Source organism: Brienomyrus brachyistius, chromosome 7 (assembly GCF_023856365.1).
Source record: "Brienomyrus brachyistius isolate T26 chromosome 7, BBRACH_0.4, whole genome shotgun sequence".
Lineage (NCBI taxonomy): Eukaryota > Metazoa > Chordata > Actinopteri > Osteoglossiformes > Mormyridae > Brienomyrus > Brienomyrus brachyistius.
Genome location: NC_064539.1, coordinates 20,973,909 through 21,034,856, shown reverse-complemented (window position 1 = coordinate 21,034,856; position 60,948 = coordinate 20,973,909). Strand labels below are relative to the sequence as shown.

The 60,948-nt window shown below is 40.7% G+C and overlaps 1 protein-coding gene across 7 annotated transcripts; it reads right to left on the bottom strand.

The window, feature by feature from the left end:
* Positions 1-386: 386 nt before the first annotated feature.
* Positions 387-43,685, bottom strand: LOC125746008 (paralemmin-2-like). Of its 7 annotated transcripts, XM_049019495.1 has the most exons (11): positions 43,472-43,679; positions 40,124-40,204; positions 38,967-39,097; positions 30,595-30,709; positions 29,851-29,872; positions 28,897-29,001; positions 27,600-28,313; positions 22,042-22,118; positions 7,236-9,285; positions 5,377-5,567; positions 387-4,660 (listed from the first exon to the last, which is right to left on the bottom strand). In XM_049019495.1, the coding sequence occupies exons 1-11, from the start codon at positions 43,514-43,516 to the stop codon at positions 4,556-4,558; spliced, it is 3,636 nt and encodes a 1,211-aa protein (XP_048875452.1). In that variant the 5' UTR covers positions 43,517-43,679; the 3' UTR covers positions 387-4,555. The 7 variants fall into 7 exon arrangements, with proteins under 7 accessions (XP_048875452.1, XP_048875450.1, XP_048875451.1 ...); XM_049019493.1 differs by having other exon boundaries at positions 387-5,567; positions 43,472-43,680; XM_049019494.1 differs by having other exon boundaries at positions 387-5,567; positions 28,897-28,998; positions 43,472-43,680.
* Between the last annotated feature and the right edge of the window lie 17,263 nt (positions 43,686-60,948).

Sequence of the window (60,948 nt, the reverse complement as noted above, 5' to 3'; positions counted from 1 at the left end):
ACCTCTGTTGTTTCTTCTCATGTTGTTTTGTATAACAATACAGTTTTAATTGGTTTTCTGATATTCTGCAACATTAGCCATAATTAAAATAAATTTAACAGGAATCATGATTGAATTTTTGTCTACATCACACAAAGGAATGATTAATTTTGTCCTATTTGTGTTTTCTTCTGCAGCATCCAGGAAAAAGTGTGTTTAGAAGGCACAGATACATAATATATGTTATGTTTAAGAAACGTTTTTTTACTACTTTTACGTATCATCACTTTTAACAATTTTGTCAGGACCCCACAAATTTCAGATTCTCCAACAATTTATAATAGTAAGAAATATTGCATATTGCTTCATTGTGGTTTTTGCAAGTTTGTAAAAACAGATCTTCACTCTTTGAAAGAAATATGGCTTTTAATAGGTAAAAAAAAACATTGTATCAGTTCCATTGTGCCAAAATATTACTGTAAAAATAGAAAGCAATAGAATGTTGGTTAAATACAATGAACATGCATAATATTTTCCAATACCTTCATTCTAATAGGAACACAAAACATTTTATAACTTGCAATGAGGAAATTCATGGCATTGAAGTTCAGAATGTTTAGAAAATATTTATATACTTTATAAATGTAGTTATAATGTAAATATATATATATATATATAGTGCAACTTAACATATTAATTAATTAACAAATACAAACTGTAAAAGTCATTGATTCATGAAAATACGGGCTTCCTATTATCATTAATTACATTGAATTATTGAATTACACTTCCTTCTATAACAAACAAATCAGTATAACTGTTTAAATGTAACAGTTACCTTATGTTAGGTCAGATAAATGAATTTAAATGCCTTATTATGTATGAATATGCAGAAAATTGTACAGACTATCCTCATTAGAAAAAAATAATTACCTCCACAGTCTCCTCTGCAAATGTCGATCTCATATTCAGATACACGATGTGACAGTAATAGTACTGGTGCTTTAAATGGATCTTTGATTAAGTACAATATTTTCACAAGAAAGACCACAACAAAATATTTAGAAATTAATGCCATTCTAAATCAGGAACAACTAGCACTGAGGATCTGTATTTATACAGGGATAAATAGCTAACATAGACCTGATGATTTGGTATAAGCAAGAAAATGAAAAACCATCGCAGTTAGGATAATTGTTATTGTACTGTCACAGAGTCCATGTCACTGTGACATCAACAGCGGCAGAAAATGAAAGCTCATCTTTCCAGGACACACAGACTTCATCTGACCTGCACATCTACCCTCCCGCAGTTTGACAGCTGCTCCAGGTTTTTCTGCTGCTAATTTGTAACAATAGCAGATCTGAAAACAGTAATTTGCTATATTTTTAAGTTGTATCAATGGAGTCAAGGCAACAACAAAGTAAAACAAGGTAGTTGCTATTTTTTATAGTAACTAGGAAGGAAAACTTATATTTCACTGATTAAAACTATTGCCAGTGGGACTGAAATGTGGAAATGGTAGGCGGAATCCATCTTCCATTCTGCTTGTACACCACAGGGCTGCAGTGAGCCTGTAGTACTATACAGTGGACGGAAATGGTGTTACCATAAGGAATAGTTAATAACAGGCATGATTTAATTTTTTAAATTAAAGTTTCAATATAGTCAATATAACCCTTAGCAATATAACCCTTACCATCTCAGTCTTTTATGAAACGACATCGCATTTTGTGCTATGTAATATGCAAACAAATTTTACAGCACATATTACAGCATTAATTACACTCACAGCAGAATTTTTCAATTCCTTCCTACCAACTCTACTGAATTTGGTATGCTAGAGAAAAACAACCATTGGAAATTTTTGAAGGTAGTCAATGTTGAAGGATCACTATGTATTGCTGCATATAGGAGACATATGAAGCCAATGTATCAAATTAATCAATAAAAATAATAAAACTATAGAAAAGGCAACAAAAAGAAAAAAATCCCAATGTTAGTTTTTCATACACATAAAGAAAAAACTTAAATGAAATCTTTTTTACTTCTTCATCGCTAGATCCTGTATACATCACTTTCTAACCCCATTCTACATCTATACAATTTCCACCTAATCACAGGCACAAGCTTTTAAACAGTTACTAAATTTTACCTCGGTACTCACTGAGCAAATGTCGCCCACGCAAATTTTTATCAAATCACATTCATTTTCAGTTTCTTTGGAATTTGGGTGACTCATTAGTTGCTAATGTCATTTCTATTCCCTTTTCTGTATGTCATTCACTGCATAGCAGGCAATATTTATTTATCCTATGTTTACATGCAAAATACACTTAAGGGTTATTTGTTAATTTCTCCATAATTATGACTGCAGTACTTTGGGTTTTCAATTCGGTTACGAGTTACTCGGGCGACTTGGATGGTCGTTCACGCTTCAAGTATTAACACTTGCGCTTACGTGCATGACACCAGGCTGTTTTCACAGCGTTTCTTTGCACGCGACTAAGCAGGAATCTTTGGCTAATAAAAACGGAGAAGCAGCAGTGCAGTGAATGCATATAGTGTGTGCAGAGCGACGAACTTTGATAGTAGCAAAGAAACTGGGAAGCAGTTTGACTTCAGCAGCTGTAACGTAACACAAGGTACCGAGACCATAGTGCAGATACGTCGGCGTAGGAATAACTGAGATGTGGACAGGAACGAAAGGAGAGAAGAAAGAGGTGAGTATATCTATGATTAATATATGGAATTTTCTGAAAGAGAGATGTTTTTTCTTACACGTGTACCTGGGCATTCGTTAGAAGCTTAGCCTAGCTGCACTTACATCCAATTCACTCCTTGACAGTATGTCTGTGATGTGCTATTTGCCTTTGCATGCACATCACTTTGGGCATCAGCTGAATATGTCAATGCAAATGTAAAGACTAGAAAGATATGAAAGGAATGATTGTTTTCTGTACAGCTTTCAACATCTCCTACTGAAAGTGTATTTGCTGGTCTGGGTTTTTCTCTGTCGTTACTCCGTGTCCAAAATGAACGTATACATCGCATCCGATGGATAATCGAAATATGCACAACAGAAAATAAGCAGACAATCAGCAAACCAGTAGCTGTCCGAGTTACACTAAAACAATAAGTTTTAGTTTGAGTCAGTAGCAGTTTCTAAGCTGCAAACAAAAAGCAAAGCGTGACTCTGGAAAACTACACAAATGGTCAAAAGCATTAAATTAAATTACTAACAAGCACAACAGATTTCATGATGATTACTCTATAATCATCTAACAGGTTTATATCCGCAATGTAGTAAAACATTTAGCTAACCTTAAATACTGAGCTGTTATTCTCCCAGCTGTCTTAAAAAAATAAGTATCTTTCAGAGGGTCCAGCCTGTCTTATTACTGGAATAATTGAAATATCCACAATCAGAAAATGGATGTACTGGCGATTTGCAAAATGAGGAATGGAACTAACCCTAAACCTAACCCTAAACCTAACCTGACCCTAACTGTAATCCGGACCCAAACCCTAACCCAGCTATACATATATTACTGTTACGCATACTTCGCTTCTAAGCAAAGTTAAGGAGGCAGCTGAGTAATAATGTTTTTGTGGATTCAGCAAAAGGCTAACCTTCCCTAAATATCTTCGCGAATGATTCTGTTTCTTTGAGGGTGGCTAAGAAGTGTTACAGCTTCTGATATGTATTTAAAATTGAAAAAGGCATATGATAAATTATAATGTAATAGGTTGACCCTGATATAATAATCCCATTAGTGTTCTGCCACGTTCATGTGCACCTGAAGTTACGAATGATTAATTTGTCATTAACAGCAGCTCTGCCCCCTGACCCATAAACTTCTTGATTACAGAAGAACCAGACCATAGGTAGGTCTGTACAACAGCATTCTGGTACAGAAAAGTTCATTTGATGTACATCTTGCATCTTGGGGGTCTCTTCAGTTTCTTCGGTCCTATTACAGTCTGTATCCTACCTCCTCACTGATCTTCCATATACTGTAGATTCTTCACCCTGGCCAGTTTTATATGCTACACCGTCCCAAGCGCAGTAAGAGTATTAAACACACTTTCAGAAAAGCTGTACGGCAACACCCAGAAATCACAATAAATGAGTGCCACTCACGTAAATATTTCAAATATTTCAACCGATATCAAGAAAATAAAAACATCCACTGTTACTGGTGACCCTCTTTAATTTTTCCTATATAGGGAAATAATATCTATTTATAAAAGCAACTACAGTATACGAAACTATAGATAATAATTCCTAAGATGAAGGTTGAAATAAACCATACCCATGATATCATTTCCATTATAAGCACACCTGCATACTTCAAAAGATGGCAAGAATGAGAACACAACCAGTAATAAGCAGAAAGTGAAAAATTCAAACCTGAAATGTAAGGGAATGACCCATGAGCCTTTGTTATTGCAGCTTTTTGCCTGTACTTGCCTTGACTGCCAATTAAAATCCGCCTTTAATACTTCAGGTTAAGTCTCTCTCAAATAAATAATGGGGATGACCGTTGCCGTTGGAAGGTGTGCTGACACTGGCCTAATCCTCTTCCTCCTCTGCTGCATCTTGGTTGGCGTACATCCCTGCTTCCCATCGTATTGCCATGTTGCTTTTTCGACGCGTGACTCTCGTAGCCTCCAAAACCTATCCAAATAAAAAGAGAAGAAGAGAACAATCTTTATCCTACATCATGGGTGTCAAACTCCAGTCCTGGGGGGCCGGAGCCCCGCACAGTTTCTGGTTTACCCTCATTTAACACACCTGATTCAGCTCCTTGTGCTAATTACCACACAGCTCTTGAGCTGAATCATTTGTGGCGGAACAGGGAAAGAACTAAGCTACACAGGGCTCCGGCCCCCCAGGACTGGTGTTTGACACCCCGGTCCTAGAGCGACTTTTTGTCAATAGAAAACAAATGAACAAATTTCCCTTTGTGAAGTCAGTCCATCACTGGATTTAAATGAGTTCCGATTTGTTTTTGCTTATTTTATCTTGAATCTCATTGTAGTAAATTCTTACGAATACATATTTTCTTGAATTTATGATGTTAAAAGCTGTACAGGTAATCCATGGGATCTAAACAATTGTTACTTCTGACATTTTTGATAGCCCCCGATGAATGGTTTACTGATATATTGTCAAACCAGACAGACAGACAGACAGACAGACAGACAGACATGTAGTGATTTTTGGAGGGGAATAGTTAATATTAACGATATAACAGAAGTGGCCCCAGTTACAGACGGTTTCATAATGGTTGAGCTAAGAATGTGGCGGAACAGGAAGCAGGAGGATCTGCAGCCTCTTCTGTCCTCCCACCAGGCAGCTGTCCTGACAGACACCAGCACACAGACTCTTACGCTGGCATCCTCCACCTTCTCCCGACGCTTCACTTTGTGCGTCTCGTAATCCTCCATCAGAGTCTGCATGAAATTTTTGGCCCTCTGGGGTCCCGCGGAGTCATCGCTGCTGACATCAGAAATGGACGGTGTCGGGGAGCCCTCCGACGAGGGCGAGACAGGCGGTGGGGGGCGAATCTTCTCGATCTTGCCTACATGGAAGAAATGTGTTAATTCACTTATTTTCTGGCAGGTATTATCGGAAACGCACCCCCCCCCCCCCCTCAGCACTTTTATGCAACTTTCACAACTACAAATGCAATAAGAAAACATTGTTCCGATGGCATTAACAACTTTAACAAATGTATGAAATCTGTTCCAGATAATACATATAGTCGTCCTTTTATGTTGTCACAGAATTACTGCAGTGATAATTAAAGTCTAGCTTTACAGCTGTACTCCATATAAGAGTAATGAGAGGCTTGTTTTTGTTCTTCTGAGAAGAACCAATGATTAACAATGTAAAATTCGGGGTAACACTTTACTTAAGGGGGCACAAACACTTACTGAACTCAGTTACTAACTCAATGTTGAAATAACAACAGGTAGAAACTGAAAACTGTCCCAGTATTACAGCAAATAAAGAAATGGAACAATTCAAATATTTGGGTGTTACCCTTTATCCAATGCAGGCATGTGAAGCAACCTTAAGACTTGAATCACTACATAAAGCTACCCTACAAATTCATGACAAAAAAACGTCAATATCATCATTCTCATATATTGAATAAATATGGTATTTTACGTTAATTTATTTTTTTATATCTTTATATTTTAAAATCATTCAATCATTCTACTCCTTTAAAAAAATTGTTACACTCTACTCTGAAAAAATAACACAAGAAGCTAGATCTACCTTAAGAGGAGAATGCAGTTTTCCGCAACATAAAACCTCTTTTGTTAAGTAATTTTTCTCCTGTTCAGCTATAAATCAATGGGATAATTTACCAACTGAGTGTATTTTATGCACAAATTTAGTATCTTTTAGTAGTTTAACAAAGAGTTGGATATTGTCAGATCAAACATCCACACCTTCATGAGTTGGTGCATGCGTGTTTTACTAATGTGACCTGTATTTTATGTTATCTGGGATGGCATATTAGGGGGTTGAAATGAACTGTCTGTACGACTTTATGACCTGTATTGTATACATCATTGTCTTTATTTTGTTTCTAATTTATTATTTCGTTTACCTGCTTAGGGACGACAGGCGGAAAATAGCAATATTTGCTAAAACCTGGTTTCATGCTTCTTTCCTTGTTATACAAGATTGTTTATTGTGCAATGTCCTTGTTTAAATAAACAAATAAAACAAACAAAAAAAAAACTAACTAATCATGAACAAATATAGCCGCTAGGTGAGATATACGATGCTTTACAATTCATCAATGATGAACGAACATGAGATCAGAATGTAATTAAGACTTAGTTTGTGGTTAATTAATACATAAGTAAGAGCATAATGCTGCATTATTTGTTCCCCCTCAAGTAAAGCTTTACCAATCCATGTCTTTGCGAAAAACAGTCCACTGTAGAGCGTCTGAAGTAACCCTTACCACCTTATGTTTTTTTCCCTGCCACTTAAATCAAAGCATTTCAGTTGCTAATATTCACCAATTTTATGTAATGAAAACACATTGTCATCTTTTAATGTGGAAACATGTATATTGGATAAGTGGATTAAGTGTGAATGACCGTATCCAGAAAAGGATTAAAGTAAAATACTCAATCATTTCTGATGAAAAACACTAAAGAGTTGGATAAACAAACAATTGTGACTTTTAATGAAAGCATGAAGTTTGACGCAGTGTGAGCCTTACCAGGTGCTGTCCTTCCTGTGGGACTCAGCCCGGACGGCAGGATCTTGGGATTTTTCTTTAGACTGCACTGTGTCTTCCTCTGCCTCTTTAGCTCCTCCTCTCGTTCCTGAGTTGCTCGGATTTCTTCCTCGATCATGGAGAGGGTCCTTTGCTTGTGAGATCGCAGCCTGAAGGGCCCCGAGCTGACCTCCTTGTCTTGGTTTCTTGTTACTGAGGCAGTGCTCCTGAGCTCGGCTGCCTGGGAATATTTACTGAAATAGCTGAACTCTGACTGTCCGCTGGATTTTGGAGAGCGATCCGGAGGCTCGCTGTAACTGCTGGAGTCCACTTCTATTGGAAGTGCAGCAATTTCACTCATCTTATTAGGACTCCTGCATTCCAGGGGAGGTACCAATCCATCTTGACATTTATTGATTTCTTCCAAAGGCTGCAGTATGAGATTATTTTGATCATAGTGTGGAGGTTCCTCCGGGCCTTGTGACACAGTTTGCTGGGCAATCGCGTGCTGGATGGCATTCTGGACTAAAATGCCTGCGTGGTACTCTATTTGTTCCTCTGTCAGAATATCTGTGTCATTAGCTTTCAACACAAGAGGCTTGTTAACTGACAGGTCTGGCCCAATGTTAACCGTCTGGACGATATGTGACATGGAAGAGAAGGACTGATCTGTCAGAGAGATGGTGACAGTCTCGCTGGGAGCAATACTGTCACTCACATTTCCCAGTCCGACGCGCTTCTTCATGCTGTCGCCCTGAGGTCTGAGGGGAAGAGCATCTAATCCGTCATCAGATTCCTCTGACTTAAAGGAAGAGTCTGTGAAGGTATCAGGCTCTTCGTCTTTAAGGAAAGTCATCACAGCCCGGACAGGTGTGAAGTCTTCATCATCTACCCATGTTTCGCTATTGTCTTTAATCTCATTCTCTGGTGTGCTCCCGGTTGATCGATTAGTGGGAGATTCCCCTACAGTGTAGCAGTTGTGGGATTTCAATGTGGTGACTTCGCTGATATCTTGAGTAACATGAACGTCAGCGGTCAGAGTGTTTGGCCTTTCTACATTTGTAATATTTGAAGTTCTGAAGGGTTTGGCAGAATAGATTTTAGGAGTAACGTCTCTTTTTTGGACCGGTCTGTTATTCTCCATCTGAAGGAACTGGCTTCGTGCCACAGAGAAACCGATCTGCTCCATGACCACATCCTCCTTGCTGACTTCTGGTGGATCCACAGGGACTGCAGTCGGTTTTGATGATACTGGTGGCATATTTGATATTTCTGGCCTTTTCTGTTTCCTCTCCTCATACCTCCGATGTGACGCAAGCTGCTCTGGGTCCAGTTCTTCCTCTAAGGTTTTTTCCTGAGGCGGATTCCACCATTTTGCAGCTATTCCAGGATTTTTCTTGACTGCCTGGCCTCGGATCAGCTCCAGTCGTTCCTTTTCCAATTCCGCCATCTCTTCAGAGGGTCTAACCTTCTTCACGTGAATTTGCTCTCTCTCCGACGTGTCAAACAGCTTAGAAGGTTTCTTCTCTTCCTGGAAAGCACGAAGCTCGAAGCGGGGTTCCTTCTTAATTGCCGTCACAGTGGTATCCCCTAGAAGATTTTTGTAATCCGTCTCTGCTAACCCTGAGTGACCGTTGTGTTTTTCGGAACCTTCAATGTTAAAAGGGGCCTGCTTCATTCCTTCTGTCACTGCCTCACTGTTGTACGGTGACTGCATATCGGCATCATGGCAGCTGTTTTGTAGGAAAGATGCACCTGTGTCAGGGATATTGATTGTCTTTAACTCAGCAGACGTTTCCTCTGATGCGGTATCAGGATCCCAGCAGTTTGCTCCCTTATCAGAGTGAAGTTCTTCCTTAGCTGCATCCCTTTCCAGTGTTTCCTGCACGTCCTGCACGGTATCAGGGCCACCTGAATGGTGATAATCATCTAGGCTTTCTGGTGGGGCCTCCATGATGCTTCCACCTCCGAATATCACGCTGACCGAGTCCAGGAAAGTGACACTCTTTGAGGGAATCTCTCTCTTCAACTGACTGCCATCTTTGGAGGATCTCTAAAAAAAATACACACAAAGACAGGAGGTATGAAAAACAAGAAGATGCGTCATATTAATATTAATATAAAATTATTTCCTGTTTATTGTTTACAGTACTATAAATAATGATAGCTCTGCCTAAAAGGTGATTAACATTACACTCATGTGGTGGGCTGACTGCACTGGTTAACGAATTCTGCAAATTATTACAAATTTTCCACATCAGAAAGTTGTAATATGTACAAAATTGCAGTGGGGATTAAAGTCCTGCCTTTCGGTCGGCTACATTTACATTTTGATGCTGCATTTGCTTTTGGCCCAATTGCTGCTTTCCTATGCTCGTCCCAACATACTTCTCTTCCAGTTAAAGGGAAGAAAATGTTCAAGAGCATCTTGAGGTGACAGTTAGGGTTCCCTGGCATGAACACAAGCGGTGAGGTTCCTAGGTCACAGCAGAATGATGGGCAGGAGACTAACTAAATAACAAACGGTGAAAGACAATATTAAGACAAAATATTAGACGTATCTTAGAAGACGCCACAAGCTGCCACCTCATCGTAGTTTCATCATTCAGTGTGAATGGCAAAAAAAAAAAAAACGAATCTACAAAAATAAACATCATAATTTACGCTCCAGATTATGTCGCCTCTTCATGAATTATTGATCTTTTGACCTGCCGTGTTTTGAACAAAATTCAAACCAAAAATATTGCTTTTGCTCTTACAGCTTTATATTGCATTCCAAGGAAATATATAAGGCTACAGGGCATAGACTCAGACATATTTCACAGACAATATGACAGTTTGCTAATTCATGCAGTAGACACAGAATGCCCAAAAATCAATAGGGCAAGCCAGGGTGTAAGCAAACAGTCAACAAATGTAATCAAGAAGGCAAAAATGCAAATATGACATAAGAATTTATTTGTACGTGCATAAAATTAAATTCCACAATATACTGAGACTACACACATCACCGATATAGCCTAGCCATTCACCTCAGGGCTGTCTCTAGTTGTAGGCAGAATAGGCCCCTAAATTACTGGCTTTGTGGAGGAAGCAAAACGATCATCACTTTTCATGGTAGTGCAGCCTCTCAAGTAAAGTTTGGCCTGGGGTTCCTCGAAAAAGGTAGAGCCGGGCCTGCTTTCCATCTTTGGTCAACCAACTGCAATCAGGACATTGATGGTTCACAGTGAGGCGATTGGTGATCTTATGTGAACTGGCAGCTTAACTACCAAGTATACTGGTTAAAGAATTTAAAACCACGAACACAGAACGGCTAACAAATAGCAAATAATGTCGTTTAGTTTGAAAGCGTAGGACTGAATGGCCTCAATTATGTTCTGAAACTGACACATACGGGAATTTACTAAATAAGTGAATAAATGCGTGACAAGTTAATGAAGCATGTATGCTAAGAGGTTCCTTGATTGCCATAAAACAGCTACATTGCACATGACTCAAAAGTATCCAAAGCAGTCTAAGCTTAAATGTATGATTTTACATATACAGACGCATCACATAATAATTTGGTTTTTAAAGGTTTTTATTTTATATATAATAAGTTCATCTTTTTTCGTTTAACTGAAACATATCAGAATGATGTGGTTTCTTTTATATAACAGTCCAAAGCCAAGCAGACATGAAAGATGCGTGAAGAGTGTCTTCAGCTCCTTCGCATATTTTAGAATTAAACTTATTCTCTCTTTTGACTGAAATTCGGGATTGTGCAATGTGCTCAGCGTGTGCAATGTGCTCGGCTCCCAACATCTGGAAGTGATTACGAGGCCATAAAAGGTTAACTGCTTCAGGTTTGCAGCTTGCATTTGGAGCGTGTCTGCCAGAGAAGCCTAACTGCAGACTACAAAGTACATCCTGCTAGCTCACAGGCCGGCAGTCTGCATTCCCACTCGGTTCCCATGACAAATGTGCTCAGAGCCTGGGTCGTGCATACAAATAAGAAGAAAGAGATACGTCTACAAAATGTAAAGTTTAACTAACAGATTACTATTACAGTGGGAAAATGCCATGTACTCAAAAACATCTGTATTATAAAACACTGCGTGTAAACATTGCCTCTATGTATCACACTACTCTACTTATACTATTCTTGTCTAATGAAAAGAGAAATGTCTCCTAAGAATGCAATATGCAAAAGAACAAGGCAAGAACAATCGATTCTGTAAGTAAAAGTTCCAACTGGCTGAACCTTAATTGTACTGAATGTGTCGGCCTATCCGAAAGTCTTTTATTCATGGCCTATTCAGTCACGTTAGAACAGAAAGCATAACGTTCAACCTCAATGCTTCCCCCATCCTTCTTCACTGGATTAAGTTAACACGATTCTCAGATAATTCTTACCACAACACTGGGCTTCTCTCCTTATGCTTTCCAAAACATTACTGAGCTGAACTGATCCTGCATCGCCGCGTCCTGCTTCTGTTGTTTTTTATTTTTTTTTTCCCTTTTCTGCACAACGCCTCTCTTCTATTCTGCTCACTAAAGCCAAATTCTTTCCCCTGCATCTCTGCAGACGATGATGTCATACGTTGAGGGGTCGGTTAAAGAGGAAGAGTGTTTCGTTTGTTTTTAAGAAGCTATTCAACACAAAGAGCCTCTGTGGCAGCCAAGTTCATTTCCCTCATTCCTGCCGGCCCGGCCCGGCCCATATGGCTTATAGCGCATGGTGAGACACGTTTCCTATACAGGGAGAAGGAGGCATTCAGCAAGGGCATGTTTGTTAGAATTCATAAAATAAATTATTAAATTGCAGTTCAAAGCTAGTTCGATCAAGTGATTTGGCTACAATATTATGGACCATTTGGCTATGACAACACTGACTGTCCGATTGACCTCAAGCGAGACCTGAAGATGATGCTGACTGTCAAAGGACTTCTTCTCCGTCACGATAATAAAACCAACCTGGATTAAATAATAATCTCCCATGGGAGTCCCTAGATATTACGATTCAATTATTCTGGAAAAGCATTTCATTTGGCTGATAGGGAAAATGTACATACATTAAAATACCAGAAAAATCTATATATCCCCTATTAATAGAAAAAAAAAAACGCACAATGTATATTGTTTGATACATGGATTTATGTAATATTATCTTGAATGGTGGGGGGGGGGGGGGTGTGGTGTCACAAGGACATAAATATTGTAAGGGATAGGTGGAATATTATTTCCTTGAATCCGTAAGGATTGATTAAGATTCTACAAGCAATTACCTTATTTTATGACAACAGAATATTCAGTCAATAATATTTTATATTAATTTTTAAGAACAAGTTATTGCAGTATTTACTATGCCAAATAAATAAGTCTTAAAATAGTATTGTGTCTAAGAAATTGTAGCATACAGTACATACGACACAGTTAAAATATATTTTAATACATTTGAAAGTATATTCAAACTACTAATCTTAGGCCTCTTGGTGAGAATGTAAGGGCACGAGATGGGGTAGCTTCTCTAATGGTGTTTCTCGACACTGTGACACTCTATATGTTTATTGTACAGAATGTGCCCTTTACTAAATATAATAGTTTAAATATGCAAAATCTGCCTTTTCTGCCTCCCCTGATTCCTCACTGGGGTTTTATTATTAATAAATATCTACAGTCCTGTGCAAAAGTCTCAGGCCGTCCAAAGAAATGTCCAAAGCTGTTTGTCTGGGTAGCAAGTGCACTTTGGCTTAGAACAAAAAACACAATTTAACATTAGAACATGTGCAAATTAGGAGTAACACAATAAGAACTAGTAATTCTGTTTTCTAAAAAGTTACTGATATCCTGTTGGATGGCTAGATGAACACCGCTTCAGTTCCCAAACTTCTCCTCAGGGGCACCTCAGCCGTTCCATGACTTTGTTAAATTTCACCAACAGCTCAATTAAATAATTAAATATATTGTTTTAAAATGTCAGTGAGAGATTGACTAGCTGTATGAGGTGTGCTAGTGGTCAAGTCAAACAATACATGGCTGCACTGGACGGTCGCTGCAAATACTAGGATGATTTTAGCAGAGGTTCTGAAAGGGCTAAGCTGACACACTTTGACAGGTATAATATCATAGTTTTACACCAACCCGAGGATAATCTAAACATCGTTTTCTTTGCCTGCCTAAGACTTTTGCACAGTTCTGTACATATTTTGCGTCTCTAAATTCTTAAGTTTCTACTGGTGCTTTATTAAATAAGCGATACAACACATGTGGTAAAATATTAAATATTTTTGTCTGTTCAAGGAATCTAGAATGTTTTCTAAAAGGACTTTGGATTAACATTAATGGTGAGCGAAAAGTGCAGGCGCCCCCCTAGCGTCTGTCATCGGCGGTGTTCACACCTCCCCCCGCTCCCTCAAACTCCACTACGGGTACAAACCCAAATATGGAGGGAAGCTTATCCAGGAGAAGGGAAGGAAAGGGAAAGAGGATGGGAGGGGAAAAGTCATCTGGTTTCTGTCAGCAACTCTCAATATCACCAAAGGGAGGGAACAGAACAGCAGCCTAAAGGTCCTTAGTGTGAGAACCACTCACTATCACACCATGTCACAGGATGACTGTCATACTTACTGCTTAAAGGGACCGTAATAAACTGTACACCAGTCCACATTAGAGGATGACTGTCATACTGCTTAAAGGGACAGTAATAAACCGTACATCAGTCCACATTAGAGGATGACTGTCATACTGCTTAAAGGGACAGTAATAAAGCGTACATCAGTCCACATTAGAGGATGACTGTCATACTGCTTAAAGGGACAGTAATAAACCGTACATCAGTCCACATTAGAGGATGACTGTCATACTGCTTAAAGGGACAGTAATAAAGCGTACATCAGTCCACATTAGAGGATGACTGTCATACTGCTTAAAGGGACAGTAATAAACCGTACATCAGTCCACATTAGAGGATGACTGTCATACTGCTTAAAGGGACAGTAATAAACTGTACATCAGTCCACATTAGAGGATGACTGTCATACTGCTTAAAGGGACCGTAATAAACTGTACACCAGTCCACATTAGAGGATGACTGTCATACTGCTTAAAGGGACAGTAATAAACCGTACATCAGTCCACATTAGAGGATGACTGTCATACTGCTTAAAGGGACCGTAATAAACTGTACATCAGTCCACATTAGAGGATGACTGTCATACTGCTTAAAGGGACCGTAATAAACTGTACACCAGTCCACATTAGAGGATGACTGTCATACTGCTTAAAGGGACAGTAATAAACCGTACATCAGTCCACATTAGAGGATGACTGTCATACTGCTTAAAGGGACCGTAATAAACTGTACACCAGTCCACATTAGAGGATGACTGTCATACTGCTTAAAGGGACAGTAATAAACTGTACACCAGTCCACATCAGATCTATCAGATGCCTTTATCCAAAGCAGCATACAGTTGCGGAAGCAGGGTCATACAGTTCATTGAAAAATTGGGGTTAAGGGTCACGCTCATGGGCCCAACAATGAAATCACTCTGCTGACCAGCGGGTTCAATCCAGTGAGCTTCTAATCACAGGTAGAGTGTCCGGACCCTCTGAGCCAAACACTACCCCCAAAATCCACGCTCATTCAAGTCAGATATGCACCAGCAACCCATGCATCTCCATCTTTGCACTTCCACAGTTCTCCGTACTACCAGCCAAACTTCAAAGGGGACAGATAAGTGATAAACCGAGGCAGTGTGCTTTTATAGAGTCAAGATCCAGTATCACAAATCTTACAGTAGGTTACAAACCAAGATGGCCTACTTTTAGAGTCCAGATCCAGCATAAAGATCTTAAGATAAGCGATAAACCAAGGCATTGTGCTTTTACAGTGCAAATACAGTATCATAAATCTTAAAATAAGCGTCAAAGTGAGAGAATGTGCTTTTAGAGTACTTTCACTCCCTTCAAATTACTGCAGGACATCTAAACTGCACATATGAAAAATCTGCTGTCTATTATTTATACTTTGCTATGCTTTATAATTCATATTTGCCTAATTTAGGACAGAGCATGAAAAAATACAGTTTAATTAGGTAGCCTGTTCTCGATATGATCATAAGGATCAGTCAGCACTTCACAATCACTGAAGATCAAAATATTCAGTTATGTCACTGTAAATGACCCCGGCAGCCAATGGACATGATTTTGGTTTGGAAGGACCAAATAAATGCTGGTGGAACAGTTGGGTGGAAGTATGCAGACATGGAGACCTACGACGTGGTATGTCACTCGAGTGAAAATCACTCCCATTTTCCACTTCCATAGCCAATGCCTTTATCAAGGTTCCTGGCTTCATCAGACTATGGATGAAACTGCATGAGGCCAAGATAAGATGGGCCAGCACCTATAAAGCAACATGCTTACAGAAAAGAATTCCTGATTGAGCTGCTAGAATGCAGACATAATTCCCATGAGCTTCTCTAAAGCACCCAGCAAGAGTCATTCCACCACTCATCTACAGAACCTCATTCCACATCCCATCTACAGAACCCCATTCCACATCTCATCTACAGAGCCTCATTCCACATCTCATCTACAGAACCTCATTTCACATCTCATCTACAGAGCCTCATTCCACATCTCATCTACAGAACCCCATTCCACATCTCATCTACAGAGCCTCATTCCACATCTCATCTACAGAACCCCATTCCACATCTCATCTACAGAACCCCATTCCACATCTCATCTACAGAGCCTCATTCCACATCTCATCTACAGAACCCCATTCCACATCTCATCTACCGAGCCTCATTCCACATCTCATCTACAGAACCCCATTCCACATCTCATCTACAGAGCCTCATTCCACATCTCATCTACAGAACCCCATTCCACATCTCATCTACAGAACCCCATTCCACATCTCATCTACAGAACCCCATTCCACATCTCATCTACAGAGCCTCATTCCACATCTCATCTACAGAACCTCATTTCACATCTCATCTACAGAACCTCATTTCACATCTCATCTACAGAACCCCATTCCACATCTCATCTACAGAGCCACATTCCACATCTCATCTACAGAACCTCATTTCACATCTCATCTACAGAACCTCATTCCACATCTCATCTACAGAACCTCATTCCACATCTCATTTAGAGAACCTCATAAAAGTAAGTCTACAGTTTTCATGTGACGAAAGCTGCAGTTATGTTGGCCTGACGGTATTCCACTTCCAGTGTTTGCTATTATTAAGATTTAATAGTGAAATGTATATATTATTTAAATATAATTTTCTTACCATTGCAGTAGAGAATGTAGTATCCTATGGAATAATTTTCCTAGTCTTCAGGATTTGTTTAGACTTAGACTTGAATATATACTTGCTGTTTACAATGTACAGTTTTATAACAATAGTTATGGGACAGCCGCTGCGTGCAGGACATGGGTGTGACTGCAAAATGTGTCACTGATTTGGTTTGTTGCTTATCCAGCGCAGAGACCCGAGCTGAACCACAGATATCTTTACACTAAAGTAGGACACTCTTCAGTAGTGCAGCTCCCTGACGCTTTAAAATGTAATGTGTACACGACACCTTGTCCTTCGTGGATTTACTGAGAAGCCTGTAATTTTCATAAACTCTACGAAGTGTTAAAATTGGCATTATGATTCTATGCCATTCGTGCTTCTTCCTCTCTGTCTTTTCTAGCACAGATTATTCGAATAACAGTAATGGAATAGTAATCGTTAAAATTATATATAAATTATAAAGTATACATATATAAAATATGTTTACAGCTCATACTCGAATGAATAGATTAAAAATAGCAAAAACTTTCATTAGAAAATCTGTTATATGCACACACGCATGCACACAGTTTCTATGCATTTAGTAATTTACCTCATCACTGGACTTGATTTCGGAGAAATAATCTTCTGCACTCCGGAGCGATATTGGTTTCCGTTCCGGTCGAGTGAGATAATAACGGAGCGCGCGTACAGTATTAGCGTACAAACCGTCCTGCGCCGGACCTGGGAGATGCGCACACTCGGCGAATCCGTGTGGAATGTGAGAGCGCTGTGTTGCTGTCTGCGGGGGGACTGACTTGCATAACACTGACAATTTAAGCTCGATCCCGTGTCCTGCTTCTCTCCTCTGAAGCACGACCCTGAATAATGAATGGATAGTGTAGTTCTGGAGGTTTCTGTTTCGTTCCAGCGCAATGGGACTCTGATTACTACGACGCAACAAAACGAGTTCCCGTGTATTAGCTCGGGTTACTGCCCCCCCCATTCCACTGAAACAATCTGGCCCTTATCCTGCCTTTGTTTCCTATTTGACTGTGAAAAACAAACGGAACACTGGCCTGGGGGTGAAAATTAGACGCTGAAAGCTTAATACATTTTTGTGAAGAATTATCATTAGTAATTATGAATGCCAAAAAGCTTATTAACAACCGAAACTTATTAAATTACAATATCTAAAAACAGAAATATATTGTTCAGTGATGAGCTACTTCCCTGACTTCTAGCGTTTCTTCATAATGTAATGAATTAACCATTAACACTATACTGTTACAAAAAGTGACTAAACGAATGAGGTCAGAAATGCCAGCATCGGTTAAAGAGTGTAATTGCAGTTAACATCTGAATCTGACAGGAGGTCCACAGAGTTTTGTTTGTCATACATTTCAATTCACTTGATAATCTTATTATTCTGTATCATGAGGGTATGTATAGGTGTCAACAGGAATTGTAAGCAGATGGTTTTGAGACCCCACCTCATACAGGAGGGCCAGACTTGCCAAGTCTCACACATTTCATGAGAGTCTCCTGCATTTGGAACGATTCTCCCGCACCCCTGGGAGCCTTTTGTCTTCTCACGCATCCATGTTTAAGTTTCACCCTAAAAGATTAATTTAATTCAAGCAGAGTCATCTACTGGTGGTACTTTAAAACATTTCTCCCGCCTAATTCTTTCTGGCCAATCATGCCTGTTTGCTAGGTTGGTTCCTTGTTAATCTTCAATCTTCCTTTTAGTCTTCGTAGAAGTGCAGTGATTATTATCATTTTCTTGTTCAAAGAACCAAATCTTGCCTGAATAGGTGCATGAACAGCAAATTTTGAAAATCGTTCTTTTAAGCAAAAGTAGTGTTGAAAACAACAGAAGGATGCAATTACTACATGCAACTGCTAAATGTTTTGCTGCCATGTAGTTAAATAAATAGCTCCATTTATTCTAAAGAATTATGTCTTGTTTTTTGTCTTCAGTCATTTGCTGGGGAAATCTACCAGTTTGGAAAAATCTTCAGAAAAACTAAATATTTGGAAAATTCAGAAGCTCCAATTTGGCAACTCCAAAAAAATTAAATTCTCCAGCAAAATTGACCCAGGCCTCCAGCAAACTGGTACAACACCCTTGGCAGGTCGCGAGGGGGTTAAGTACTGGTTAAAGCACTTGTCACCAAGTGGTAGATTCCAATCCCCTTCCACACCAAAATCAAATACAATCAAATACCAAATACAATCGAATGGTGCAAGCAATCGATCCCACTGCAGTGGAACTTCACTTTGTGTTGCTGGTGGAATTTGGCGCTTAGGGAAGAAGAGATGGGGACCTCTGGGCTAAACCATTCATCTGCCAGGAAGGGTGAGTGACATCATAAATTGTCGCCAAGACAACACATAACTGACCATAGGTAGAGAATAAGATCTATTTAACCTGAATTACTGAGGTCAGTTGCACTAGCAGTGATCTATGAACTGCAAAATTGCGTTGAATTGTGCTGTCCTGAGTGGCTCACCTCCAGTTTGAATGTCGGATCAAGTCAAGTGGACTTTATAGTCATACCATTCATATACAGGCATGCAGTGGTAGGAAACGGTGTCCCCCGGGGGCCACGGTGCAACATACAACAGCAACTGACAAGGGAGGGGTTTTCACAGGGCTAAAAGTGTGAAACAGGGTACAAGACAATAAATACAGCAGCATGAAGGAGTGGAAAAATATACAGGATTGAATAATAAATAAATAAGAATAATATAAAGTAGTGCCAATCGGGGGTGGGGTGGGGGTGAGTATGCTCTGGAATGTTCTCCCTGGGTTACACGGATTTCCTCCAGGTACTCGAGTTTCCTCCCGCAGTCCTAACACATGTATTTAAGCGAATGTGTCTATGAATTGCTCATACTGTCTGTACACACCCTGTGGTGGATTGCCATCCCAAAGAACTAGATGTACATATGCATCATATTCTCAAAGTAAAAGCCAGCCAAATATTTCAGACCAGAGTGGAAATTGCAACCATTCCACTCCTAGGTGGTATAAGTCTTGCTTCTGATTCCCAGCAAACGATTAGTAAAAATACTAGGTAAGAACACGCTACTGTTTACTATGGAATATTTCCCAAACCGTAATCAAATAATTAAGCAATTAACTGAACAGATGTATCAAATCTGGTACAAAAAATATGTCTCTCAGGAGGGCTATTTTTCAGACTCTTGGGCATAAAATTGAATAATGTGATAATCACAGGGTTTCGGTCACAATCATCAAGTATAAATAATTTGTTGGTGACTTAATTTTCCGAGTTATTATGATGCATAGGACAAATCAATCTGCTGCTGCACACTGCTGTAGAGTCCCACGACTGTCAGCGTAAGGTTTCTGAACAAGGCTGGGTGTGGTAATATATTCAGCAATACACCATCTGCAGGCTGCCATCATGCACGGGGAAAATAATTTATGAAACAAGCGACATAACATTTCTAACGTTCCAAAAAATGGCCCATGAGCTCGAAATTCTAATGAATCTAACTCAACTTCCAAGGAATTCAGAAGGGGTCACGCTCCCCTTCTTTTGGCCGACCCTGCTTTCAAGTGTTCCAGTAAAGATCTCAACTGTAAGAGTGGCTGTTTAGTTGGCTTCCTGTATTTCACAAAGAAAATGTGACCAGCTGAAAAGGAGCTCAGAGACAGGATCCGGAGGTCCTTGCAGGAAACGGACCACCAGAAATCTTCTCTGCTTCTCTCCATGTAAAAGTAAACGAGAGTAATAATCTACTCAGTTATGCTTTTCGTAAGGGGACACAAATAATGTAATAGTACACTCTAATGTGATATATTATTTAACCAGAAACCATGTCTTAATTACATAATGATCTGATGTTCGTTCATCATGAATCAATCATAACGGTTCATACGTTTCATGGAGTTACTATATTAGTTCATGATTTTCACTTGAGTAGTAACTGACTTGTGCCCCCTGAAGTGAAGTGTTACCATCTGCTCCAACCTTATCCAAACCCGGCCATCGAGAAAACGTCTTAAACTAGGCATTTGTGAGAAGTATTTGTTTGTTTTCTTTCTACCTGAAATTTCAAACGAACACTTTTAAAACAACAGGACATCGCAATTTACTCGCGCCAGGCACAGGCGTCAGAACACTAAACCTGAGTGACTGGGAAGTCAAAGACAGAAGGAGTGATTTCCAAGGCTTTTCATTATGTGTGGCTGCATTGATGGTGATGCGTGAATATTCTACCAGTTATATGGCTTTCTGCGGTTTATGGGCTATTTCCATTTTTAGCTTGTTCTGCTATTTACTAGGTCCACGGAGGTTGTGCTTCTCAGTGTCACTTGCGGCTGCGAGCCCCTTGGAACCCCTTTCCCTTAGAATATTCACCAGTTTTGGTAATGGTGTCAGGCCACAGCCTGCAGGATGCTTTATATGAGAAGGAAGGCTACCCAAAATGTTGTGATAAAAGGTTAGGGGGATAAACAGAATCCTAGTTTAATGAGATGTTTACAATGTGTCAACCAATCTCTTTTATTGCCATGACTGATTTCAACAGCTCTTTCATTTTCAGTGGTTTTATTCATAGTTCAGTTAATGAAGTTACAAAATTAGTAGGCCCAAAATTTACATGCAACAGTGCGATCTGGTGCTTTTCTGTGTTTGCAACAGTGTGAATTATCCTCAAATGGTTTTCATGTGTGTCCTAATGGTTCTTGATTGCAATTAATTTGTAATAGTTCAGGTGGCGCACACAGGGCTGCCTAAAGGGCCAGAGGTACCTGCTAATGCCTCATTTCTACTCGATCCAACATGGGAAAAGAACACTATGAAGACCTATGAACAGCAATAATGCAGAAACTCCCGAGTTGCCATAGCCAGGCAACTAGGAGTACAGAGGTCATAAGTCCAGACAACTGTGCAGAGATATCAAAAGTTTGGGACAGTTAAGACCCTTAGAAGATTAGGCCGGAAGTGGAAATTGACACAAGGAGCAATATCTGGACATGCTTCAGGGGAACCTGAAGCAGTCTGCTTGGACGTCAATTGACCTTTAAACAAGACAACGACCCAAAGCATTCCTCCAAGTTGGAGGATGGCTTCAGCGCAATAAATTCCATGTTTTGGAATGGCCAGCTGAAAGCCTGGATTTAAATCCTATAGAGAATTTGTGGAATGAACTTATGAAACACAAAGGTACGATGTCAATGACCAGCTTAGGGAACACAGGACTGGGGAAAACAGGATTGGGAAGCACTTATATGCAGAAACTAATGAGAGGCATCTGGGAGTGATTACTATCGGGGCCAGGAACGAGAGGTAAGGCAAACGAGTAACAGGCGTGGCTTCTTAGGGTCACGCTAGGAAGGAGACAGGAGGGCAACACCAAAATAAAACAAGGAGCAGGGAATCTTGAACCCTCTGCCAAAATACAGAATGTAATACTAGCCATGATATGCCTTATTTTACATTTTGGAAAAAGACTGGAGAAATAAATGGAACCGAATAACTCACCGTTGCAGTGCTGATAATCTGTGCACCAGCCAGTACATGGCAGTCTGCTTTCATCAGCTCGGACATCAGCACTGGGCCTGTCAAGCAAACCGTCACTCAGCACTGGGTGCACAAAAGCAAACACACCTTTACTGAATTACCAATACATAACCCTTTCCCTTTCACCATTTTTAAAACAAAAAAAAACAATTGTATCTTTGATTTAATTTATGGCAGAAAACTAAACAAGTATAATAACCGATTAAACTGATTAATTACACAATATACAGGATCTTGTACTTGTCGTGTGTATTTCGTGGCTACTTTGGCAGAGCACGGTGTACTTGTAAGCAAAGCACCTGAGGTCAGAAATGACCACAAAGCTATGTTATTCATATAATGTAGAGCGTTATTCTCCTCTGAGGACTGATTTAGAGATGAGGATGCGTGGGAGAGGAAATTTCCTAAATTTGAATTTCACTTCAGTCCTTTATTTAGCCAGTCAAGAGGATCATTGTTCAACAGAGAACAGGCTTATCTGAGAGAGGTTATTGGAAACATAAAACCTATTAATTTTAACGTGAAGCTGGCGTTAAAACAATGCATATTCACATTAATATAGTAATGTTGAAACAATTGCTTGTAATGAGAAGTGTTATTTTACTTTGTAACTTTTATTTTTACTTTACAGTTCCTCCTTTGCTGTTCATTCACTCCACACATAAGCGCCAGGCAGCAGAGTTTTGAATTCAGAATTATGCATGTGACTTTTCTGGTATCTCAAAACAAAAGCCGAGAGAGAAGAGGAAAATTGCCCTAAAATACGGGAATGGATGCGAATATTTATATGTGTGCGTAAACTAAGGACAGATGAGACTAAAGCGGGTTACAGGATGCTCATTCCATCTCTTCCAGGTTCCCTCTTTGGGATGCAGTTCTAAGTAATTTAACATTTGCATTTACTTAGACGGTTTTTTCCCCAAAGCGACATACAGTTGCGAAAGCAGGATCACCCAGCGTTTGGTTTAATTGGGGGTTAAGGGCTTGTGCTCTTGGCTTCAATGGGGAAGTGACTCTGCCAACCCAACCTGCTGAGCCATGTATCGTCATATATGGGATGTAATGAAATGAACGCAGATATGAATGTTTTTGTTTCATGTTTCATCTGTTGCTACGGCGACAGCAACCTAAACAACACGGTAGACCTAGGCTATTGATACAATATACAGCGATTAATACTCACTTCCCTTTCCCCTCTAACTCGGACCCTCCCATTCGTCCACCGCCCACTGATGAGGTTTGGGCTCCACCCCTTCCTGCATTTCCTCAGTCCCTCCAACAATTGGCAGATCTGTTCATCTGACAGATCTTGGGCGAATGTCATAGCCTGGCATGATGGTTAGCCATGCTTAAACATTGCTGGGTACATCTCTCAATATTATAAATGATGTGAAAACTGCACCCAGTCTCAAAGTTTTTACGACGGTAGCCCTTTACTTAAAGCATTCATCATAATGCATTATACATACCTTCATAAGGCATTATAATGGTCAGTATAAGCCATATTTATGGTGCATTATAGATGAAAGCTTCATAGAGCAGTCATAATGCATAATACACATGGCTATAATGTATTACGCCTTTTTATAAATAGTTATAGCAGTGTTTATAATACTTTATAAATGCATTATAACGCATTATGATGGTATCTATATTGCATTATACATGAGTGCTTTAAGTAAAGTGTTACCAAAATGACTCAAGATCCACTTATTTAGATCGTATTTACTTGAGGGGGACACAAATAAAATACTATTATGTTCTTTGTTTTAATTTATCTAGTTAATATTACTATTACTATTGCCTCTAGCCGCTGTTTTATTCTATACTGGTTTTTGTGTTGTTTTACTGCCTGTTTAATCTTATCGCTAATTTGCTTTTACCAACAATTTCTCTTTTTTTTTTTACTGTAGCATACTGGGTGTGAGAAGTGCCTGTCACAAATAAAATGTATAATTACTATTATTATTATCCTGCAATATGAAAACTGACGCAGCGGAGCATCACACAGTGGGAGCCCCCTGCTCAGCTCTTATTGTGGTCAGAATTAGCTACAGGTTTTAAGCACGTGTAACTGGATGGCAATCTAGCAAAATCCCAGAAAACAATGTAACAAAACACACACAATGCTCATGTTTAAACCTCAAACAAATGGAGAAAATAAACAAAAGAAAGGAGGATCAATTATAATATAAAAAGAATCATTCATCCTAGTACAAAATCAGCAAACAAGATAATTCATTAGGCTCTGATTTTATGAATAAAGTTACTTCATAGTGGCATGAACCACGGAAGTATATTTTCTAGGTTTACGCAGATTTTTTTTTCCAGTGAAAAAAAGTGTAGAAAGTGTGACGGTGTAAATTTGGGCTGATATCGTGGGGGTGTGAATAATGTGAGTAAGGCAGTCTTGGAGGTGACAGGCAGACAAAGTAGAGAAAAGTGAGGTTAGTTCTACTGGATGCAACTACAGTGTCTTAGCACTGGCAGAGGATGTTAGGGAAAGAATTACAGCACAGACACACAGAGTGGGCACAGCAGAAACGCAGTTTATTTGACTACACCATACAAAAGAGCAGCCACATACAAGCATGTCATGGCAACTGGCGATGAGAGGAAGAGATACTCGAAGAGATTATAATAGCAAGAGAGGGTGGAAACATTAAAACACATCGCAGGTTACAAAAATACAGATCTCAATTAAAGTCAGAGCAGGATCTAATTTCTCTTTAAAACACACACACACAAAAAAAATGCTACTAAAGCTTCAACCCCACATCTCAAATCAAAGCGAAATTATGGCCAGTCTGCGATTATGAAAACTGTATAAAAATAATCCGATTATCAGTACAGAGACAACAGATCTGTGGGCCTGCTATGCTTATGCAAAAAAGCTAAAATTCAGCACATCAAAATGATGCATATATAAATAACCCCTCCCCCCCCCCCCCCCGTAAATTCAATAGCAATTTCAGAAATGATGGCACTGAAAGACTGACAATTTTTGGCACTGAAATATAGACTTATAAATTAATACTGTATATGCTAAGTTATTCTTTTTTTTAAATTCTAATATATATATTTAATAATTGCTGTAATTATCCAAAATATCAATAATGGATGTGTGCAGTTCTTGGTAGGCATTCTAGTAATATCTTCTAGAACATCATTCCGTATCCCTACTCCCCGCCTTTCGTGCAGGGTTAGGGTGAATTTCTCAAGTAAAACGCTGACAGCCATAACACTGACTGAAAACATACCTAAAAACCCCGAAAATTATGGCAAACCATAGGTTACATGTCAGTCCGCTGAAATCAACAAGCTACTTTACCTTCAGAGAAAAAGTATCACTGACCCAATATTTTAACCTCATTCTTCATTAACATCTCATACCAGGGAGTTTCTAAGAAATAGTCTCATTCAAGGTGTAAGCAAAAATGTACTCCCCAAACAGTCTCTCTGCGTGAAACGCATGTTTAAAATGTATCAGAAATATAAGTCAACTGCCTTAGCACATTACTACACACCTATTACTCAGGGATAATGTAATAGAAACAGAGATAGTCTTTGATCTCCATGAGATGAACGTCTTATCTACCTACCAGGGAGAATTCTCATCCAAATGGTCTCAACTAAAGTCTAATTTATATTTTCGCTCTAATGTATATTTTAGGAAAGCGTTTCTCCTGGCTTTGTAGCAGATACGGATGTTAGCAGAATTATCCACTGCATTTAAGTGTTTTCAGTTCAGTTTTCAGAAAGATCATTAGTACTGCAGAAGATAAGTGACTCTGCCTGCATTCTGATAAATCCTTCCCCCGTGATTCACAGAAACGTGTACTGTGCCGGTTCAGATTTCTATCCTGAATAATTATCACTGATTCTGCAAAACACATCTGATCATGCTGGACTGGCATTAATTTTTTTATCAACACTCGGATGAGTGTGAATATTAAGGAGAACGACTGACAGCAGCCAACAAGATAAGAATAAAGCCTTGGGTTACTCATCCCTGTATGTGTTCCTCTTTAAAATGGCTTCGTTTCAATAACTTACTTTTAACTTCTATTTCTTTCATCTATTTTCTTAGCTCATTTTCATGTTGAGTGTGCTAATATTGCCGATTTACACATATTATATATTTAATATGGGTGTATATAAATATAAATGCCACATCAAACAAAGGCTTGCTCACCTTTGAAAGTTTAAGCCATTACCCATAAAAAGTTCCCTGTAGATTTCACCAGATTTACTATGAAAAAGTTCATTCTGAAAACAGAACTGAAGAGAGGCTGTAAACAGAGTAAAATCCCTTTCATGTCATGTCTTCCGCATTGAATGTGCTTTAATATATATATAGAATTTTCCTGTGACGCCTGTTTCAAAGAGCAGCAAAGCACAAGGTTCCCCGCAGTAGCACCGTGGTAAATTGCCATGTAAACCAGAACCTTGCGGCTCACTTCAGTTGCAGAGAAATGGCAGTGACTGTTTTACATGTTCGAATTAAACCATTATTATGCATTTCATTTATGTACTCGTACATTTTAAGTATAAGTCTGGATATCATATATTTTAACAATCTGGTGAGGAAGTCTGAGATAAATTATACTTATACCCTAAACCTCTTCACGAATGAGATTAGAAAAATTAAAATACTGGACATGCAACTGAAGATTTATCAAAACTTTATGTACTAGAAATCTGTGATGAATATAATGCCCTTATAATTAAAAATGTTGCTAATAAAGAACAACTTACAAAATTGAAATAAACATCTTCTACTGATACACCGTTAAAAAGGCACAGATGGACAACAGAATATCCTGTGCTTTATATATCCTATGTACATTAAAAGCTTTCTATTGTAAAACATCATTTTGGTGGAAAAGAAATCTTTTTTTTTTCTGGAATATTTTGTTTTGTAAGTTCACTTTTGAAAATCAGAAAATGACCATCGCCGAGCTCGCTAAATTGCTCGGACGGTCCTCACTGTAATAAGGCCACTGGACAAATGGTGAGTGTGAATATGAAAGGCGATGCATGCAGGAATTCAAATCTGAAGGTTACCGACACTGCACACGTGAGCTGGAATTTACGCTGTAAAATCATATATGACATGTTGATTTCCTAAATATCCAAGTCTCCATCATTCATTCATTCATTCTGCATCATTATTTCTGCGACTTTATAAAAGTCCTTCCTGTGAAAATGTATATTTTATTGTTACTTTTGTTTAGGTTCAGTATCTTACGTATATTAGGTTCAGCTCACTCCTCTCCCTGACTCCCCCTTACCATGCAGTTATGGTTGGAGAAATAATGCAGCCATTCATCTTTCTGAAGACGATGTCGGCTGAGAGAGGGCGCGTGGCGTCGAGGTCACGGAATTGATGTGCATACAGTTAGTAACAGGGTGGGAGTTGGGGATAAGAAAAGCCTCGATAAATGTGCTCCAGGTGTGAAAAGGGTAAAAAGGTCACATAGTAGAACAGCAGTAGCACCGGGGTTTCTTTTGACTACCTGGAGCTGGGAGTTCCTTGTCCGAACTTTCGTCCTTGCCTTCAGAGGACGGTTCGGTCGTGTCCGACAGAGGCTGACCGGAAACCAGGTCTGCCGCGTTGCCGTCCATGGTGGAGATATCGGTGACCGTCTTCTCTCGAAGGGACTTCTCGTCGTCCTCGTCGATCAGCACGATTTCTGCCTTAATTGTGCCATTGAACCCCAGCAGCCTCTTTGTCTCCTCCTCATCCTCCACACTATGGTAGCCCATGAATAACATAGTGACGGGCTTCTCAGACGAGGCCTCGGGCATCTCCGTGACTTCCTCTTTATATTCGTATCTGGTCTGACTGGCTGCCTGCTTGCCTTGTGACCCAGGCATCATCAGTAGCTTGGCTTCTTTGTGCATCTTTGCCTCCTTTTTCCCCAGACCCCCATTGCTTGCATCAGTATCTGGGTCAGGAGAAGTGACCATCAGCCTGCTTGCAGCCTCATGACCGTGAGACTGGTTAACAAGCTGCAATATTTTATCTACCTCTGAAGAGGTCAGTGTGTGGAGGCCGTTCTCCACGGCTGGAGGCTGCCCTGACTGCACCTCGTACACCACCTTGCAGCCGTCGTCAAAAACCTTAACACCTCTGTGTTGGGCTTCTTGCGGACTCACAGCCGAGGCCGAGAGTATCACGGCATCTCCAGTTTTCCTGTCTTTTTGTACGTAGATTTCCATGGCGCAAACTGGTTAAATTGAGGGGGGTGGGGGGAGGGAGACACAAGGTTTTATTCTGTTATTGCAACTGTGATAAATGTTTATTCCCTAGTAAGTTTATTCCTCATTGTTGTCAACTACAATAATGGCATTAGGGATGTCTCTTTTAGTCACATTTCAGTTTTTATCCGGAACCTGCATGTGAAGACACTAAATTTAAACCCAACACTTTAAACCCACAAACTCTCTGGCATTTGTTTATTTAATGTGCATCACAGACACAAAAACACAACACACTACAGTGCTTATCGTGTTCCCAGTGTCCAGTCTAACTACAAACCATTAATAGCAGTTGCATTAAGGTGCTAGACCACAGAAATGCAAATATTTATTCAAATTAGCACATTTTAAATTACAATTTACAATTGATAGTGAAATGTAAACTAAGTACAAATGCCATAATTTGAAAAAGCAAAGTGTATTACAAGGTAATTTCAGCATCTAAAATTAAACCACATACCTAACAATATTTTAAATAAATTTTCAGTAGTAATCTTCTGGAATACTGATAAGATAACCTTAACTCGAACCCCCTTAACCTTCGACACCTACCGGGCCTCTTTGAAAGCTTCTTATCCTCAAAAGCAGCAGGTCGTGTTTGCGGGGGCAGTTCCAGGAGGTCAGGATTTTGGGAAGAGATGTGATTCTCTGCCTCTGCTGGGTAGAAAACATAAAGGGAAATGACACTCTGTACTGAAACACTGCAATGCCCCCCCCCCCCCAAAACACCTGCCATTTCTCTGTTTCTTTTTCCCTCAGGCAACTCGATGCTTAGCAAAGCAAAAACGGTGACTGAGTATTAGAGAAAACAATAAGCCCTTCAGTTTGTGGGATCCACCCTGAATAGGTGGATCATTGTGGACAAAATGCAGAGTCATTGGCTTCTTATTGGAGTTCAGTCATCTAGCTGAGGCCGGAGGAAAACAATCCACGGGGGGCGGTGTGCAGCAAAAAGGGGTCCCCTGGCTTACAAATATTAAGGGCAGAACAAACATCTGTGCCAGAAAAAAGGATCGAGCTGCCAGATAAATAAACTGACAGAATCAAGAGTCATTGCAAAGAGGAAACAGCAGGGAAATTAATGCTTTTTAAGTAGGAACACTTTTAATTTAATTTGATTTTAGTTTTTATCAATCAGTACATCTAAGCAAAAGGATGTTCTACGGCTAGAGTACCTGTTGCAAGTTAACATTGCATTAGAACAGATCAATCCAATGCATGCCTTTTCCAAGACAGAACTTCAGCTTTCACAGTGAAGGAGGCCTCACAGAGGCTTCACCAAAATACGATGTATTATTAAGCATCAGTGCAGATTCCTTTTATACTAAGATAAAATTGAAACATTTTTGCGATGTTAGCCTGCTTGATTTCATTGTTTACACACTTAGAATGGTTTAAGCTAACCTGTCTGAATAAAAAAGATGAGATAGTAATCGCAGACATTGTAATTGCAAATTCCTTGATGATCTTAAATATAATGTTCTGCAGAAAGGCGTCGCTCATCACCTCTGTCTTGTTCTTGAGGATTCTATAAACAAAGAAAATAATCCAGAGTTCAATAATCTAGAAATACACCTTTTCACCGAAGCATATATCATATAACCATCCATCCATCCATCCATCCATCCATCCATCCATCCATTTTCTATAACTATTTGTACTATTTAAGGTCATGGGGGAACTGGAGCCTATCCTGGAGTTTATGGGACCAAGGCAGGGAACAACCCAAGATGGGGCATCAACCCATCACAGGGCAGACTCACACACCACTCACACCTGCAGGTAATTTGGTAAGTCAAGGTCACCTTAGCATGCTTTTGGACTGCGGGGGGAAACTCCATAACGGCATGGGGAGAGGAGGTGGCTCTGCAGCTCACACATGCAGTCACCGCTACCCCTTCAGGGTCGCTGGTTTGAATCTTACATCCGCCCTATACGTTTGGGAGTCACACAGGCTTCTCTCCGCAAACTGCGACATGCATTTTGCTGAACTGGTATCTCTCAGTTGCCCATAATGTTTGTGTGCCCTGTGATGGACTGGCATACTATCCAGAGTGTTCCCTTTCCTTATGGTCTATGCTGCCCGGAATATACCGCTGAACCCCCCCCCCCCCCCCCCCCCAACACACACCACACACACACAAACACATCTCTGGGTATGAGGTTGACAGATATTCAATGGGACAAAACTAAATGATTAATTCCATGAAGCATTTTCATTTAGTTCACTGAAATTACCAGATTACTCACGTTTAGTCGATCAACACCAGACTCCTGACTTTTTCTCAGCCTTTCTCTGAGAACTAGTTCTTTGGCAGAAATCTCAGATTCTTCATTCTTCAACTGATCAATCTCGTTCTCTAGTCTGCAGAAATACAGAAGGTAACTGCTAATGTGCAAATACATCATTTGAGTTAAAGCCACATATGATGCGATGTGTTGTTGAGTCCAGCTGATATGCAGCTATGGAACCTAAAGCTGAAAACCGAGGGGATACAAACTTATTGTGAAATGTCTTCCTGCTGACACTCTGTGACTCTGCAAATCAACAGGCATCATGATCATAAACCTTCGTATACACCGATCAGCCACAACGTGAAAACCACCTGCTTAACATTGTGTAGGACATCCTCGTGCTGCCAAAACAGCTCTGATACGCACCCGACTGTCACATCACGTAACAGAAAACACAACCCATCAGACCAGGCCGCCTTCTTCCATTGCTCCATGGTCCAGTTCTGGCGCTCACATACGCCCATTGCAGGGTCAGCGTGGGGTCTCTGACCGCTCTGTGGCCATGCAGCCCCATAAGCAAGCAGGCTGCCATGCACTGTGTGTTCTGACACTTTCTATGACAGCCAGCATCAACTTTTTCAGCAATTTGCACCACACTTTTCCTGCTTCCACCTAATCAACTTCAGGAACTGACTGGTCACTTGCCTAATATATACTGGCACCCTTGACAGGTGCCACTGTGATTGCGATCTAACCTTATTCAATGCACCTGCCTGTGGTTTTAATGTTATGGCTGATCAGGTGTGTGTAGCTTAGTCGACATAGCCGAGATGAGTTCGCATATTGCAGTCACGTAACAGAAATATGTGTTCTTCATGTGTATGACATGAAGCAAACTAACCCCCCAAATTAGAAATGCTGTAATCAAGAAACAGTGGACAAATTAATAACTGGACACCAAAATTCACACAGCTGGTAAACTACATTACTGCTTCTACTGCTTCCCATAGCTGCATGCAAGCTACGGAAATGAAACGGTTTGTTGATTTATGCCTTCCACGAGTGAAAACACATTTATATAATATCAAGAAAAAAGCCCCCTTCCCCCCTCCCCCCCCCCATGCTTCTCATGCGGCAATAAGCTGCCCAAAAATCTGTTCGTATTATTCCTAAACACTATGGTCGAATCAGGAAACCCATCACCAGGGAGCCAGAAGGTCTCTTCCCTTACTCATTTCCTGACATTGTTTTGATTATTAACATTCCACAAATAACAATGGGCTGAATAAAATTTGCCTATACAACTAGGATCATGATTCACCCATCTTACATACTGTATGGGGCTAAACAATTGACATTGACATAGTATTAAGTGATATAAAAAAGTTTCATAAAATCAATTTATTTATTAAAGAAAAGATTAAATATTTTAACCACTGCACAGATCATACAAAACCATCTTCGCAGTTTGAAAAATGACACTGCATTGAGTATCTGCTGATTTCACTGAGAATTTAATGACAGTTGGGTTGCATGGTGTCTCACTGAGTAGCGACTGGTGTCAGTTTGCATGTCCCCCCAATGAGCTCCCTTTGGGGACTCCAGCTTCCTCCCCCAGCCCAAAGACGTGCCGCTGGCATCCTTACGTTGCCTATAGTGTGTACAGGTGCTGTAAATGTCATGTCATGCACTGTCCTTCTGTCCAGGGTCTTCTGCAGCCCTAGGTTGTGCTCCAGGCCCCTTACAAGCCTGTATTGCACATATGGATCCAGTAACACTAATTTATCCATCCATCCATCCATCCATCCATCCATCCAGCCATCTTCTATATCTGCTTACCCTATGCAGGGTCACAGAGGTCCGGGGTGCCAGTCCATCACAGGGCACACACACACACACACACACCCAAGTTTGTAATAAAATTTTTGTGGGAACTGTTCATTCCATTCCTATGGGGAAAGCGGGGGATACCCAGCCGTAACTTTAACCATCCATCCATCCATCCATTTTCCAAACCGCTTATCCTATTGGGTCGCGGGGGGTCCGGAGCCTATCCCGGAATCAATGGGCACGAGGCAGGGAACAACCCAGGATGGGGGGCCAGCCCATCGCAGGGCACACTCACACACCATTCACTCACACATGCACACCTACGGGCAATTCAGCAACTCCAATTAGCCTCAGCATGTTTTTGGACTGTGGGGGGAAACCGGAGTACCCGGAGGAAACCCCACGACGACACGGGGAGAACATGCAAACTCCGCACACATGTGACCCAGGCGGAGACTCGAACCCGGGTCCCAGAGGTGTGAGGCGACAGTGCGAACCACTGCACCACCATGCCGCCCCAACTTTAACCATAAGTAACAAAACAAAATATGAGTCTTTTGGCATTTTACTTTTTTGACTGCATTCACAGATCTTTGTGGGGACCTGAAAAATGATCCACACAACGTCAAAACAACGGGTTTTTATTTCGTTGTGGGAGGCATTTGGTCCCCACAATGTAATATAAACCTAATTACACACACACACACACACACACACACACACACACACACACACACACACACATGTAAGGCCACAGCTACTAGAAAGTATTAAGAAACTTATTTTGTATATTTTTATAACAATAAGTAAAAAATATCATGGCGTCAAAAACACTGGCGAATTGCAGACCAAGAAGATTCTAGTCTATATGGTTAAAATTAGAGATACAGAAATAACAGGAATGCATGAGAAATTTAGCATTTACATTTCTTAAATATATCAAATTCAACATAATTCTTCACATGCTCAAAGTACACAGCACTGCTAAAATGGAATTTTGGAAGCGAAGTGAGCAGAAACATTTCCATACTGCCATCTAGTGGTATAATACTTAAGCATGCAGAATAACCACATGTAGACTTGGTTTTCTTGTTGGGCGACATCACTGTAACATTCAAATCATTTAGTCCCTGTTTATTATTATATGAGCAGAGTGGTGGCTCTGAGGCTAGGGATCTATGCCAGCAAGGTTGCTGGTTCAAATCCCGTAAATGCCCAGAGTGATTCTACTCTGCCCTTGAGCAAGACCCTTAATCTGCAACTGTGACGTTAGCCTACATCCAGCCCTATAAGGAGGTCCTCCATCTTACATGGAATAACTTGGGAGTTGGTGACAGGATTGGCACCCCAGCCACCAGAAAAAAACCTCACACAGGCCCGTTTGGACATTAAATGGCTGCACTCAGGTTCTCATCCCTGAGGTGGTTTGTCGTGTTGTGGGTGCGGCAGTATTGCTGTCCATTAATATCTAAATGTCTTTTTTTACTATTTATGTTTGTGTACTGTGCTACTGTAAACCCACAGTTTCCTTTGGGACTAATAACCATCAATCAATCAATCAATCAATCAATCAATCAATCAATCAATCAATTGACTGAAGCTTGGTACAACACTCAACATAAACATAAACAAATAGCAAAGAATGCTTTAAAATACAAAACACACAAACAAACAAGCTAGAGTGAATTACAAACCAGCATTGAGAATCTTCATATGTGATTAAAGACTGCACAAATTATGTAAGTGGATGTTTTTTAAAAAGAAAAACATTTTAAATAATTTCATTCTCAAAAGTGGTTGATACCCTCAATCAGCAGGGGGCACCATACTAATATTACATCCATTTTCCTCAAGCGAGTTATCCAACACTGGGGCGTAGTAAGTCTATGCTATCTCAGGAAGTTCAGGGTACAATCTGGCCAGGACACCTGATTCCCACGGGGTGCACACACACACACACACACACACACACACACACACACACAAAGTTGTTTAGAAGCAATAATGTATTAAATGATTTTTTTTTACTGGAAAAAATTCTAACCAGCTGGCAAAATATAACAGCCATGGCTGTCATGTTAAGTGTCATAGTGTCACATGACCCACGCATGGTCTACTTTCCCCCATGTTAGCTGGGAACCCAGCAATAAGGAGCGCGCCACACCCAATTGAAAACAAAGAAGTCGGGGTCAAAGTAGGTCCTTGACTTACAAAGCCCATGCAGAGATCAATGCCACACCATCAAGACCAAAACATTCATGAGAAGCAGAAAACAAACCAAATTCCAGAGTCTCCAGGGGAGCCAACATCAAGACAAGGGCCAGGACCACAAAACCCACAGGTTAGGTTAGCTGCGGTCAGCTTAGCTTAGGTAGGTAAGTAAGCAGACAACCCCAAGACTGTTTTTCAGCCATTTTGCAAGGTGACACTTAATTGCACACTTAACCAGATAGAGCAACAGGCACCAATTAATAACTATGTAGTTAGATAACAGGCAGGTGAACTGGAACGTATGAGTGTGATTTTGCCCCCAGTCCAAGACAGGGTACATGTAAAGGTTATTAGGCTTCATGTCGTTACAAGCCATGTCCTCACCTTAAATTCAGTAATCCAACAGTTCTGAGAATTTATAGTCATAAAACTACATTCGATGGTCTTCTAATTATATATAGCAGGCTATACAAGATTTTTTTAAATTATTTTTTCTTAAGGTCTTGAAATGGATTGTGTCATGAGTGTTACGTTCGAAGTCCATCTCCAAGGCTTTTAAATGGGTGAAATTTTGGATTTCCTTATTCGATAAAAAAAAAATCCCAAAGCATATCATTTTAATTGACTTGCATTATATGCATCTCACTTTTCTTTACTGTTCCCAGACCCGTAAACCATGCCTAATTTTTTTAGGTCTGTACTTCAGGTTACGCCATCTCGAGAATTGAAGAGGGGGGCTCTTCCACGCAGCAGGATTTTTTGTTTAGCCGTATAACTATAGGATTTAAGGTAGTCTGGGCTAAATGGGCATTATCTCTGTTCACTTACATTTAGCCCAGATTAGTTATCCGGCTAAGCAAAAAAAATCCTGCTTCACGGACCCCCCCCCCCCAGTTGCCAAAGCAACACGAGTTCAATCCACAAATGACTACATATTTGGGCATGTATAAAGGTAATGTTTGTGTGACTCCGATATAAATGTATACTTTCTATACAGGCAGGAAATACATCCATCCATCTTCGATACCGGCTTGTCTGGAAATCTAAATAAAATAAATACCCCCTAAGACAGTAATACAGTATAAATAAATAGCTTCTGGCTATTCACAGTCAAACTTCCTGCAGCTGTTTGACACATAACAGATAGAAGTTACTAATAATGTAAGGTTATTATGGGGTAATATAGATAACAGAAGCTGTAAATATTATCATTGGTTTAAGAACGTTTTCCTGCGTTTCTGCATTGTTAACAATTTCCCAAATTGAGGCTAATATCTCATTTTGAAGCATTTATTCACTTATCTGTTTGAATCAATTAAAAACAGCTGCTAAGTTAGGGATATCAGACTTTAAAACTGCTGAGGAAAACTCCTTCCTCATGTCCCAACGACGCATTCCTGAAAAGGTTAGTTAAACCCATTCAAGCATTTTCAGAAGTACTTCTTCACATCTACAGAAATCCGTGGCGTTCTATAAACGTCCTTTACAGTAAAAGAGCTTCATTTTTATTGCATCCTTTAACTTCTACCGTAAGGTTATATAATATTTGTTCAGTTTCTCCTTCTTATTTCTGTACCTGCGTTGCAAAAAAGGATCCCCCCCCCCTTTTTTTGCCTGTACAGGACACACGTTTTTCTAATTTCCCTTCTATAATTAAATCCGTGCTTTAATACGGTCATGGTTAGTATTTAGCTAGCTTAGTTGATATTAATACTGCATTTTTGTCACAATGCAGGCGATTATTACACAGAAAGGAGCGGACTACACACGGCACTTAATCGTTGGTAGACGGCCATTTAAAAACTACCGGTTTCAAATAATCGCATTATTTTTTGTTCAACAAGGAATAACACGATTTCATTTAAAAGAACACGAAGCAATATAAAAACGCAAATGAAGCGGATTTATAAAATAAACCTAATACGCGAATACAGCTTCTGCCTCGGCATATCAGATACAGCAGACTAGGTGATAAATTCAATTCATTCCAGCTGCAAAATCCAATACACGTGTAAATACTACTGTTCATACTGCGATTCTGTGGTGCAGCTTTGTAACATGAAACAAAAGACGTCTACAGACGGTAATATTGCTTATTAACAGATTCAGGTGCGCAATGATTGTAGTTTTATTTCATCAACACTTTCCATATATCCCCGATTGACCGGGAATCCCTTTTTTCTCGAATGCCCACGGCTTCATATAATGGAAAAAATCCCCACGGAATACACAGCATATAAAACACACTTACAGATTCGGGCGGTGTAAGGCAGGATCCGAGACTGTAGTGCCAGCGACGTTTCCCGGAAAACATGCATCATTTTATCGTCCCCCGTTTTCCTGGAAGCTTTTAGGGTGCAGCCATCAGATCCCAGTTTTAAAGATACAACGGAGACAACACCGGCCTAAAGGCGAATTTAAATCCGGTGCATTTTTCTTTCTGAAAGCGAGAAATTTATAGTCACGATCTTTTATTCTAGTCACTCCACTGACCAAAATTTTATAGGGCTGTTATGGGCAAATGATTGCATAGCAAGGACTGCCACGTACGTTCTCCCATGCCTGCTCTGCATAGCATTGCAAATTATTTCTTCTCTTTATTTCAAGGTTTAAATAATTTGATTAGTCGACTAAATCCCTCATGTGTGAGTTGATCTTGTAATACAGTATTAGGTATGTATGCTGCTTAATCGCAACACCATTATACAGTATGCGTGTTGTGCGTTTTATTTTTGTTACCCTTTATTCAATCTGTTCCTCCTTCTCAATAACTATAATTTAGGAATAGTTTACCACTACTTAGTTTATAAGTAGGCCGTGGGAAAGATTTCACTACCCAGGAATCTGGGTGAATGGTCCAAAATGATGTCACTGCGCCTTTTTTGGAAGCGCGGTGCTTTGGAAAGGGTCTGTGCCTCTTTGGAATACAGACGCCCGTTATTTAAGATAACACTACTTAACGCTCCTCGGTAAGTGTAGTTATCGCAGCCAAAGTGGGAAGGCTAAACGGAGAGCTGTCTATCTTTGTACGACAGCTATCCTAAATATAGCTTACTTTATGATGGCATTCAAATATTAGTATAATTTGATAGCTAGTAGCCATAAAACGCACACTGCTATTCACTCAGTTACTACCGTTTCAATTTCACTACTACAGTATAGCGACTCTGGTGCTGGTTTAAATAAAATATATGTTGTTTTACAGGCATTAAGTTAGCATCTTTCACAAGTTATGACTCTATTGCTCATACAGAAAATGCAAATAGGATGTGCAGTGTGAGTGACTGATGGCAACATGCACGTCAGGCCAATGCTTGGACTACAAGGCTGTCTCATTCCATAGCACCAACATCACAGAAGAAGTTAGCATGTCTGCACACCGCAAGCAGGTGCCGTACATCTGAAGGTGACATATGCCTTCAGACTTCATGCCATGTCAGGATGTCTTCCAGATCAATGAAGACATTAAACTCAAAAGACGTCAATGTTTTCCATCGCAGAATACTTAAAGACTTAGGCTTCACATTATAAGCGTACTTAAAGCATTTCTCCTTCCTTTGCGGAATATTACTTTCTGGCAGGACAGAATAATGCTATCTATGTACAGTGCAGAAAACTGGGCTACAGGTTCATCACTGCAGGCCTGTAAGTCTGCTATAACCTCCAGAGTATTAAACATGTAAAACCTTCCCTGGGTAGATCAGACCACTAAACAAAAATTTCTCATGAACAAATGTATTATATATAATTTTTCAAGTAGTCACTTACTGTAATACTGTAATGTAAAACTAAAATGTCACTGTACTAATCAACTATAAACAAGTTAACTGCTGTCAGCCTCTTGTGCAAAACACACTGCGTGGTAATGTTCAGGTTATGTACGCTCAGGGATAGAGGGGATGAGCACCGAGTCCTTTCTGGCACAATATCCCGCCCCCAATAAACCATTATGCACTTCATTTATTACACTAAAACTGAGATGCAAGTAGCAGCAGTAAAGAGCAAAAATCATTTTCTCACAACTATGAATCAAGTCGACTGAATCCAAAACATTTTTAAACAAAAGGGGGTGTTAAAAAAAGCCTGCCTTCACGCAACGGAACAATGCAGTGTGGTGTGACCTTTATAAAATGAAATAAAGACCTCAATTGTAGCATTTGCTGAAACTGAAGTGGTATAATCCAACATCCCTGAAATATGTTCTTTGCTTATGGTCTACAGTGTGTATTATATATTGATGAACATTATAACAAATATGAGCCATATTACACAATATCTAACAAGAAATGGACACACACACTCATACTGTATATATATAAAATATACACACACATATGTATACTAACCTGTGAATGCTCTCCTCTAGTTCCTTCACCTCTTCCTCATCCTTCTCTATCTGTCTTTGCCGCTCTTCCTCTTCCTCTTCTGTCGCTGCTGATGTCCCCTGAAGAAGCCATCGTTCTCGTTTTGCTTTGGACTGGGGGAGAGTATAAAAACAATCCGAATCAGAGCCTTGGATGTGTCTGTGGTGCTGGGATGGCTGTGTCTGTGGTGCTGGGATGGCTGTGTCTGTGGTGCTGGGATGGCTGTGTCTGTGGTGCTGGGATGGCTGTGTCTGGACTGTGTTACACTCTTTGACTTGGGGTACAAAGCTTTATTGCTTTCGTTTTCTCATAGAACTATTTGTTTTTTGCAATTTCGCAGTTACTGCATGCACTGTGTTCACTTTGCAAATTTCACAAAGTACAGGAAAACAAGTGATTTTGGTGATAGTGAAATTATATATCTGAAGTCCCCTATCGACTTTACCTAAGCACAAACAAAAAAACGTACGGTAAACGGAGCATACAGAAAACAGCGCAAATGACAGCCTGCTTCTTCCGATGACTAAACGTTAAGGCACCGAATGAAATTTTAATGTGCTTCAGTAACGCTCTTTAAGGTTCCCCTTGTGTCACATTTTCAAAGCACGTTTTTTGCTTTATTTAGGATGAGAGCCAAGGATTGCTCTGGGGTCAAGTGATCACTGTTACAGATGAGGTTTCCGATGAGAGTCAGGCCTATGCGCAGTTTATACTAACAGTAAAGCAAACATCACATATCCTGCTATTTATCTTGCTTTCTGTGCCTAAAACTGCCTTTCCAGTGAACATTCTTCCTCATTATACAGTATATGAATAAAACCCATGACATCTTCTGAATGTAGGTTCTGTTTTCCTCTTAGTTTAAACGGCCAAGCAACTGTTAACTGTTACAAATAATTTATTCTACCATCCAGCCATTGTTTTCTTCTGTATGCCTGAATTTCACTTGCCCAAAGTGAAATTAATTACAACCCAACAAGGTTATAGTATAAGAGAACGGAGAAAAATGTTGAAATTAATTAAAACTTTTGTGTTTCTGAAGGTGGCTCCGAACGGAAAGTATCATGAACTCTGGAAAATATTGTCAGTGGTGCTGTGACTGTGAGGTGAACCGGTAAGAAGTGTCATTTAGGTGTTACCTTGAGGTGTTGTAGTCGTAATATTAAATCCTCTAATTTTCTTCTTTTCTCTTCAATTTCTGCTTGTCTTTTTCGTTTTAACTGCAAACATCGAAAGAGAAATTGTTATCTCTCATGTCCGTCGGCAGTAGTCTGCAGTTTTGAACATAAATACATCTTTGTAAAACGGCACAGACAAATATACTCCAGTCAGAATTTAACTTCCTGTACACTATAAGTAACTCGCAGGTACAAAGATAGTACATTGAAAAATGGATAGGGTCAGAGAATTGGAAATCCATCCATCCATCCATCCATTTTCCAAACCTCTTATCTTATTGGGTTGCGGGGGTCCAGAGCCTATCCCGGAATCAATGGGCACGAGGCAGGGAACAACCCAGGATGGGGGGGCAGCCCATCGCAGGGCACACTCACACACCATTTACTCTCACATGCACACCTACGGGCAATTTAGCAACTCCAATTAGCCTCAGCATGTTTTTGGACTGTGGGGGGAAACCGGAGTACCCGGAGGAAACCCCACAACGACATGGGGAGAACATGCAAACTGCACACACATGTAACCCATGCAAGACTCGAACCTGGGTCGCAGAGGTGTGAGGCAACAGTGCTAACCACTGCACCACCATGCTGCCCCAGAATTGGAAATCTCATTGACCAATTAAATATCATAACCATTTAATAACATAAAACTACAAGCATGTATTATCAGTGCATAGCTGACATCAGACTTATAGAATGTATGTGGATCTCTGAAACGCATAAAGAATATCTTTGTTATGCTGATGTTCAGTGTAGAGAGAGTTTGCAGACATATTGCAGCAGTAGATTTTCATAATGGCCTGAAATCATCTCATGGAATATTGAATCATTCTCACTGATTCTCAATATCAGCACACAGACAGAACCAACATGCTTTTAGGTGTCTTTGACATGACTTTGGTGTCGCTACCTGGCAGAAGTAATATCAACAAGGAAACATATATATTTGAAGATGGTCTGCAAGACAAACAAAGACTGCTTCCGTAGGGAATTCGGAGGAAATAACTGAATTAGAACAAAAAAATAGTCAATTCAAATGCTGAAGAAGGTGATGAAACGTGTAAAGGAGAGTTCCCAGATCAAGCAGCAGCAGTTATGAAATAATCAATCAACTGTAGACACCCAGAACCATCACACAGGTATTACATGTTTAGTACATATTTTGAAAGGTGGTGAAATCTGCTTTAAGAATTAGATGCTGGTGGTTTGGAAGCCCCAGCTTCTCTTGCCAATTCCTCTAACACGGCTACACAGAAACCTGTAATTTTCGGGGGGAAAAAAAATCAATGGAACATTTAAAAATATAGTTATGGTACCTTCAGTTCAGATCTCTTTTTTATTAAAAATGAGGTGTTTTCTGCTTCTTTCATCATGAGAAGCCACCTAAAGTTCATCGCAGCAAGACTGACAAAAAACTGTAAAGAATTTAGATGGGTGAACTACAGAGGGGAAAGTCAAAAGGCGGGGGGGGGGGGGGGGGGGGGTGGAGGTGCTATTGTTTATTAACCGGTTGTATTAGCATCACAAACACTGCATTACATGTGTGTGTTTAATATATTTAGATAAGTTTAAATGCAAGCTTCCTCTCACCCACCAGACATTTTCCTAAAACCCCACCACCCCAAATGGGTAGCGATAGCCAAGACAGCTGATGCTAAAATTAGCTGCCAGTAAAGTTCCCTCCCAAGATCGAGACATATGGGGCTTGAGAAGAGAAGGGGAGGAGCCGCGTGGAAGAAGGGGACCGAGGAATTGAAAACATCTGTGTAAATATCTCAGACTACTTCAAGCAGGCATCTAAAAACTGAGCATGGGAGCCCGCCACTCAGCCCTCTACAAGTAGCAGCCCATAGAGCTTTTCAGTTGTTTCACAGGCAAAGATTGCCATATTAAAATAACAGTGCGGTTGTCAGAATTTTAAAGTGGACAGTTCTTGGAAGTGCTTACTCGACTGAGAAATGTAAATGCAGGCCAGCATGAATTTGCAGTGGAACAAACAAGAAATTCTAGCACACTCATATTAGCATAGTAGCGTGCATGATAAAATGCCTGTGATGTAACGTTATAAATATTGGCCTGCACAGATTAAACAATTTTAGAAGTGCATTCTGCATGTGCTTAACACATTTAATATATTAAATGTAGCGCTTTTACGACGTTCTGACGATACCATGACAATAACAAAGCATTTAATTTAAAAAATAGCTGGCTCTTAAAACTTGGAATTACATTTACCGTATTTAATTTGGAAATTCATAGTTTATGTCCAAAATGGTGGCAGCTAATAAATGTAGTTATCGGAATGATACTTTTTTCGGCTCCGTTTACAGCATAGCTGTAATACCAATAAACCCTGGAAACTGGAAACAGTTTTGCCTACATCGCAATTCCGAAACTACACTTTCAATGATTTTAAATAAAAAATAAAATAGATGAAAGACATCTACTTTGCAGGTAGTTTCTTTTTGAGTTTTAATTATTTCGCTATTAAACTCCTGGGGGGAGACTTTATTAAAAGTGAGGGGAAAGTAGGTGATTTATTCAATTTTACGTTCTATAAAATAACTTCAAGTTTCAAGCTCACTATAAGTCAACATAACTTAGACCTTTAATGACCTCTGGTCTGTGGAAAAATCACAGAAACATGGTGGATGACTACCCTGCTTTCCATCCATTAATAATTGCTTACTCTTAGCTAGAACGAGATTCCCATTAGTATACAACCTATTCATTTAGGGTTTTCATGATCAGTTATTACGCTGCCCAGAATTCACCCAACATCAGCCCTAGGGGCTGGAATATATACAATAAACTACTGAATAAATTTGCAAAACATCCCAAAAATAACATTTTTTAATAAACATCTTTATTTTTCATGAACAGAACTATTTACTTGTCTAGTTTACGTATATGTAGTATAATTTAAATATGTAAATTTTCTATAGTTATTTTCAATGGCTAATGTTGGCAAAATAGTTCTCGTTTTGCTACCCCGCGCTACTGTGCATAATGCATGATTAACTGGTGCCAAACTTCATTTTATTGCCACTTTCCCTACTTCATAACTGTTTGTTCCGTGTAAATTCTTAGAATATATGAAAACAGTTTTTTTGCCGCAAGGAACATGTTAATATTTTTTACACAAAACTGTCTTTTAGCCATAAAACCCCTACTGAAGAGAGAGTGCCATGTTGTCCACACGAACCATTACATCCATCAGAGTCATGCTGAACAGCCACTGGCCAGAGCTACTCCTAGAGAGCCAAAAAAACGCGTAATGGAAAAGCCAGGAAAGCCACAACTTACTGCAAGGGCTTGGAGCCTCTCCTTCTGTAAATCAGTCTCAGACATCCTGAAAACAAAAGAGCAGAACGGTTTCTCTCAGTGAAATAGGACTCGGGCACGAGCTGCAGGCTTGCTGTGTTTGGACAGAGGAAGGTGATAGAGCAAGTAAAGAGTGCAGTGAGTCACACAGCTGAACGCTGGTCATGTGCGGTAATCCAATCACTGAGGCACTGTGTGTTGGGAAAAGGATTTTTCATTCGCTGGCTGTCTGCCAGCAGCACCGCCCGCGATATTGCAGCTTGAATTCCTCTCTCTCTCTCTCTCTCGCTCTCTTTCTCTCTCTCCCTCCTTCTCTCTCCTCTGCCTCCCTCCCTCTTCCAGTCGCTGGCCATGTATGTACACAGAACAGTGCCTGTGTCTAGGGTTAGACTGCGATGCTGACATTCTCCACCTTTAGGCTCTGACAGATAGTCAAGTAGAAATTCCAGTTGGAAAACCAACAAGAACCCAGTACATGTGCAGTTACACAGGAATAAGGAAAAACACTGTAAAAAGCTTTTGCATGTCCACTGTAACGCTAAAGCAAGGCCACTATTTCTCTGCCAGAGATAAAATATGTTATAACATTCATCTAGATGATTAAATTTAAATTTGACATGCATGTTAAGTGCTACATTTTCACCTGATGACAAAAATGTTAATAATATTGACATTCAGGTTAAATTCACTTAAAACGCAATGTAACTTCTGTATCTATCATGCACTGGAATACTACAAATTTTTCCTTTTGAATATCGGTAATAGAGGCTGCAGTAACTGGAGGAGAATTATGCAGATTAATTTAAAATTAGCTTTAGGCTCGCAGCAAACCCTGCATTAAATGTATTACATTTAACACTGGGAAAACTGACAGATGGATCAATGGATAGAATTACCAGCAATTAACAGTATTGTTTAATTACTAGGCAACATCAAGTTATTTGCTGAATAGAGTTGCCCTGGAAAACATGACATGGAATTCGTATCCCCAGGCATGTCTAACCAAGCACTGAGGAAACCGATTCCGCTACGTGAAATAGCAGTAAAGTGGGATGGCGTTTATGCGTTTCAGTGCATGGCCTTGTGTCCAAACCCTTCTGTGCAGGGAAACAAAAAGTCCTTACATGGTGAAAAGCCCGCATCAGCAGACAGAAGAGCTATGCTGCTCCGCGCTGAAAATCTCAAGAGAATGCCTAAGAATTCCTTGCTCGAGTTAATAGCACTGCTTCAGTGCCAGAAAGTAAACAAAAAATATGATACATCATACTAAAAATAATCTACAATCATCATGTTTCGAATTGAACATAGTTTGAGAATAAATGTGCTTTAGTTCTTAGGCTACAGCCCTGCCTTTTTGCGGGGACACTTCGAATTAAAAAAAAAAAAAAGTTAACTTTTCTGTTTACCCGAAAGACGTACAAAGTATTGCTTTTGTTATTCCATTGCTTAACACAGATGAAATTACCTGCTATCTCACACAGTATTCTATTCTATTCTGCTATATGTAGAGCACTGTCCTGGGAACACTTTGTTATGCATGAATGGACCCAGCATCTTTGGAAACTTGTCTGACGTACATTTCTCAGGGGACATTTTTTTTTTTCGCCACGCGGAGCGCTGACTGCTAGATTCACGAAGAGTTCTTTTCTTCAAACTGTCCTCATTGCAGGTCTGAATGACTGCAACATTTCTTGTACCTACGCTAGATGTGACTTGTAACCTCAAACGTATTACTTGTTCTCGCTGGATTATTGCATATCTATTGCTTATTTATCATTAATTATTTGTATGCTGTAAGCTCTGCTGGGTATGGATGAATGAGTAAGCATTCTAATGTACTTGTTATGCATATAAATAAAACATCTTGAATCTAATGTATTGTTCCAGTAAAAGTAACTGCCCTATTAACTACCTGCGGCTGAGGCATCAATACACATCGTCACTATAGAATAACGATACTTTATTAATTCCCAGGAGAAATGATCTTTGTGCTTAGTTCATCGTGCTATCCAGGAGACACATATACAGGTGAGAGCAAACCGGGGGGGGGGGGGGGGGGGTGACAGTGCAGTGCATAAGGGGCTTGCTCAAGAGGCCCATAGACATTTGAGAATTTTATTGAGGCTCGAACCGGTGACCCTCCAATGAGAGACACAGAGGCGTAGCTCACTGACTCACATATCACCCCCTAGAGCTGATCCATCTTCATGCTTAACTGACATAATATGTGTGTTTCACGGTGTCACGCCCGGCTCGTACCATCCTCCTCTGTGCCACGCCCCCCCGGTTATCCACGTGTGCTTCCCCGATCGTACCCAGCTGTTCCTTGTTATTTCGCCATGTCTTTTCTTTATTAGTCCACGTCTTGCCCTGCCTTGTTGTCCGTCGTTGATGTTAGTTAACGTTAGTGGATATCCTGTTCCTTTCTCCGTTCCTATCCTTAACAAACCCCGAATTCCCTGCCTGCCCGCTTGCCCGCCTGGTCCTTCCCTGCTTCCTGCTCGTCCGCACACCCGAAAGCTGACACACGGTACGAATTTTTATTATTTATCTGTTTTATAGATTAGAGGTTCAAGAGGAAACTGCACATATCGTGGTCTGGGGAATATTAGACGGTAAGCTAGCAGTCGATACTCACAGATGTCGTGTTGAATGCTGAAGAAATGGGCCGGGACACCGATCTCAGTGAATTTGATAATGGTTAAATCATTATGGCCAGATGACTGGGTTGGAGACGTTCAGAGAGAGCAAGGCTTGTGGGGAGCTCACAGTCAGCCTTGGTGAGCATCTTCTGAGGATGGAGCACAAACCACAGACAGGGTGTTGGGCAGCCAAAGCTCATCGATATGAGATGTGAACAATCCTGTGAGGTACAAACCAACAAAAGGGCTACTGGCAGATAGTTTTCCTGATGGTCACGGGAGTAACATGTCACTGCACACAGTATATCAATTCCTGCTGTGTTCCACTGGGGTTCCCTCCTGGGCCCACTGTTACTATGGGGGTCCTTCACCATTGGGGTGGGAAACCATGTCATGACTTGTTAAATTTTTCTATTTTTATCACGTTTCATAAGTGGTCTGCACCTGTAAAAACAGCTCATTAGGTAACCAAACTTCAATATTCGAGGAACAATTTTTAATATGGAAAATATTTTTTAAAGGTATAACTTATGAAACGGTATAAAACAGTTCAATTTTAACTAGATCTGTCGTTAACATTTATACATATTTACATTCAAAAAAATACGTGCAGTTTATATAACAATACATTTTGTAGTTCCTGCTCTATTAAACTGCTTCCTTGGGTCAAGAGTCATCAAACAGGAAGTGTGTGTAGGAATGAGAAGGGGAACCATATTTGCTCATTTTAGCTAATAAATGTACTGATAATTTTATTTATCAGGTGGTGCATGACATCTACACATCTCTGATGTTATATGCTGCAAGGGCTTGGTAATTGAAACTTTGTCAAACCCCATATATCTTTTATATCATTGAATTTAAATAGGTGGTCACCATACCCACCATCAGACAGTCATAAAAAAAAATCGTTCATTTTAATCAGAATGTCAGTGGTGTTGCATCATATCTGTGACACCAGTGACTAATATTATACAACAAATGAGCACTTCCTTTGTGGAATGAAGGTTGCAATGCGCAGTCATTTTTTTGTCATAACAGCTAAGATGCACAGAAAAGAAATATGCATTTACGCTATTACCATCACATATACTGCTTTATACAGTTCCTTCCAATCATCAGTGTTTTTAATTTTGTGAATAGTACAAATGAATTAGTGGTATCATTGAGTACCAAAAAGCAAGCATCTGTACTCATACTCGGTCTGAAGAAAGTGGTATCTGTGCGTGTCTAATTTTTATGAAAGAATCTGATTAAAGGTGAGTAAAACTAGTGTGAAGTTTCACAGTTTTTTTTTTTAAGTTCAGAGCCTTGTAACACCTACCCTCCCTTAATTTACATCACAAAAAAATTGTAGATGAAGCACAGATTCGGGTAAGGTGGGCAATTTTCATTCAGGGATAAACCAGACTCGTAGTTAACAGTCTAATTACTAGCCAGAAAAACCCAAAACAGGATCCGAATCATAAACTAAGCTGTAGTCGAGGGGGTGAATGAGGGTCAGCCAACAAGCATTGGTCGGCAGGAGAGCAAGACGGAACCAGTGACCGGTAAGCAGGTGGAGGTTCGGCGGTGTTCGTAGTCAGGTAAGTAGGGCTGGACGGGTCAGAAGCCTAGCAGACATAACGGAGAAACAGGAAGCACTTGAATTCAGATAAACCTGGAAGATCTCGCGTCTGGCCGGAGTATCCGAGGAGCAGAAATAGATAAGACAATATAAGAAGACAGATTTCAGCTGGGAGGAGGCGTAGTCCTTAAACAAATAACACCGGCATGGGAAACATCACCGTAATCAAAAGGCCTAGATAGACCGGGAGTCCCTCAGAGGTGTGGCCATTGTGATGGGGATTACCTGTGATGTCACACAGGAATCCCTGGGACTGAACCCAGATAGTATCCCTACTCCTGACGACCGCAGGCGATCCAGAGCCCCGGGGTGATCGCGGCGAAAAGCCAAGATGAGAGAGGAATCCAAGATGTGCCCAACTGGAACCCACGAACATTATTCAGGACTGTACCCCTCCCGGTCCACCAGGTATTGCATCCCCTGGCCCCTGCAACGAACATCCAACAAACGACGGACCTCGTCGATGAGTCTAGGTGGCAAGGAAGGCAGAGCAGGAGAGGCCGGGGGACTAACCGCATGAGGATGTAGAAGGGAATCATGAAATATAGGCTGAATCCGGTGCATGGTGGCTGGGAATTTAAGGCATATTGCAGAAGGACAGACAATTTTAGATATAGAGAGTGGAGCTACAAAGCGAGGAGCCAACTTGCGTGACTGAATAAGAGGAGGGTCTCCTGCGTTCAGCCAGACCTTCTGGCCCACCCATAGAGAAGGTGCCTGGTAGCGACACTGATTTACATACTTCTCCATCCTAGCCCTTAAGTGTAACTCACTCAGGGCAACCTCCAGGTCTGGCTGCAATAATATAGGAAACATTGGACAGAGGGGACTACCACCACCTCCTCCAGGGAGAGCAACAGTGGCATCTGGTACCCCGGACAACGTTGGAAGGGGGGATAGGCCTGTGGATGACACTGGAAGCACGGACAGGGCGTATTTAGCGCAAATATGGTAGATATTGCAAGTCACTGCCTTTCATAGCCCTTTCATATGTATCTTTAATTCTCAGGACTCAGAACAAAATCAGGGTACATTTCATAACATGTTGTACGGTTGTAACTGTGTGTGTGACAAATAAAGAATCTTGAATCTAGATAGTGATTGGGAGGCCAGGCATTGCAACATTCTCCCCAGATCCAAAATCCCTGGAGACAGGCTAAAGGGGTGAGTGCCCCCACTGGAGAGTCAGGAACAAATCAGGAAAAAAAATCAGGAACGAATAATCTACTGCAGGGGTGTGAAATTGCAGTCCCGGGGGGCTGGAGCCCTGTGTAGCTTAGTTCTTTCCCTGTTCCACCACAAACGATTCAGCTCAAGAGCTGTGTGGTAATTAGCACAAGTAGTTGAATCAGGTGTGTTAAATGAGGGTAAACCAGAAACTGTGCGGGGCTCCAGCCCTCCAGGATTGGATTTTGCCACCCGTGATCTGTATCTGGGATCTGCACAAAATGCTGGACTGCCCAAACAGCTTTTCTCATCCCTCAAGAGACCACTCCCACAAAACAACTGGTCAGCAATATAGGCCTGGAATCCTCTGGACTTTCCTCTTCCCCGAACGGATGTGACAGGGCATTGGGCTTGAAGATCTTGCAGCCAAGTATGTAGGAGAGTTGACAATGAATTCGTGTACATAAACAAGGACCATCTTGCTTGATCAGCATTGAGCCGACGCATGGAACAAAGATACATGTTAGAGACAGTTAAGATCAAAACGGGTTCCCAGGTGCCCTCAAGTTAATGCCTCCACTCTTCCAAAGCAGGCTTCACCGCTAATAGTTCCTGATTTCCTGTGTCATAATTTCTTTCCAGAGGAGTGAACTTATGGGAGAAATTAGCACAGGGGTGTAATTTGCCATCAGTCGAGAAACATTGGGATATGACGGCCCCTACGCCAGTCCCTGGTGTGTCTACCTCTACCTCAAATTGCTTAGAGATGACAGGTATCCGGAGGGTGGTGTACAAAGTAAAACACTCACGGAGGAGGAGAAAGGCTTTATGACCCCCTTCTGTTCATTGGAAGTGGACCTTAGTAGAGGTGAGAGTAGTAAGAGGGGCTGCTAATGAGCTGTATCCTTGATTAAACGTCTGCGGAAGCTGGTGAACCAGAGAAAGCGTTGTAGCTCCTTCCATGTCTGTGGTCGTGGCCATTCAGGAGCAGCCCACACCTTCTCTGGATCCGTCTGGATAGACCCTTCTGCAATTAAAAAGCTCAGGAAAGGGACTGTTAGCTTATGGGACTCATATTTTTCTGATTTGACATAGAGTTTATTTGATAGGAGAGGCTGAAGAACCTTGCTGCATGCATTCCTCCTCACTCCGACACAAAAAAAATCAACATGTCGTCTAGATAAACGCAAACAAACTTATCTAGCATGTCCTGGAGGACATCATTGATTAGACTCTGGAATACAGCCAGAGCACAAGTTAACCCAAAGGGCATTAACAAGTACTGTTAATGACCAGTGGGTGCGTTGAAGGCAGACTTCCACTCATCCCCTCTCTGATCCAAACTAAATGGCAATTGTTGCAGAGACACCATTTAGTACTTTAGACTCTGACTCTCTGAAACAGGTCTAGGACGGCGGATAATAGCGGCAGGGGGCTAACGTTTTTTTGCAGCCATTTCGTTCAGGCCCCTGTAATCAGTGCATGGCCAGAGGGATCTATCCTTCTAGAACCCTGCCCCCACAGGAGAAGACGATGGGCATTATAAGTCTCAAGGAAAGGGCCCCAATCACGTACTCCTCCATAGTCTTCTTTGGGGCTGAGAGAGTAGGGCTGCCGCAGAGGAGGAGTTGTATCTAGTAGCAGGTCTATAGCACAGCCACTGTTTGTTCTTAATCTTCCTGTTCTAGGGTTACCCTCCTTGTGTTCTGTTCTGGTTTTGCACCTTTGTGTCTTGGTGTCTTGTGAATATCTCAAAAACTACACAGTGGATTAAGTTAAATTTTAATTATGTGGTTCCCACACATCTTTCTTACATGGGCACGGAATTTGACATCATTCGATGGAACCTAACACGTTTTCACAAAGAAAGTAAATGATGCACCTTGGCGGCCCCGTCTACTATAACTATCCAAAATGGCTAAAATCGTTGTTTTTCTAAATACATTACCACTTATGGCTCATAACAAGCATCTTTTCACAATGTGTGCCAAACCTTTCCAAAACCTTTCCAAAACCTTTCCAAAACAAACAAAGCTCTTTAAAGCAGAATACAGAAGTGATTCAATACAATATACTATAAGCTGTTACTAACGTGTATGCTCATTATTAAATTGTGGAATACAGAATTATAAAAAAAATTTAAAAAACAAAGGAGAAAAGAATGAGATACAATAACTGGAAACAGGCTGTACAAAGGTGTGTACAAAGGTGTCTTCTTCCATTGGATCAATTGATGTGTATTGGCATCGATGCATTGCCACCAATACCATACATAAGACAGAAACCTCTATTGTGACGTAATGCGATTCGACACAATTTGGTTCAGTACAATGCGACTTGATGTGATACAATGCAATACATTACCGGACACGCTTTCAACCTGCGTGTGACCTGGCCAAGAAACTTGAAAAGAACTGGCCACTGACAGCAGTGGAGAACTGGAGATCATAGAGCGCACTTGAGAGACAGTTTAAGGAGGGGGAGTCAAGTTTCAAGTTTGTATTGTCATGTGCATTTGAGAATACAACGAAATTCTTGTGCCAGAGAGGTCATCCATTGCAGTAGACGGTGCAATAAAGCAAACATGAAACCACATACCATCAAACAAGGCACAATACAATATACAACATACGTACAGTAGACCTACAGTGCAGCAACCGATATTTAACCAAATATATTTGTATGTCATGCATAATGTGTACACTGTATGTGTCTGTATATGTGTATGTGGTGCAGGTATAGATGCTTCTATAGCAGGGCTCTTCAAATCACAGTCCTCAAGGTCCGATCCCTGCTGATTTTCCAGCCTTCGTTTACCAGTGAAGCAGATGTAAAGCCTCTGGCCAATCAGAATCAGTAACTATTAAACTAACTACCTGGGACAACTGAAAACATGGCCTGGATTTGGAATCGAGGTCCAGATTTGAAAAGTCTAGTCTTATAGCTTCTTCCTGAAGGCAGTAATTCAAAGAGGCTGTGAGCTGGGTGATGCAGGATGCACACTGCCCTCTTCAGGCAGAGTGTGGAGTAAATTCCATGGAGTTCCTGGAGCTCGGTTCCAAATGATTTTCAGTGTAGTTCTTCGCAGTCCGGTCAAGATACCAAACCACACCGTGATGCAGCCTGTTAGGATGCTCTCAGTTGTGAAGCGGCTGAAATCCATGATGGTCCTGACTCCTACTCTAAAGCTCTTTCCCCTCCTTAGTGCAGGAAAGACTATACTTCCTTTCTTGGGGATGCTGGTGGTGTTCAGAGTCGATGTGAGGGAGTCCAAGAGCTGAACACCCAGGAATCTCACGCTGTTGACCATCTTGACAAGGGATGGTAACAAGGGAGTAGTGGGGAAAGGATGGCCTTGTTTCTCCTGTAACCTCCTTGCTCTTGTCGGCATTCAAGGTGAGGTTGTTCTTGTTGCCCCATACGGTCAGGTCCTGTACTTCACTCCTGCAGGCACTCTCGTCGTCGCCACTGAAAAGGCCAATGACTGTGGTATCGTTAGCTAATTTCATTATGTTGTTATGTCTCTTAGTTGTGCGGTACAGTGAATCGACTATACAGCAGGAGGCTAAGACAGTAGCATTATAGCACACCAGTTCTGAGTATCTGGTGGATGAGCGTCTGATCCAAATTCTCACCATCTGGGGCTGGCTGGAGAAGTCATCTAACACCCAGGAGCACATTGAGCCACACAGACCTACTGTAAGTCCCCGAGTTTAATCAATCTAAATATAAAATGATTGGTCACATTATTAAATAATAAATGCACAAACAATGTCACAAACAATGCATCTTGGGTTCATCCCAAATTCTGTCCAGTGATCAGGCCAGTTGCATCCTGAACTCTTATGATGATGTGAGTTGGTGAATCTTGCTATCCGTCAACAGAGTCAGCAGTGGATGCCTCACTTTCTTCCCCCAAATCATTTTGCAAAGTCATCCGCCGAGCTTCCTTGACACTGAATGTCTTCCTAGCTGGTTTTCGTTCACAAAAACCAAAGACTGTGGTTTAAAACACTAAGACACTGACCGGAAAACTCACTGAAACTCAATACAATATATGCACCAGAAATACGTATCAAACTTCTGCACTCACAGAAAAAACTTTAAGTCCCAGTCAGTACGATGCCCAGTCAACACATCCCAACATCATTTTAAAAGAAAATGGTCCATTCTTTTTTTTATTAGATAGAAGAGTCATTCAAATCTGGAGTCCCTATGTAAAGTTAATTACACGGCAACATGATCGTGGACAATCCTAAAGATGAAGAATGCCATGGTAACAGGTAACCAGAGAATATATCTAAAAAACTGATTGACAGTGAACAATGACAGCTATTCATGTATGTATGTAAGAGATCAAGCTTTCAAACAAGGATGTTTGCCACTTCATCTGATCTCAAAAAGACACCTGTGTACATCATGCCACCTGCCTTTTTTCTGCAATGAATGAGCAAGCTGTCCTAGATCAGTGTCCTCCCTCGTATGGATTATCTGGTCACCTCATACTTCTTATTTTATTAATAATTATTTTACCTCCAGTCTCTTGAGACTTTTAAATATGACCATCATGTAAGTTATATTTTCACTAATTTAAAAAAATGTGGTGCGTAAACAGCACCGGTCCTTGCTAATGCGGCGCCCTGGGTGAACGTCACTGCTGGTACACCCCGCCCGAGTTGGCACCCCTCAGAAGTTGCCGTCCTGGGCTTTGGCCTATGTTGCCCATAGAATTGACTGACCTTGCACAGATTCTTTCCTCAAGTTGAGTCTCTCCTTTGAGGAGTTGCTGATATAACGTATACACTGCACGCCCGACAAGAATGAAAGTTCAGCACTTTCCAGATGCAATGTCTCCGACGCATACTGAACATCATGTGGCAGGACAAAGAACACCGTCATGAAGAGAGTGGGAATCCCTGGCATCCATACCCTGCTGAAACAGAGACACGTGTGCTGGCTCGGTCACGTAGTGAGAATGGACGACGGCCAGATTCCCAAGGATCCCCTGTATAGAAAGCTGGCAAGGGGGGAACCATGCCGTGGGCTGACCTCAGCTACGGCACAAAGACATCTCCGGGAGAGATTTGAAGGCCCTGGCATTGATCTGAATACCTGGGAAGCTGTAGCAGCATGATAAGCTTGGAGAGAGACAGTGCTGAACGGTTTCATTGAGTTTGAAGAGACACTTGCCCAGCAGTTAGAAGCAAAGAGGTTTAAGAGAAAGACCCGACCACAGTCTGATAGACCAGCGTCCAAATGTTGTGCTCATTGCGGGCAAGAGCGTCACCCTCCTATTAACCTGATCAGCCACCTTCGACACTGCAACTGAACGACGGCCAGAACCTCCATCCAGAGCGCAACTCCATAGTCTCCTGAGATTGACGGATGCCTACCTAAATTAAAATTAATATATGCCTGTATATTATTACATTCTACAGACACTCTTAAAATGGTCACACTTTCGTGTGCACACCTGACCACTTACTTTCGTGTGCTAACCCAAAAGGTTAGAAAAGGGAAAGTTCCAATTCATTTCCAGAACATCCATACTTCTAAACTTTTCTGCCTAGCGAAGACGATGTGTCTTTCCACATTGCTCTGAGATCTACATAATAATCATACATTTTCATACGTACCTGAGAGCTCCACGTGCTACTTACTATGTTTTCAATATTGTGGGGGGGGGGGGGGGGGGGGGGTTACACAGACAGATCCATTAAGTGAGTGAGTCAAATCCATCCTCTTACATTATCCTGCTTGACCTCATACTTATACCTATGTATAGGCTACACATGTATTTTAATATTTGTTTATGTGTATGCAACTGAAATTATCCGCTACAAGTTTTTTTTCCCCATATGTCAGTAGGTTAGATAAGAACTAAATTCTCCTGACAAGTTTATTCATATTATTGAAAGCAAATTTTTCTACACATAGAAAACACATAATTGTGTTAACAAAACGTCATTAAAAACATTAACAATAGTGTGTGTGTGTGTGTGTGTGTGTGCGTGTGTGTGCGTGTGTGTGTGTGTGTGTGTGCGCTTATAGCTGGTTTAGGAAAGTGTTTCCAAACCAGTCATCGGGGCACATTGGACGGATCCACATTTTCTTGTTTTATCCCAGTTCCCAGAACACCTGACCCGAGCAATCAGGAGCTCTAAATACCTCACAGATGTGCTGGGAACTGGGATATAACATACAAATGTCTGAGGACTGCTTTGGGAAGCACTGGTTTAGGATACAAACCATTGTAATGAACACTTGGCTTTGGGAATTAACATGATCTTTTATTTGGCATTTTAATTTAGGGGGTATAACCAGCAGGGGGAGCATTATCCCTAATAATGGCGCTTCTTAGAATTTTTTTTTTTCAGATTCAGCACACAGGCATAATTAGGTACACAAGTGATATTACGCATGGAATTTACAGCCATCCAAAGACTTCCCGGATTAGAATGAGAGTTTATAGGAGAATTTCTGAGGGAAAACCATACATATGATTATTATAAGAGAGAAAATGATCCAACACCCATATCCAAAACAAATATACCTAAACATGTATTTTACATATACTTTACATCTACAGCATTTTTCACATATATTTAAATATTAAAAATTGCTTTACATATATTTTTAGTGCATCTATGAGTGAATGGTGTGTGAGTTTGCCCTGCGGTGGGTTGGCACCCCATCCTGGGTTGTTCCCTGCCTTGCACCTGTAGGCTTTGGGATAGATTGTGGACCCATACAGAAAATGGATGGATGAATGGATGGATGGATGGATGGACAGACATAAATTTTTATATGCAACACATATACAGTATGTACATATATTTGTTTTCTATATGGAAAAACATTTACATTTATGGCACATATATTACACATACTTGGAAATATATATAACATCAGAATTTTTGTTGCCTACTGATTTCTTTTTGAGAAAACGTGTAGCTTGTGTACCATATCATACTTAAGTCATTGAAGGTGTTGTGTTCACCTAAGTGCCCATTAGATGGCAGTATTAGAGCACAAAAGGCAACCTGTTTTTCTCGATAGAATTCATGAAACATAGTAAACCCCAAACACACCAGTAAACGAGCAACATCTTGGTGCCAGACCCACAAGATTCATGTTATGGAATAGCTAATCCCCGGACCTTAATCCAATAGGAAACATGTGGGGTGATTTTTCAGTTCATACAGTGAATGTTTGAGTTTGTAAAGATGAATGTGGACACTGCTATTTTCTGAACAGCCTAATCCACATATCGCAAACCAAACACTTGATTCGTCATGGTTAACTATTTCACTAAATCACTCCCACACGTAGCTTTTCTTTCCTTCCTTTTTTTTCTTATTAATTCTCCTTGATTGACTTTCTATTAGATCATCTTTGCCTCCATTACCGCTTAAGACAATTAGACCCCAAAATGACAGTGTAGTCTGTTAATTTATAGCTAACATAAAATGTGGACATTTTAGAGAATGCAATTAATATTTGATATAGAACTACAGAAAAAAATTGAGACCACTCTATATTTTTAAACAAATCAGTATTTTTAAATCCTGGGTTAATCGTGGTTCTGCTGGCTGAAAGCTACGCTGAGCAGCAGGTTGTTTCCACAAGTACACAAGACCAAACTGAAGCAGGAGACACTGGAAATGACCAGAAACCAGCCAGGTAAAGGGAGAAGTAACATTGTAATGCCAGAGATGACCGTTAACTTATCCAACAGTTTCTTATGAATCATAGGATGACACCAAATGACCTTCAAAAGGAATGGGAAACATTAAGTGCAGGTGTGAAGTGCACTGCTAGGACAGTTCGTATCAGGCTCCTAGAAGCAGGACTGAAGTTCCATAAAGCAAGGAAGAAGGCCTTCATTAATGAGAAACAGAGAACCTGGCTGCATTTTGCAAAAATATTATATATATATTATACACAGACACACACCTATTGAGAAATGAGTGAATTGCGCTGTGGTCTCCTAATTTTTTTTCTGCGGCTGACATCTTCTACTAATCATAATGATCTTTTTTATAATCCCACGGTAGCCAATTTTAGCTCAGCTGTCGTGAGTGAGATTTTAAATTCGAAACAAGTCTGCACACACATGCACACGCATTTACATGTATGTAACAGTTTTATTACCTTGTAAATAGTCTGTGGGGTTTGCAAACTTTCCCAGCACTTCTGATGTAGCTAATTTTAGGTTTATAATGGAATAATATAGATTTGCTGTAAGATTTCTTGCGTGAGTGTGACGATCTAAAAGTGTCATACCAGACGTCTTAGACTTGGCAAGCCTGCCACCCACCCGATCCGCAAATTAACCATGGTGTCCACGGATATAACCGAAGTCTGAGCATCACTAATGTGCGTGATATATTTTGACAGTTTTAGACTAATGCAGTATTTGTCTGTGTGACAACGAGTCAGTTGCTTTCTCATGCTTGTAGCAAAACATTTACTTTGCTAACAATTGTCAACAGCTAAAGATAGCTAACCTTGTTTACATGCTGTTTTTGTGTTACCATGCACAAAATTGGCATGTTAACACGCACATTTTGTGCGTGTTAACATGATATTATGCATTAAACTCAGAACACATTTCGCTAGGGGAATATTGAGACCTTCCAGTCTCAATATTCAGCATGACCTCTACATTGGGTATATTTCACAGCTGCATGCTGTGTACACGCTGTGTACACGCTGTGTTTGTTACTGCTTACAATGCTCAGTACTCAGCAATTTCGGAGAGGCCATTTCACAGAAGGTGTTGTTGCGGCGCTTAATTCTGCATTCGCACTGGTGCCGCTCACACTTAAACAGTCCCGTCCATCTGTGGAATGCAGACCACAAGAACATAAAAGCTGTCTCTCCTTTCTTTTATTATTTCACAGAGTGGATATGACTACACTTCTAAACTAACCAACTAAAAATGAGTCCAGACTAACTGACTAGTAAATAAGTTTCTTGGGCCAAAGAGGCTGAGGTAGGACTCTTTTAAAATAAGTTGGTTGATTCCACGATCCCCGAAAACCAAAATGAATTGCACACACTGGCAACAAAACTCACAAATGTGTTAACAGGTAATTTTTTGTTGTGTTAATGTGACCAGCTATTGGCCGGTTAACGACCAAAATCGACATGTTGATGCACCCATTAACACACCCAAAATGTGCTTGTTAACATGTCATTTTTGAGCGTGTTGATGCAGAAAAAAGCGAACACATTTTGACCCTTTTGACATTCCATAGAGATGTGAGTCATGAATGTCATGAATGATATGTAGATTTACCAAAAAGATGGGAATGATGAGGGTTGGGGGAGAAGATTAAGAGATGCCATCCAATGGAGGGAGCTCACTCATTGACCAGATTACCCTGAATGCAAGTTTAATGATATGTTCTTCATGGTCAATGTACAGTAGGCACTATTGATTGGCCGAATAATTAATTTATGCGTGACATTCCCTCAAAATATTGAGTAGGACTGTGCCGACCTTAATTGACTGGCACAGTGCCACTGCCACACGGACTTGAGTTATCAACATGCTCTCCGTGTACTGCAAAGCAAAATTCTAGAAAAGTGTCAAAAGTATGTTTGCTGATTGGTTGAAAAATTCAAATGCCCATATGCTGAGCATGTCCGTAGCCAGCTATGAGTACAGTGAGGTCCGAACTCCAGTAATATTTTTAAGGTTGAATCTAAACCTAAATTTAAAATTAAAAAAAATCTGAAGCCAAATAAAACTGGATGAAAAAAATAGAACTTCTTTTCCAGGATGAGTGCATACATAATTCAGTTTAGCCTTAGTATTTAATGTCCGCTGAGAGTTCTGGGAGAGGAGCCCTTTGCATCAGCACTTTGACTGACAGCAACTGGAATTTACACACCCCGGCAGCAACACTATGGGCGGCTTATGTGTAAACTGGCAGGTAGCATAGCATTCATTAAGACAAAGCAATAATCATTATCCCATTATCTAAGAGAAGTTCCAAAGAGTTACCTGGAATAGTGTCTGGAGTAAAAGCCATTGTATGAAACATTCTAAATGTCATGGCTTGGGAAGGATGGAGGCGAAGGCAGGCGTCGAGGAAAGGTAACGGGCCTTTATTTAAACGAAACAGAACACAAAAGGCAAAAGGAAATGGAAGGGGTCAGAACTGGGCGGGGAGAGGCAAGGGAAATGACAGGGTGCAAGACAACAGAGGAGCACATGCAATCAGCAGCACTACATAACATTACAAGGACCGGAGTGGGGAACTCAGGATGATGAGACACTATCCACTCCACAGCTGGGAAGCAGACGAGAGGCACCTGGGAGGATCCACACGAGGGCTGAAATGAGAGACAGGGTTAAACATGGACCAGGTGTGGCTCATTAGAGCCACTCAATAGACAACACGAGGGAGAAGGCATGCGGGACGTGACACTAAATATGCTTACTCTGGCAGTGATGAACTAGGGTATATCTTCATTGATTATATCTTAGTTGCTGTGTATCTCTTCTAGTATACCAAACAGTTTAGTGCTGTGAGCCTGCAATTTTAATAAAAATGGAGACAATGGTTCTTTTAAAAAGGGAAATCAGACTTCACTGACACTTACCATATCTCACAAAAATGGTGACACAGACATGTAAGCCAATAATTTTAGTGATCAGTGTTGACACACCACAGCACACAACAACAAAATGTGTCTTCTGTATTTAACCCATATGTGACATCGTCACATTGCAGGGGGCAGCTAATTCAGTGCCCAGGGAGCAGTGCTGGGTGGTACCTTGCTGGTTGGGGATTTGAAGCAGCAATCTTTCAATTACAAGTGCACTTCCCTAACCATTAAGATACCACTGCTCACAAATTTAAATGACTCTCCTGTTCAGGGTTACATGGCACAACAAATATGACACACTTATATTTACTATTTACAGGATAAATACACAAATACATATATTGCTGTACACTAGTTTGAAGCATTCTGGTACACTGCATAATTGGTTCTGCCCGCCAGCCTCACAGCATTACATTGCCCCCACAAAAGGGGTCCGACATTCCTGGCAACCCCCAAGTACACCTCAAAGTTCCGAAGATGTGGCAGAGGACATCCCTCCCTCTCCCACAGTGTCCTCGTCCATGGCCACTGCAAGAAGGTCAGGTCTGCTCAGGCTTTCCAGGCTGACCACAGCCTTTCATTGCTTGGATAGCTGCAGGCAAACTTGGTCCCCGACATTAAAGTTCTGCCTGCGGCTGTGTGCATTGTAGGTACTCTTCTGTTGGGCGGTTGCAGTACCTTGGTTTTGCCGGGCCAGCTCATGTATGTTTTTCAGACTCACTTTATACCTGGCTCTCTCAGGACCACCGGCTCTGGGGTCAAACTGAACACCAATTCCACTAGTGTGTGCAGCCCCCAAATCAGAACAGCCTGTGTGCGTTGAGTGCTCTCCTACACTGCTACTTAGTATGCCCTAAGGAACAGAGGCAGATGGAGGTCCCAGTCATGCTGGTGGTTGGTGACTAGGATGGTGAGCAGTGTAGCGAACACATAATTAAACCACTCCACCAGCCTATTGCTTTCAAGGTGAAGGGGAGTGGTCAGGGTCTTTGTAATGCCCAGCCGACTGCTGAAAGATGCCCAGGGATCTTTTATGATCTCACAGAGTCAGGACCATGGGTTACCTCAGATGGCTGAAAGTGGTGGCAAAGTTCACTGAAATAGCTGTCCCTTTTCTTTGAAGCGATGGAGCGGTTTAATGGTACTGACGAATAATTTTATGAACCACTGGTGATACGAGGCAAGTCCCAGAAAGCTGCAGAGCGCAGTGGTGCTTCACTGGATGAGCCATTTTGTAACGACTGCTGTCTTTCTTGGGTCTGCCATCACACATTCACTGCTCATTATGTGACCCAAGAAGTGTGTCTGTTTCTTAAGGAGGGAACACTTCAAGGGAGAACAGGTCAGCCTTGTGGATAGCAGCAGTAATTGGGCACAGGTTATTTAGCGCACCCTCAAAA

Excerpts from the sequence above, each read along its gene's own strand:
- LOC125746008 (XM_049019493.1), bottom strand. The coding sequence starts at position 43,516 with ATGTCTGAGACTGATTTACAGAAGGAGAGGCTCCAAGCCCTTGCA. Across the intron at positions 40,205-43,471 it reads AGAGGCTCCAAGCCCTTGCA|TTAAAACGAAAAAGACAAGC; the intron begins GTAAGTTGTGGC and ends CGATGTTTGCAG. Across the intron at positions 5,568-7,235 it reads CACAGGAAGGACAGCACCTG|GCAAGATCGAGAAGATTCGC; the intron begins GTAAGGCTCACA and ends TCTTCCATGTAG.